Source organism: Pituophis catenifer, unplaced genomic scaffold (genome assembly GCF_029215685.1).
Source record: "Pituophis catenifer annectens isolate HBS135680 unplaced genomic scaffold, rPitCat1.0.hap2 SCAF_1, whole genome shotgun sequence".
NCBI lineage: Eukaryota > Metazoa > Chordata > Lepidosauria > Squamata > Colubridae > Pituophis > Pituophis catenifer.
This window is the reverse complement of record NW_027256881.1, coordinates 141,807,335-141,879,423: the sequence shown is the minus strand read 5'-3', so window position 1 is coordinate 141,879,423 and position 72,089 is coordinate 141,807,335. Positions and strand designations below refer to the sequence as shown.

The window sequence follows — 72,089 nt, the reverse complement described above, 5'->3', positions numbered from 1 at the left end:
AGGTCAACAGTAGACAGCTTAAGGTTAAAGTTTTGGGGGTTTGGGGAAGAAACCACAGAGTCAGATAGTGCATTCCAGGCATTGACCACTCTGTTACTGAAGTCATATTTTCTGCAATCGAGTTTGGAATGATTTACATCAAACCTAGATTTGATTTACATCAAACCTAGATTTTGTCATTAATTATAATAAATTAATGAATAACATACTTATTTAAAAGATATTACAGCATATTTTTCACCTTAATAGATAGCACTTAAATTCAACATATCATAATTCCCAATATAAAATATACTTGTTTTTATATGGCATCTTTTCCAATATCTATCAGTAGTTTTAAAACATTTTATACATATTGCTTACACTATTGAATGTTATTTATTTTTACTACTATCATAATCTCAACAATATCAAATATGCAAGTAGACATAATTCCATAAAAATACATCTATTAATTTATTATTTTATTCATCCTGAATTTATTTTGTTTTTATAAATAACTTAGGCAAACATACATAACAATCCTTCCTCCTCCTATTTCTCCTAAATAACAACCCTGTGAGGTGGGTTGGGCAGATAGAGAGTGACTGACCCAAGTTAATCTATATTTGTATATATTCTGGTTCATAAAGCACAATCTAAAACTGTAACTATAGTGCAAAATATAGTGCAATGCAAGTAAATAATTTTTAAAAGATCATATCAAATATGTAGTTTATTTTAGAAAATATACAGTAAGTATTTGTCACTCCTCATATATCAAATAGTTATGATTTAATATTCTTGTACATCACAGTATCTCTAGGCTGATACTATTGCTTAAGGCAGTGGTTCAAAATTTATTTTGAAAATAGATAAATACTTGCTGCAGAATATTAAGAGTCAGGTGTGGTAAGATTATAATCCTATACATTTTTATGGAGAATTTTTTTTCTACTATTTTAATGTAAACTTTAAAATAAGGGGGTCAAATTAGAATTCCTTACCACATGAAAACTGAACTGACTACTTATTCTTTTTTGATTGAAGAGGAAGAAGATTGTCTTCAGTTCAGGCTCCCTTTTGGTCTCACTTTCATCTGGGATAAATACGGTAAAATAAAATCAACTGAACAATAATTAGGATCCTAATTGTCTTTCAGATACAAGCTAGAAACATCTTTGCTGACTCCGAAATTTGTTCTTGTGTTCTTTTTCTTTTCTTTTTTGCTTGACATTCATATTGTAAATTCATGCAAGCTGAAGTTTATTAGGCTGATTATAAATTGACCCAAGGTTTTGTTTTTTTTCATTATTTGTTTGCACATAAATGTTATTTAAATTGTTCGACTTTGTCCTTTTTATCCTTTGCTTCTTATATATCTCTAGAGGAGCGGAATCTTAATTTCATGGGAAGTATCTTTTCATTAACTGATAGAAAATGGTCGTCACTACTCTGAGTGATAAATGGGCATTTTTCTAGATGCAGGTCATATGTACTTGAAAGGACTCAGTAAATCCTTTGGAAGAAGCCTTGTTAATGAGGACTGAGCAACTAGTTGTGAGATGGAAAGTGGGATCCTTTTACAGTAATTGTATCCTCAGATGCATTGTTTAAAATGTTAAGGCCAAGCTGGAGCTAACACATTAAAACCTTGCCACATCATTAAAGAATTCCTGCATTAATGATCGCTGTCTTCTCATCCTACAGTATAGTTCTGTCTGAAGCAGAGTCAGGTCATCTTTTTCATGGATTCCAGTTCTATGTGTGCATGAGAGAGGGAGAGGAAGAGGGGGAGAGGGATGGAGGGAGGGAGAGGGAGGGAGAGGGGGAAGGAGAGAGAGTGGTGGGGAGACAGACAGACAGATAGACAGAATGTGATGTCACTCAAATACATCATGATTTACTGTTGAGCCTTTTGGCTCAAATTAACAAAGTTGAACCTCAATTATTTATTCTAATTTACTGATAACATTAATAATTTACTTTCCAGCGGAGAAGTTACATATGGACAAACTAAACTCAAATCTTCAGGAAAACATTTCTTAAGATTAGTATCAGTGTAAGTTCAAGGACTGGGTCAGAAAAGATGGGCAAAAATATAAAGTGCTGATATCATGACCTGCTTGCTATCTTTGCTGGATAATACAAGGTAGCCATGTCATTTTTATTTTATTAGACATTATTACAGCCTAAAGTTTCCATCAGATATAAAGACATGCAATCTCAAGATATGATTGCAATAGTTCATTTTACTGTGCTTTTATTGAAGGAATGGTCTATACTAAGACCGCTTTAAAGATAATCATTGCGTGGGAGATTACGTTGACAATCCAAAGTTAGTATCCAGACAGAAAATTTAGTAGGCCATGTGCAAATTTCACATCAATCAAAATTCTTATTTTCTCTTTTCTGAGAGTAGGTAAGTGCCACTAATGGGCAAATCTTTAAGCAATTGTGGGGAGAGGGCTAATGTTTGTGTTATCTATATTTGTGTTACTTATAATGGTCTATTCTTCCTTTTTATATTTTACAGAATATTCTCCATGTCGTAAATATATTTCACTGGTATTGAGAGCAGCAGAATCTGCAGGAGAAATTTTAAAAAGGCAAGATATTTATAAAATATAATATAAAAATATCCAGAGATATTTCACGAGAAGAGTCCTCCACTCCTCCGCTCACAACAGAATACGATATGACACCAGACTTGAAATTTTGGTTTAGACAACTTAGAACTATGCAGCCTTCGGTCTGACCTAAGCATAGTACACAAAATTATCCACTACAATGTCCTACCTGTCAATGACTACTTCAGCTTCAATCACAACAATACATGAGCACACAATAGATACAAACTTAAGGTACACCGCACCAAACTTGATTGCACGAAATACGACTTCATCAACAGAGTGGTCAATGCCTGGAATGCACTACATGACTCTGTGGTTTCTTTCCCAAACCCCCATAACTTTAATCTTAATCTGTCTACTGTTGACCTCACCCCATTCCTAAGAGGTCTGTAAGGGGCATGCATAAGCGCACCAACATGCCTACCATCCCTGTCCTAATGTCCCCTTTTATTCAAAACAATTTCATGTATTAATAACCATGTTTATATCTATATCTGTTATCTAATAAGTGCTTGACAAAATAAATAAATAAATAAAAATAAATAAAAAGATGGTGGAAGTTGTATCATAATCGTAATAAGTAACATCAAAAAAACTGATAGGAAAATATGCTAGATACAGTAACTTCTCTGCCCTGCATTAGAACTTGTGGCCAATCTATATTTTAGATCCTACCAGAGAAAATAACAGTCTTTGAGTGAGCTGAAAGTTGTGGTTTTAGTGATGAAGACCACACGATGTAGGATATGATATGAGGTAGGTTAGATGTGGGATATGACCAAGCTGAGCCCAAGGGTCATGAGTCTCCACACCCACAAGAGATCTAAGTCCAGCCCACCTTGAATTCCTGTGACTCTTATCTACTGCCAATTTGCTTGGGCCATTAGTAGTTCAGATTCTTGTAGAGAGCTCAAGCTTGCAATAAATCATTATATCCACTTGAATTATTTGGATCTCCTGATTTCCCTGCACTCGACATATACTTCTCCATACCAGTACAACGGCAATATGGAGGGTCTATGTTGAATGAAATCTTTGTTTTTAGAGACGGAGTTTTAAAACTTACATATAAAAGAAGACCCAATTTGGTCTAGTGGTTAAAATTAGGGGACCATGAGTTCTAGTCCTGCCTTAGACATGAAAGCTGGCTGGATGACTGTGGGCCAGTTACTCTCTCTCAGCCCAACCCACCTCACAAGATTGTTGTGGGGAAAATTTGAGGAGGAAGAAGTATGTTCACCACCTTGAGTTATTTGTAAAATAATAAAGGCAGGATAAAAACAAACAGACAAAGGCCCCGTTCCTTTTCTCAGTGTGACATGTTTTGCTTTATTGATACCTCCCCCTGTGGATGGGTCCAATCCTGCCAAGGATCAGGATTGTTAAGATACTATATCCTTCGCTTAATGATCACAATTGGGACTGGTAACTTCACCACAAAGTGAGACAGTCATTGAATGAAACATCATATGACTGCAATGGACTTACCAAAATAATCATTAAGCAAGACATCACATGACAGTAATTTGTGATTTTGCTGCCAGCCCTCCATTGGCTCTGCTTCTCGGAAGCTGGCTTCGAAGATGCTGCAGATACTACCATGGTCATAAGAATCCATCTGTTGCAAAATGCCCGAATGTTGGTCATGTGACCGCAGGGACGCTGCAATGATCAAAAATTTGAGGACCGGTAGTAAAATTAACTTTTTTTTTTTAATTTGATTTATATGCTGCCCTTCTCTAGAGACTCAGGGCGGCTTACAATGCGTTAAGCATTGTATTTTCATTCCATAGTAATTTTCATTCCATAGTAACTTCGAATGGTCACTAAACAGGGCAATCATTAAAGCCTTCATGTAGCCCTAAACTTCACTGAAACCTCTACAATACTATATCTTCTTGTAGTTAATGGTAGGCTTAGGTTTTGCTTTGGCATTGCCTATTATGCTAGGTTAGAAATTGTTTTGATTATTTGATATGGTCGATTTTATCAATTTATTAAGATCTTTAATTTCAGCTGAACCATTTTGAGCCGGTAAAATGTTGGAACCATGTTTAAAAAAATTCACCAAATGGCTGCCATGAGGCAGTTTACTTTATTTGTTCCCACAATACCTCACTAGGTTTTTTTCCCCACAAGGCAAGCTGCTGATGTCGAACCCCCATCCCAGTTCCAATGGTTTGGTACAATTCTGAACAAAGTTATAGACTCAGTGATCTGCACCATTTATTTTTATTTTCTAAGAACGCCTATAAAGACTATGTAGAAGCATTCTCGAAAACATAAACTGTATTACACTTTGGATCATGTTAACGCATTATTCCTATTTTTGTTCTTGATATAGTTTCACTAAAAGACTTTAAAATTAACCCCTAGATACAGCAGAAGTCTGGAACACTTACTATTTGTGTATATTATTATATTAATAAATTAGGAAACAGGGAAATCTATTACATGAGGTGTTTGATAAATTAAATAAATACATATACATAGATGTAACTAAATATAGATGTTTTATTTGGTACGAATTTTATAAATGAGTTGTTTAACTACACAATTCAAGCTTATATTGTTTTTAACTAAACACTATATTAGTTATCAAAGCGACCTCTACTTATCAGAGTTTTGACTGATATGTGGTAGGATTCCTCACTATAATAGAGTTCAGAAAACTATAACAGATAACTGGGATAAAGAAGTGAAGGGAAATAATTTGTTCAGCCTTCTGTAAGAAACATACACAAACACAAACACACAGACAGAAACATATATGCATTGATATGAATTATTTAAGAGAGGTTATTCAGAGGTTAATAGCAGTGGTGGGTTGCCCCCGGTTCACACTGGTTTTATAGAACTGGTAGCAAAACCGGCAGGAGGCTCCGCCCACCGACCCCAACATCATCAAAATGCTTCTGCGCATGTGCAGAAGCTTCTGCGCTTATGCAGAAGAGCGCATGCGAAGCGAGGCCCCATTGTGAACCAGTAGTAAAGGTAAGTAGAACCCACCCCAGGTTAATAGGTAAAAGAAAAAATACAAAATATTTGTTATGCAGTTCCTCTGCTAATAAGAACCCAATTCTCTTCGTCATCTGTCTTAGAGGTCAAGTGTATGTTTAGCACACATCCGAAGTTTCCAGGCTGTTTCCCCCCCAAATACTTCCTGTTCAAATAGTTCAGAAAACAGGGCAAGAAAAACCTCTGTATATAAGACTTACTGCTGGACAGAATACATAGGTGGAACTGTATATGATTCAACAGAAGATATCTTCATATGATTCATTTCGGCATTTGTTAGTTGCAATGGTTTATTACTTGAAAATAAGTTGATAAGAAAACTCAAAGTACAGTTATTTTGTAGGTTAAGAATCTCATTAGGTCAAGTGAAAACATTCAGGATTTTTCCCAAGGAATTTCTTTGGACCAAACTCCCAAGGCAGTAAGAGTATTATATTGTATTATAATTTGAAGTGCAATCAAGTAAAAATCTGTTCAGCCTCACTGACTTCAATGGAACTTATTTAAGGAATAAGGGACTGCATCTTCACATATAATATTTATTTTATCTGTGAACATATGTAAAACTGAAATCAATTTTCTGCATCAAAATTACACATCTAAACATTTAAATAAAAATGGCTTTCCCATACAAAATTATAGCAGCTAATACTATGTGGGAAATGAGCTATGACTTCATTGGGGGTTTCTGTATTTTGTGAATTTGGCACTGAAAATAATAATGGAAATATATTTTGTGCTGAAAAGATAAAGTAATCTAGAGACTGAATTGTGAAATGAATATGAACACTAAAGGAGATTGTGGATCGTCCTTGACTTACAATGAACACAATTGAGCCCAGAATTTTGGTTTCAAGTTGTTGCAGTTGTAAGTCAAATCACCACATGCCTGGACTCGATTTTATGATTGCTTTTACAATGAGGTTGTACAATGTTATGATTGCTTTTACAATGTTTAAGCAGGTTACTTGGTTGTTAAGCAAAACATGTGATTGTTAAGCGAATCCAACATCAGCATGCAAACCTGATAATGTATCCACGGATGCTGCAACTAGTCATGAATGCAAGACGGCAGTCATAACTTTGAGGACGAGTCATAAGTAATTTTTTGAGTCTGTTGTAACTTCAGACTTTCATTAAGCAACCAGTCATAAATCAAGGACTCTCTGTAAAGTATTAATCTAACTATATCCTTTTACAAAGGAAAATAATTGAGGTAGCAAAGGACAAAAAAGGAGTAAAGAATCTAAGACAAAAGTTTAAATTTTTGAATTTAAAAGCATGAGATTAGAAAAAAAAAGAAAAAGCTAAAATCATTAAACCAACACCATGGATTATGCCTCTTCATTTCTTTCTATCAATTATCTTTCTACAATATTCTTGAGAAACATCTATACCTTCACCACATCTACTTACCACTTCCCTCGTTGTCCTTAGTGCTCTGATTTGCACTTCACAGCAAGTATAAGAAGGGACATAACAGGAATGTGCACAGGAATGTGCTAATTTTATACAGCCTTCAATCTTAAATTTCAAAAAGGGATTAGGTCAGATTTCTGCAGATTTCAGCCAGCAGAGAAGGAAGCAAAGAGAGGAAGAAAGAATAAACGGAACAGCAAGGGGATGGTAGAAAGTGGGAGGTTGAGGAGAAGACAGGAAAAATAAGGAGAGATAGAGAACAATTTTCTTCTTCACTCTTTATTCTGCCTTTATCTCCTGGGATTCAAGTTTATCCACCATTGCACTCTGATTCCAACACATTCTCCGAAAAGTGTGACTTTAGTAAGAGAGGAATTAGAAAATAATAATCCCCATCCTTGCTTTAGATAATGATTGGAATTTGTTACCCACTAGACCAGGGCTATCAAACCCCCAGCCTGCAAATCGGATGTGTAACATGCTGTCCCCGCCCATGTCCGGTTCAGGGAAAGGGGGAAAAGTTCCAATACGTCATGTGACATCACCATAATGACGTGAGTTTGACACACCCCTTCACTAGACCCTCAAGCCAGGAGAGGTTCACACAAAGCTCTTCTCTCAAATGTTTTCTCTTCTGGAATCAAGGGCAGAGATATGGCTGAAGGCCACACTTCAAAAAGAGAAACCCCTTGCAGGCAATCTCCAAGAGATCCAAGCACTAGGCAACTGGAGACCTTCTGGATAAGAGGATCTAGGAGTGTTGCCTCCCTTTTATGTTTCAAATTAAGCACTTCTGCTGTCATGAAGAAACGGGGAACAGTGGCTTCTGTCTCCTTCCGAATAGAGAAATGAATGACTTCAGCAACAAGGCTTATGCCCTAAGGCAGGCTTGGCTTCCTAAATCCTCCTCATAATTACCCAGCATGATCAGATTGTGGGAGAGGGAACAGTGCCTCTTCTTTACTCAGGTCTGTGAAAGCCACAATAGCTAGTCGACTGCAATATTGACTCTAGGATTCACACTTTCCTGGTTGGGAATATTTGGTCCCATCAAATCATACATTGCCGAAAATAAAGGATTTTATATATCTAGTGATAACTAAATTATGTTCCTTTCCTTTCTCCTTATCCTAATAATGACTCTGCAATGAGAAAGAATAACTAGCCCAAGCGAATCTTTGTACAAGGAATCCTTCCTTAATGACTGGTTGCTTAGCAGTCATTCAAAGTTATAACAGACTTCCAGAAGTTACCTCCAACACGGTTCTGAAGTTCCAATGGCTATACACACACACACACACACACACACACACATACCACAGTCACCTGATTGCATTTCATGCATTTGGCAACTAGCTCTCCCTTATGGCCAGTTACAGCATTCTGCCGTCATGGAATTGCAATTTGTGACGAGTTGTTTTTTTCAGCCAGTTTCCAGGAAAAAAATGCTCATAGGAATAAATGGATTCACTTCACAACTACAGTGTACACTTAATAATTGCCACATTCACTTAATGACCACTAGATTCAGTTATGGACCTCAGCAAACAAAGGGTCCAATCACATGGGTCCCTCAATTTATGACCACTATGATTTATGAGGGAAATTAGAGGCTCCATTATAGTTGTAAGTCAAGAACTACCTATAGTTAAATGGGGATGTGAATCTAGGTTCTCGATCCTTTGTTTGGCTCTCTAACCACTATGCGATAATAGGCTATTAGTTTTCTAAACAATCCTGAACCACTTCATTGTTTCTGGAGATGCATATTGAATAACATTTTCGTCAAAGCGATTTCCTATGAACAGATGTGTAGACATTTTCCTTTCCTTCGCTAAGCTTTCTTTAAAATGAACAGAAAAAAAACCCATTAGCTGTAAAGAAGATGTCCTCCTGTTACTAAATAACACCTGTTCCCTTCACTTCCTAGACACCAGCTACTATCAGCAGATAATCTCTAACCTAAATTTACATTTTAGAGTTCTCTCAAAAGAGTGTTAACACAAACAGTGAAAAGAACTGCTACGGGTTTCTCTAAGCCTGAAGCAGCCTTGGAAACAGGAATTGAAGCTTAAGCCCTACTCAAAGATGCCCTGGTCAAAAGCCCCTTGGCTACTCTTTGTTCCCAGAAAGCTGGAGGTGGACTAGTGGGGATGAGATGAGATAATGAGAAGAAAGAAAGGGTAACTCCATCCCATCGCTTTTGCTCTCACACCAAATTATTCAGCTATGAGAACTTTTTTCCCTACAGCAGTGATGGTGAATCTTTTCAACACTGAGTGCCAAAAAGAGAGCACTTCGTGCGCTCGTCTGGGTCATGACCAGGAAGAGGAGCTGCCCAGGGGGCATGCATGCACACTGGAAAATGAACTTCCGGTTTCCGGCACGCACATACATGCCAGCCAGCAGTCTTCCGGTTATGTCAAAATCATAATTTGGCAGTTTATCAGAGGTGGTATTCAGCAGGTTCTGACCAGCTCTGGAGAACCAGCAGCAGAAATTTTGAGTAGTTCAGAGAACCGGTAGATACCACCTCTGACTGGCCCCACCCCCATCTATTCTCTGCCTCCCAAGTCCCAGCTGATCGGGAGAAAATGGGGATTTTGCAGTAACCTTCCCCTGGAGTGGGGAGGGAATGGAGATTTTACAGTATCCTTCCCCTGCCATACCCAGCAAGCATGCCCACCAAGACATGCCACACCCACCAAGACATGCCCACAAAACCGGTAGTAAAAAAAAATGAATTCTAGGATTGCAACCTATCTATCAGTTGCACATAAATAAGAGCACAGTCTAAGCTACAATGTAATCCTTAAATGATGATAGCCTATAGTTGTTAGGTAAAATACATAAAATGGGGTGATAACATCAAAAGGTTTAGTGCATTATTTGCATTAAATGTTTATAATGGATTATTCTTCAGGTTCTGGCAAATCTTTAGTGCTGCTGTGCAGCATCTAGCTAGCTACACGATGACTATGATCCAGTCGTCTTTAAGCAACTGCTGAAGATAAACCTATAACTTATATATGCTTAATTCCTTGAGTTCCTCAAACTTGACTACATATTTCCATCATGTGTGTACCACAGTGTTATGTGCTCTTTCTATATATTTTATTACTGTTACCCATGTGCTCTATTCCATACATTCCATAAATAATCCAAAGCCCACATGTAGATCCCATTTTCACAGCCTCCAGAGATCCTTGCTGCAAAAATATATAGGCCCACTGCCAAATTATGCTCCTTATTTTTGGTATTGAAAACAAGCACAAAAAGAGTTGTATTGCCCACTGGCTTATTCTTATTTATTTTTATCCTGCCTTTATTATTTTTATAAATAATTCAAGGCAGGGAACATATTGAAGAGAACATAATAATAGTAGAATAGGTAGAATTACTGGGACATAATAATAACTTGCTGGTGCTATTTCGCTTCCATAAGAATTGCTTTGCTAAGAATTAGAATTGCATCTGCCATTTGTTTCTACCAATAATCTAACTCCTATTATCTTGTTTTTGTGTACAAGTCAGCGCCTGGTGTGGATTATGTCATGGTTTGGTAGGGTAACATCAGTCAAATACCTGTGTTGCTAATCACTCAGCCCCCCTGTTCCTTGCTGCAAAGCCAATGCAGGGCTACAAGGAAGGCATGGGCCAGAATTGGGTACTAAGCTGATGTCTCTGGAGGTATAAAAAGGCGCCAGACCTTCCCCAAGGTGTGGCCTTTCACTGCATGCTCTTTGTCTGTATGTTGTGGAATGTCTACCCAGTTCTTCTTTGTACAAATAAAAGCTGATATTTTTTTCCAAGCCTCTTCTTGGGTCTCTGTCTTTGGCATTTTGGTGACTCAAGTACATTTTGGGACTTTACAATATATAATACTCCTTCTTGCTCCTATTTTCCCCACAACCAAACCCTGTCAGGTGAGTTAGGCTGAGAGAGAAAGTAACAGGCCCAAAGCCACCCAGCCAGCTTTCATGCCTAAGGCGGGACTAGAACTCACGATCTCCTGGTATCTAGTCCTAGGCTTTAACCACTAGACCAAATTGAGTCTTCTTTTAGATGTACTATAAATTTAGATGTACTATAAATTCCCTGTCTAAAAACATAAAGATTGTATCCAACACAGAACCTCCATATTGCAATGTACTTGTATGGAGAAGTACTGTATATCATATGATCTTCTTCCCTGCTAAGACCACAATCTTCAGCTCACTCAAAGACTAAATGTTATTCTCTTTGGTAGGATCTAAAAAGTAGACTGACCAACAATTCTAATGTAGGGCAGAGAAGCTATCCAGCATTTTTCCCCCCTATCAGTTTGTGTGTCGAGTCCTGCCGGAGCTCGCCATCGATGGGGGGTGTGGGAGACGAAGGAGTGGAGATAAGCAGCCGCAGCGAACACACAAACAGTTCCTGGATAGCAGCATTCAGGGCAATGATTGATGACGTTGCTGGGCCTCTCCGATTCTGCTGTCCTCGCTGCTCGCAGCTGTTACTGTTAAGGGAGTGGGGGGTGCTTGATTGATAATCACCGGATGTATGTTTAAGGGGCTGAGTTTTTGTTAAATAGCGCTGTGGGGTGATTACACCCAGTGCTGACTTTGAACCAAAACACCGACTTGTACTTTACTTTTGACTGCAAGCTTATCATTGCCAAAGTAAACCCTGATTCTCTGTGTGTTACTGGTGATTATTTCCTATCGCAGTTCTGAACGAACGACAAGCCGAGAGAAAGTCAGCGCTTGGTTCCTTTTCGCAAGAGGTGAGGAGTCCCTGTGGCTTTGCAGCAAAGGGGGATATGGCAGAAGGGACGGCCTTGGAAGAGCAGGAGCGTGGTGGAGATGTGGAGGGGGAGGAACCACTGATAGAGGAGGTGAAGGAGAGTGTGGAACAGTTGGCAGTGAAACCAAAAGTCAAGCAACCCAAGAGCGCCCGGCCCCGACCGGAGGAGGAGAGTTTTCCAGGACAACGGGCTCGGACCGGGGATTGGTGGCACAGCTCTGTTCTCCTCGGGCCACGGATGCCAACACCCCCTCGCTTGGGAGCATCTTTCCAGGGCTGGAGGGAAAGACGATGGACTGAGGAGGATGAAGGGGATTGGGGGTATCCTGCCTCATCCGGTCCCAGCACCATGGATACGCTACGTGAGCGTTTTGGGGAATCTGGATTTTGTGACGCCCCATCCTGGCAGCCCTGGGTTGCAGGGCTGGAGCCTCCAGGTTCTTCTTGGCAGGATACAGGGGTGACCGCTTCGGAGACCCAATTCCGGCTCACAAGTCCTAAATTGAGGATGGAGCGGACCTCTGGACGATCCATGGACCAACCCCCTCCAGAACAAGACCAAGGTGCCTCGTCGGGAGACCTTGGAGCCGGTCCTGAGCCCCAACCAACGCAATTGGCAGGGGGCTTACCTGTTGGGGGTCGCGGGGCGACGAGGGACCAACCTAGGCAGGACAGGAGAGCGACTGGAGCAGCGAGGACCCCAGGCCCCATGCCTTGGCCTCCGGGGGCCCTGCCGGGGCTGTGGGTCCCGCAGGCCATTTGGGGACCACCTGCCCTGCAGACTTCCTTTGACGGAAACCCTGAACGAGTGGCTATTTTCTTAAGCCAGGTGATAAGCCATATGGACCAATATGGACAGTGGTATCCCTCCCAGTGGGCTATGGTGGTTGCTGTTACGGGGGTCCTGACGGGAGAAGCGGCTGAGTGGGTGGCAGGCCTCCATGCTAAACATGCAAGGGAACTCGTGGACCTGGGACGATTTCTGGAGGCTCTTCGTGCCAGATTTGAAGACGAAACAAACGCCCAGGTTGCAGAGGGGGATTTGTTTGCGCTTAAGCAATGGGGCGTTTCGTTGCTTCAGATGTAATCGCCTTGGTCATCGAGCAGCCGACTGTCCTCATCCCATGCCCCGCAACTTGGACCAAAACCCCCCTCCTAGAGCTGTGTTGAGAGGCAGAGGCCGACCAACATCCGAACGGTCCCAAATGACTCGAACATCCTGTATGGAGAGGGATCCCCTGGCTACAGATACTAAGAAAGTGGTGGCGGAAAAGTTCCCGATTGTGGCTGGGGATAGTGATGACGACGATGAGGACCCACATGACCCGATGGTGAGCGACCCCATCCGACCTTTTGTGGTACCAGTCATACTCCGAAACCCACGGGCCACCACTGGACGCCGATATGAGGCATTGATTGATTCAGGGTGTACTCGTTGTTTAATTCGTAGGGCGATAGTTGACGAACTTGGGCTGCGGGTTGTGCGGTTGAGAACCCCTATTACCTTTGAACAAATGGATGGTTCATTGCTGGGAGGGGCACCAGTGACTCATATAACAGAAAAGGTGCACCTCGATATTGGGGAGCACACCGAAACTATTCGGTTTATTATAGTGGAGAAAATGTTAGAACCAGTGATTTTAGGATTAGCATGGTTGGACAAGTGGGCTCCTATGATATGGTGGGAAGGGGGTTTTCGCAAACTTCGATTACCGTTGGGACCTCCCCCTACCAAGGAGGAAAAGGAGCCAGCAGGGGGAATAGAAGCAGAGAGCCCACCAGTAGACACGACGTATCCTGATGTGTATAGGGATCTCGCCAGAGTCTTTAGTGAGGAGGAATGTGAGACCCTGCCCCCTCACCGGCCTACGGATTGCGGTATTGAGTTAATACCCGGGGCGAAGCTACCCAAGCCCCGGATGTATTCAATGACACAACCCGAACTAAAAGAATTACGAACATATATAGACAAGAACTTGGCCCGGGGTTTTATCACACCTAGTCGATCAAAGATGGCTGCCCCTGTCCTGTTTCGTGGGAAGAAAGACGGGGGTTTACGCTTATGCGTTGACTTCAGAGGTCTCAATGCAGTGTGTGTGGAGCCCCTCTATCCACTTCCCTTAATGAAGGACCTGTTAGCTGCCCTAGCCACCGGTCGTATCTTTACGAAACTCGACCTACGCGAAGCGTATTATAGGATACGAATCAAACCAGGGGATGAGTGGAAAACAACATTCAATTGTCCCTTGGGAAGCTATCAGTTCCAGGTCATGCCGTTCGGACTACAGGGCGCCCCTGCGGTGTTCATGCAGTTCATCAATGAAGTGCTGCATGAACATCTGTACAGGGGTGTCCTTGTATATTTGGATGACATCTTAATTTACACGCAAACTGAAGAGGAACATATATCTCTGGTCCGACAGGTCTTAGACAAATTATTAGCTGCTAAGCTGTACGTGAAACTATCCAAATGTGAGTTTCACAAAAAGAGGATAGATTATCTAGGCTATAGAATATCAGAGAGCGGGGTAGAGATGGATCCCAGAAAAGTCCAGGCAGTGCTTGAATGGCAGGCCCCTAGAACCAGAAAGCAATTACAGAGCTTTCTAGGCTTTGCAAACTTCTATCGGCAGTTCATTCCCAGATTTGCTGAAGTAGCCCTACCACTAACGGATCTGTTACGGACCAAACCGGCCACAGCTAAACCAAAGCCGGGACAAGCGTTGACGTGGTCGTCAGCGTGTCAAATGGCTTTCGAGCAGTTAAAAACACTCTTTGCTCAAGAACCAGTACTCAAGCATCCAGACCCAACGCAGGCATTCGTAGTCCAAGCAGATGCTAGCGACGTGGCTGTAGGAGCAGTACTCCTACAAAGAACACAGCAGGGAGGGTTACAACCTTGTGCCTATACGTCTAAAAAGTTAACCACGACAGAGCGGACATGGGCGATCTGGGAAAAAGAGGCATTCGCGGTCCGTTGGGCATTGATGACATGGCGACATCTCTTGGAGGGGGCGTCTCATCCTTTTGAGGTATGGACGGACCATAAAAACTTAGAAGCCTTACAAACGCCCAGGCGACTATCTCCCAAACAGATAAGGTGGGCACAATATTTTCAGCGTTTCTCTTTCCGGTTGCGGTATGTTCCTGCTGGGAAAAACTTCCTGGCTGATGCGCTGTCCCGGATGCCACAGTATAATAGCAAGCGAGAGGAAGTGATAGAACCTCTAATTGCACCTTCCCAAACCCTATTAAGACTTACAGAAGTAGATGGTCACTTACGTACCGAGTTTAAAACAGCTTTACAACAGGATCAATGGGTAATCCAAAACCCCTCTATGGTTAGCTATAATGATGGAATAGCGTGGAGGGAGAATAGAATATATGTTCCAGAACGTTTACGGAACGTAGTGTTATGCAGGTGCCATGATGCCAAATCAGCAGGCCATTTTGGGTATTTAAAAACTCTACACCTTGTGAGGAGGCAATTCTGGTGGCCACGAATGCGTAAGGACATAGAAACATACGTAAAAGGTTGCACAACCTGTGCAACCGCCAAACCCTGGTCTGGACGACCGTTAGGACTATTACAGACAGTCGCGAATCCTAGCAGGCCTTGGGAAGAGATCACTATGGATTTCATAGTCGATCTCCCCCCTAGCCATGGCCACACTGTAATTTGGACGGTGGTAGATCTGTTTTCGAAACAGGCCCACTTTGTGCCATGTAAAAGCATACCATCTGCGCGACAATTAACCGAACTCTTTTTGCAACATATCTATCGTCTCCATGGAGCACCTAAGAGGATTATATCCGACCGCGGTGTTCAATTCACCTCTAAGTTTTGGAGACGATTTGTCCGTTTAATTGGGTCCTCTCAAGGGTTAAGTTCAGCATTCCACCCGAGCACTAACGGGGCGGCTGAACGGGCCAATGCCATGGTCGAAAGATATATCAGATGCTACGTTTCATACCAGCAGACGAATTGGTCAGCACTCCTGCCTTTCGCCGAAGTGGCATATAACAACATACCCCACTGCAGTACTGGGTTCTCCCCTTTCCAAGTAATATATGGCCGAGAGTTTTCAGCCATTCCAGAGTTAGATCCCCCTATGACAGACGGTGACACGCCACGCAGTTGGGCCGATAAAATTAGTAATGTATGGCCAAGTGTAAAAACAGCATTACAAAAGGCAGCAGACGAGTACAAAAAATATGCAGACAAGAAAAGAGCTGATCCAAAACCATTCCGGATAGGAGACAAAGTATACTTATCTACGAAATACCTTAAACTCCGACTGCCCAGTAAAAAATTAGGACCTAAATATATAGGACCATTTCCCATAACACAAGTCATCAATCCTGTAACCGTAGCTCTTAAACTTCCCCCTCTGTTCAGTAGGATACATCCCGTATTCCATAGCAGTTTGGTGAAACCGGTGACGATAGAAAGGCCAGGTACCTCAACTACTCCACCGGGTCCCATGCATACCAACCAATATGAGATAGACCGAATATTGGACTCCAGGGTTCGTAGGGGGATGTTACAATATCTGGTGCGGTGGAAAGGATACCCTGTAACACAGGCCTCGTGGGTGGCAGCACCCGATGTTCACGCTGCCCGATTGATACAACGGTTCCATCGGAAATACCCAGACAAACCTAATGCAGGATCGTAACAGTGACTAACATCTGTATGCTTTCTATTTATAGGTGAGCTCATGGTAGGGGGGGCCGCCTGTCGAGTCCTGCTGGAGCTCGCCATCGATGGGGGGTGTGGGAGACGAAGGAGTGGAGATAAGCAGCCGCAGCGAACACACAAACAGTTCCTGGATAGCAGCATTCAGGGCAATGATTGATGACGTTGGTGGGCCTCTCCGATTCTGCTGTCCTCGCTGCTCGCAGCTGTTACTGTTAAGGGAGTGGGGGGTGCTTGATTGATAATCACCGGATGTATGTTTAAGGGGCTGAGTTTTTGTTAAATAGCGCTGTGGGGTGATTACACCCAGCGCTGACTTTGAACCAAAACACCGACTTGTACTTTACTTTTGACTGCAAGCTTATCATTGCCAAAGTAAACCCTGATTCTCTGTGTGTTACTGGTGATTATTTCCTATCGCAGTTCTGAACGAACGACAAGCCGAGATTGTGTTTGATCTGGAAAAAATAAATTTTATTTTCTACATTCTTTCAAAGGAAAAATGATTTTGGAATAAGCCTAAAATGGAATTTGTGTTTCTACATCTATTTAGCTATGGAGGCAATCAAGGAATATATGTGCTGTGTTATTGTTGCACTTTTCATTGTACAGTACCACCATTTCTCCATTTGTATGCACCCTCCCGAGTTTCTTTGCTTTAATTAAATCCCCAAAGAACACATTATAGGGGAACTCTCCCAGTTTTCCTGCTTGCAACATTTTAGAAAGACCTTGGTGCTTAGCAAGAAACCATTCCTTCCTTTTTGTGAATTCTGTGTGCTTAACTTCCAATTTTTGGTAGGAAGGTGGAATATAAATTCTTAGAATAGCGAACCTGTTATGACTGCCATTTACGTCCCTGGTCTGGACTATTGGTGCACATGAACTTTCTTGCCGTGCAGTTAAAAGGGTCTTTTAAGAGTGCTCTCATGATCTAATACCCCTGCAGTTAAATCCAGTGCAAGGTTCCCATAGGAAATGGAGGGGAAAGGTGGAGCCAGAGGAGGGGCTAGTAAAGCTGGGACCAAAGCCTCTAAAAACCCAAATAAGATGCTAAATAGCTAGACAGAATCTGCTTAACGGTTGGAAAGTCCCAGATGCTTTGGGGTAGTAAGCCAACTTGGCAGATCTTTGGCAAACTGAATTGGTTGGTGGTTATACTTATAGTTGTACTCTAGATCAAAGGATACCCTTTGGGTATTATTTTCTATTCAGTGCTTTTAGCTAGTGCACTGAATATATTTTCTCCCGAAGTGATAGGTTCCTTTGGCTTTATAGCTAGGCATGATTTTTGCAAGCCCTTGTTATGAAATCTCCCCCATCAGTGATAAGATGTGACTGTACAAGTGCTGCAATTTCAAAGGGTTATTCTGCTTCCCTGTGCCTTCTAACACCCATTGGCACGGGCTGAACCAGCTCAGAGTAGCTTGCTGGGGCTATTGCAAAGAGGATGCAGGACTATAACCTTTGGACCTTTTGCAATTTGCTCTGAGCGCTCTCAAAGCCTTTGGCTCAGCTGCTTTGACAGGGAGTATTTAAAGGCAGGTCCAAGTAGGGACAGTCAAACTGACTTTGTTGTTGGAGTACGAGAAGCAGAAGGGAGCAGAGCAGCCCCAAGGTTGCCTTTCAACATGGGGCACCCACAGCTGTGGCCCCTGTTGCTGCTGCTTCTGCTAAGCAATGAGGCTTTAACACGTAAGTAGAGACCTGTCAGGTGGCTGGTGGAGAGGGTCGGTTCTTTTAACTCGAGAAACAACCTTGATGTGAAAACATACAATAGCCAGGTGGCTAATAGTAAGAGCGGTTTTGACAAATGATTAGAATTATGGCATGTTGTTGTAAGGAATTTATTAAATTAAGAATGGTTCTGGATCTGGCCCATTGGCATACAAATGATTTGTTTCACATACCTTCCATATTAGCATGAAGTCAGGTGTATGGTCTGGGCTCAGCATACATATGATTTCAACTTTATAGGGAATATCGGGAATCGAACAAATGATCTGATGTGTTGGAATAGTTTTTTTCTTGTGACTCTCCAGTGTGGTTTTGGCTGTTGTTTAAAAATATATAAACAACAACACAGTTTGCAACTTGAAAATTAAATCTTTACCTAAGTTATTGCTTAGGAGACTCCCAATAACAGTCAATAGTGGTTGTATCACGAAGACATACCTTAGATCCCACCTTGGAGTGCATCCGTTTTGAGGCAGAGGATAGGATTGAACAATGATGCACTTGCAATCATAAATACAGCTTTCAGGGAGCAAATCTCCAAGGCTATCCTGTTTCCCCCAAAATAAGACATCCCCTGATAATAAGCCCAATCGGGCTTTTGAGCTCATGTCAATAAGGCCAAGCACTTATTTCAGGGTTCAAAAAAATATAAGACAGGGTCTTATTTTGGGGGAAACACAGTATCACTTGAGCCAAATGCAAATGTTAACTGAATTCAACATGGCAGCCTAATGCCCTCTTTATTTTATCACGTATTATTTATTAACACTATTTACAAATCAGCCAGATCTACAAGACTTTGCATCTCAAGTGTTTTTTCTCAGGTGCCCCTTCATGGATTGGATAGATCTGATTTTTTTCCAAGCCTGAAGTACTTAAGTTATTTGTCTGGTATTGCATTCAAGGTTGTATTTGAGTACTTGTACTTATTTCCATAGAGGATTGCCTAATTGATACATTTAAGAAAGGATATGCTTGGATGGAATCGTATTGTTTGGAACAAAATAAGTTTACAGGAGTTTGTGTCTTGTTTCTTTTTGTATCTGAATGGTTGTCATATTCCAGACAATGAAGTTGCTTCTCTGTGCGTTCGTTGCCTACTAAAAAAAAACAGCATTCAGCAAGATCATTTTCTCCTCTAGATTCTAAATGTTAATGATGGGACTCACTGGCTTCTGATATAAAACAAGTTGGATTTATCAAGACTTGGATAAACACACAGGCATACTTATGGGTTACGTCCAATGGGCTCAATATTATGTGAGGAGACTTAAGAGAATCTTGCTTGCAGAGAGGTTTATTGTTATTCATTATTCTTTTATAAATGATTCAAGGCAACAAACATATCCAGCACACTTTCCTCCTCTAATTTTCCCCACAACAATTCTGGGCTGAGAGAGATGTTGACTTTCATGCCAAAGGTGAGACTAGAACTCATGGTTAGTTCATGTTAACTAACTCATGTTAGTTTCTTGCCTGATGCTTTAACCACTAGACCAAACTGGCTCTTGGTTCCATAAACTCTAGAACAGATTTAGAATATGCATCAGTTTTGGGAGATACTTATTTAGTCCAAATTAAGTGTCTCTTTCTACTGGTCTTGACCAGAAGCATATAGACAGAAACATAGATAGTAATATAAAATATTTTTTAAAAAATAATTCAGTCAGAGCCATGTATGAATTTACATGTTTTATCTTACTGAAGCAGTCGTGTTCAGGTTTTGTAGTAGATGGTGCTGATATTTGCTAATATGATTTTCACTCATACATTTGCCAATCAAACATGAACTGCTGTTTTCTTATCATCCAGGCATTTCTGTCTTAACTATTAATACTACCCAACGCAAAAGATTGACCTCTTGTTAACAAAGATAAAAAAATAAACCTAGTTGTACAGTTCAATCAACAAGCTTAAGCTAACGTAGCCTCTGAAATGGACCACCGCCTTAATACTTTAAAATCATATAAACAGTATAGTTTCATAGAAACTCTACTGCGTTTTACTAATATAGTACACAATTGGAGCTGTGAGATTTGATTTTTTTAAAATTTCTCATTGTTTTTATTATCAAACCCTTAAAAAGGCCTATTCATCTGATACTTGATTTAATACAATAGCAGTCTATAACATTAAAAAAATTAAACTATACCCATTTTGTAAAGAGAGAAATTCCTGGGCCTTTGTTTCCTATTCATAAAAGGTTTTATAGACTACAAAGATGCTTGCACAAGAATCTATCCCAAATGTAAGACCAGATAGTATCACATGATTCTTTATTAGGGTTGTATTTTGCTAGCTATATCGCCTTAATTGTTGCTGGACAAATGAGCTGGAAAGGGTACAATTAATTGCATTTTTTAATTTACTCTACAGAATAAAATTTATTATTCTACAGAAGACTTTCATTCTGCAGAAGATGAAAGGAGTTACTTGAATAAGTATTTTATTCATAATAAAAGCCCTGTTTGTTCAAGTAATTCCTTTTTAATATCTTCCTTTATGTGATTCCTTCTTTTTCCTGGCTGTTATAGAATAATCATTAAATAAATTTTCAGGTTGGGCTGTCACAGAGTATATGCCAATATGTGCAACAAAATTATACACGGTTATGTGTATAATCTTTATTATGAACCGTTCAAACTTGGGAGAAGAGTGAGCAAGCCACAAAAGTTATTCTACCTGTATAATATTAATTGCCTGGGATCTATAGCTAATAAAGATTAATATGTTGCAGACAATTATTTTGTTTGTAATGCTCTATGGAAGCCAAATCTGGACTTTGAAAAGCAGGACAGAAAAAAAAATGCTGACACTTTACCACTTTGATGTAAGAGAAGGCTTTTGAGAATCCCATAGATAGTCAAGGAAATAAATGGATTATAGGATAAATCAGACTTCTCATATTTTGGAGGCCTTTGCAAACACCCTGCTTCCTTGTCTATTACCATGGTGGTAGACAAGGAAGGAAAGAGAAGAGAAGAGGCTGATCAACAGTAAAGTGGCTGTATAGGAACACAGCCCGTAGAGTCCAACTGAAGAACAGATACTCTTAGAAAACTTAAATCTATGTGGTCACTAAAAATCAATACTAAGTTGTTGGCCCATCATTAGTTAACCAATCACTTGGAAGCTAATACCCTGTTTCCCCCAAAACAGCCTGATAATAAGCCCAATCAGGCTTTTGATCACATGGCAATAAGGCCAAGCGCTTATTTCAGGATTAAAAAATATATATAAGACAGGTCTTATTTTCAGGAAAACACGGTAGTAGAAGAAACTCTTTACACTCTTTGAAACAATATTTCAGTATTTAAAATCTGATTCAGATTTGGGACAGGGTGAGGGGAATAGGGAATGTGACAAAATACATGCAAGTAAGTAAATGTACACGCAATACTTTTTAAAAATTGGCTATGCAATTTTCTAGGAGCTATCCACTTGTGTTTAATGTGCTGGTGATTTTATTTGCCCAGTGGATTGCAAAAGATTTTTTTTTTCTCCACTACTAAACCCTCTTCCTCTAAAACAATTACAGTAATGATGTATAAATTCTACTCAGGCAATCCAAGTAAATTGCTTTCAGAAAACTGAAAGAATTTTAGCTTCACATACTGTATGGCTGGAAAACAAACTAGTATTGTTGTACTTCTGATATTCCAAGTAGCGTTTACTTTGCTTTTGGCATATTTTTTGATGGTTGTGGAAGAAGGGCAGAATAAAGGAAGAAGCACAATATTTTATTCCCCAGAATTATAATTGGGAACTGTTGACATCTGTTTTTAAGTTTTCACACATAACAGCAATACACACAACATATGAAATGGCAAGGAAAGGACAGAAGGAGAAAATTGACTTGAAAATGAAATATTAGTAGAATTTGCAGATTAAAATCACAAGAGTCAAAGATCAGAAAGTGCTTATGAGCAACTCTGGAAAACTTGTTTATTCTTAAATGCTTGGCTGATTACATGGTGTTCTTCTTGAGGGTCAAAGTATCCGGTGAGTTTGTTTGCTCTCTGTCCCCTGATAAGCTTTGTTTTTCCAAACGTAGCTCTTTGGCGCCATCTACAGACAACATGGCAATCTCACTCTTTCAATCAAACGCAGGAATTGTCCAGATTTTTTTTTCTTTTCATTGTTAAGTTTATTAGCTTTGTAATGGTGGCTTTGCAAAAGAAGGAAAGGAGGAAGAAGTGGATATTTGCAGGCTTAGAATCCAACACCAACATTATATTTAGATGTAGGAAGAAGAATGCTTGGTCAACCTATTTGAGAAAATACTAATAAAGGTATCTAGCGCTTTTCTTTTCAAGACCACTACTATGGGGACTGAAATAGTAATGCTCATCAACTGATTGCTTTCATTTAGTCGTTCCTGTATATCATGAATACCATACAGGCAAAAGATCATACTTCCAGATGAGTGGGGTTATACAACTCCCATAATCCTGACCCAACAGGGCAGGGGTGGGTTCTACTTACCTTTACTACCGGTTTGCAATGGGACCGCATGCGCAGATCACCCATGATTATGTCGTGGTGGGTGGGAGGAGCCTCCCACTGGTTTTATTACCGGTTCTATAGAATCAGACCGAACCAGGAGCAACCCACCACTGCAACAGGAGCATAGTAGCTAGAAAAGATAATATTGTTTTGCAATGCATCTCACTATGCTGTCTACATTTAAATATATGAGGTGGCATAATCATAGAAAGTAACTGCTTTGTGAAACTTGTTTTAAGCTTTGTGCTTTCTCCAAAGAGCTCAAAACATTATATGTACTTCATTTTAACCTCAAGAGAACCTAACAGAAAGATTAAGGAGAAATATGTTTATATTTCCAAATTAATCCAATGATTTGTGTCATAGAATAAGATCTGGTCTTGAATGTATTCCGATGTATCCTGACAAAGTAACCATTTTTATGCAGAATTGTTTATAGTATCTCAAAGTGTCTTGAGAAAATAAATGACACAAAAAGAAAAAAAAATACCAGTAAATTCTATGTAAATAAGTTATTTACCAGAATGGATAGCAAGATGGAGAACTGTACTTATTTTGCAAACATTTAAATCCAAATAATTGTGAAGGGAAATTCATACAAACATACTTATGTCTTCTAGGAGATGCAAACAGATTTAAGCCCTTCAGAAAGTACATCTATGATTATGAAACAGAAATCACAAATGGTGTGGCTGGAACAGCAGATTCCCACAGTGGCTCAAAAATTAAGTGCAAGGTAAGGAAGGAGAAGGATCAAATATTTGCAGATTATCAGGCAATACATCTTTTTAAACATACCAACACCTTAAAACTATGTTCAAACATTTCTCTAGTAGACAGTGAATTCACATATGGCAAAGAGATAGTAAACCTCAAAAAAAAGCAGCACAGAAAAAAAATCCTAATAGTTGTTACTGTAATTAAGTTTAAATGGCTGATTTTAGCTAATGACTTGAGATCAGGGGTCTCCCTCCTTTCCAGCTCGGTGGATGGGTAGAGGTGGCAGGACAGTGGGGGAGAGGGGACAGTTTCACACATTCGCTGCTTTCAGAAATGCAGCTTCACACATATTCTTACCCACCACTTTCGCAGCCCAGATCTGAACGGGCCGCAGCCTGGCACTAGGCCGCAGCCTCGGGGTTAGGGACCCCTCCTAGGGTTGCCAGGTGTCCACTATTTGAGCGGACAGTCCACTTTTTTCACATTATGTTCACTATTTTTTTTCACAAAATAGTGGACATTTTTTTTATTCAAAAGCTTTATGATGAAATGGTACGTAATCTAAAGCTGTACAGTCTAAGAGAATAAGGATAGGAGAATTGCGTTTTGTCTTTTGTTTCATAAGTTAGAATGAGACAAAGATCGAATATCCATTGAACTCGATTCTCCGAAAAAATTAATGATGAGATTAAAATAAAAATATATTACAAAATTATGTACAGTTCACATTTTTAAAATGTATTGTAGCTTGTGTCGACTGACCTAAAATGGCATGTTAAAATGTTTGTAAGAAAATATGTAATTTAATTGTAAATTTTTTTTTTATTTTTTTACTACTTAAACCCCCCCCCCCCCTTTCACTTTTCTGCTATTTTTTGGAAGCAGACCTGGCAACCCTAACCCGTCCTCTAGATCTCATATGTGCTAAATACAAAGTACAGATGTTTAAAGTTCATTCCTAGGAACTCATTCCTGGCTAAAGCTAGAGAAAAGTTATGGGGTTTTTTATTATTATTGTAACAGGCATAATTAACTCCTCTATATAACAGATTTCTCTGACCACAATCCCACCTAATCTGCATAGCATTCTAGTCAAAACTGTGGAAATGATCTAATGTATATCAAACGATAGCAGCACAATGATGAACTGAAGCCCTGAATCCTAATTTTATTTAGTACAGCAATGGCATGGGTGCTCCCCTCCTTCCCTGGGGTTAATTCCACTGCTCTCTTTTAAACATCTTAATTACTGCAGCTAAGTAATTAAGTAGCAAGTTCCCCAGTCATCTGTGCACAATCACACTGGAAAGTAGCTGTGCTGTTCTAAAAACACCCTGCATGATATGCCCAAGTGATTCTAGACTAATTGGCTTCATAACCAGGGTTTTACACCTTTAAACTTCTCTGTTTTCAGGTTGAGCTGGAAGTTCCACAACTCCATAATTTTGTCCTGAGGATAAACCAGTGTACCCTCGAAGAGGTATATGGTATTGATGTCCAGGGAAAGGCTCTGTTAAAGAAATCGAAGAACTCAGATGAATTTAACGCTGCCATGTCCCAGTAAGAAAAAGTCCTAGCTGATTTTCTATAGGATTCTAATGCTAGCTAAATGTTCTCTGATGTGAGTGACATTGAATACTGAGCAATCCAATCCAATCAGAATAGAGCTGGAAGGGACCTTGGAGGTCTTCTAGTCCAACCCCCTGCTTGTGCAGGAGACCCTATACCATTTCAGACAGGTGGCTGTCCAGTCTCTTCTTAAAGACCTCCAGTGATGAAGCACCCACAACTTCTGAAGGCAAGCTCTTCCACTGGTTAATTGTCCTCACTGTTAGGAAGTTTCTCCTTAAATATTCCAGGTTGCTTCTCTCCTTGATTAGTTTCCATCCATTGTTTCTTGTCTTGCCTTCTGGTCCTTTGGAAAATAAGTTGAACCCCTCTTCTTTGTGGCAGCCCCTCAAATAGTGGAATACTGCTATCATGTCAGTTGTGTCCCAAAGGAAGAACCAGAGAATAAACTGTACAGTTCTGTTGCAGACAGCTTTTATACTACACTCAGACACAGTGTGTCGCTACAGCATTCCATAAGCTTTGAAGCAACTAGCCTTATCTTATCCCGAAGCCTGTTTTTCTTCAGATCTTTAGTGATCAGCTTTCTAATGTTCTTTATGGAACCAGGGAAGAGTAATGGTGCAACAGTATCAGTCTGGATTGTCTTTGATGATTGTCGTAAAGCATCCAGCTGGAAATCTCTTTTGCAGGCATGTAAGAAGGAAAGGTTTTAGATTTCCAAACACCCTTTCATTTTTTTTCCAAAGCTGTGAAACACAAATTCAGTAAAAAAAAAACAAACAACCCATTTTTGCAAGTCACCTATAAAATAAATTTCTGAAAAACACTCCCATGATTTTTTATTTTTTGGTCTGCAAACCAATTGTTGGAAGAACGGTAACATTTCAAACAGAAGGTGGTTTGAGAACAGAGCTTTGCTAAGCAGTTCTGAACATACAAAATTGTATATGGACAAGGAAGGATCGTGCTCTTCGCTATGACAACAGTTAAAACCATGTCACCAGCAATCGGCACAATGCATTTTAAACAGAAACACATAAAAAGAGAGAAAGAAGAATCCCAGGTACAAATGTGAAAAAATGTCCTGAGGCATTTCAGAAAAAAACCCCTCTTTTTTTCAAAAATGTTCCATTGCAAATAAAAAAGTTTTTCTTTTTTTTTTTTAAAAAAAAGGAACACATTTTCTGAGATGTATTAGGCCAAATAAAACCTTGGGATTTCTCCTTCTCTCTTTTGTTTTCCTTATGCATCGTGACATATATTGTAATATTTTCTTTTTTTAAAAAAAAAAAGTAGATATGATCTGGTGGAGATCCTACAATCTGGAGAGGAGATATATCTATATTTTTCAACAATAACAGAGAAGCTTGCAGATGATTGTTTATATATATATGTAATGCAAATCTATATAATGTTCTATCTTAGAGAATAGCTGGAGAGACAATATGCTAGGCATGGGGCTATTTTATAACATAAAAGAGTTTAGGAAAAATATGACAATCAACTATTACATGTAAAGGTTTTCAAACCGATGTAGGTTCCTTTATAAGACTGCCTGGTGTCAACAAATTCAGTTCAGAGAATGATATACTGCCAAGCATCATGAGAAGATTGACAGTAACTGAGGTGATTCATGAGGATGGTGCAAGCAATTGGTGCATTGAGAAACATACTTAAAAAGCTCTTGAAGATAGAAACAAGCCATAGCAATCCAAAATGTTTTGGAACCTCCAAGTGGAAATAGATACCGGAGAATAGGTCCAAGAACTAGATGGTTAGAAAAACAAACAGAAGATGCTAGAAGACAGGGTTGGCTGGAACATGAAGCAGACCATTCTACACTACAGCAGTTTTCTTAGAGGTCCCCTGTTTTATATTCTAATGTTAAACAATGCTTTTCTTTCTCTAAATATGTAATGGGGTGTGTTTTTTTGACAGATATGAGCTGAAAGTCAAGATTCAGGATGAGAGGAATGTTGAGTTATATCCTGTGGACAGTGAAGCTACCCATATACTCAACATCAAAAGAGGCATCATCTCTGCTCTTCTTGTGCCAACGGAGACAGAAGACAATATCCAAACATTGCCCATGGTAAAGAGCATATCTATCCTGTTTTCTTTCAATTAATATGATTAAATATGGCTCAGTGAGCCAGGCAAACTGTTGCCCCTGTGAGAAGTGGCCTTTGGGTCACCAAGACTTGCTTTGGTTGACTATAGAGAAATGTGGTATTTTTGCCTTTGTAGGATACCGTATACGGAGAATGTGACAGCAGCGTTGAAGTAAAAAAAGGAAAAAGCAACACTGCTAATTTAGCAGACATTGAAATAACAAGAAATCTGAAATCTTGTGAGAACTTCAACCCTGTCAGAGATTATGTCAGCCCAATTGCTTTCATTAAAGGCTTGGTAAGTACATGGAGCATGACAGAAAATAGGCACTATTTGTGTTATATGAATGAGACACACCACATTTTCCATAATCACTATCATTACAAAATTCAGCTATCATTTTATCAATATTTGATGAACTCTCTTTCCTCAGGCATCAAGTAAGAATTTTTTTTTTTAAATGAGCAACCAAGAATTAAAATTTAAGAAGGGAAATGCAAGCTTCTAGCAGGAGTCATGATCTAAGGTCCTCACTTTGTTTTGTTCTTGGGATTGGCCTTTCTAAACCTATGAAGTGGTTCAAAACATGCAGAAGATTTCAAATTAAATTGGGGCACTCTGCCTAAAAAGTAAATCCACCGTCTCCGCCCCACAATTCCAAATCACTTTGTGGAATCACAACGTGTTTATCAACTCTGTGACGATACATTATTTAAAATTGTTGCTAATATAAATGACTGCTTGCAGAAGATTGAATAGCGATAGGCATGGATTAAACTGGTGTTTTATATGATTTTACCAAAGAAGGAAGAACATCTAACTGTATATTTGTATCCAAATGTAAATGCAGCAAAAGCACCTGAACAAAGCAATTGCTGTCCTCACTGGTTCACCAAAATAGATGACAAGCTAAACAAATCATCACAGAAAGCATATTCTAAGGACAGCAGCCCTAATTGCTATTCTGATCACTGTAAATAAGTAAGGGCTGTTTGAAGATGACCCATCCGCTTAGGTAGAAGAAGGACTGGATGTTCCATTCTTCCTTTGCTCTGCCCACATTTGTACTAGAATGATTTAGCAAGGGAAATAGTCAGGAAGTCCAATACAGTATAAAAATGCACCAGGCTTCTAGAGAAATGGTGAAACTCTCTGTGGATCCCTCCTCTATGGCTCTCAGCTCAAAAGTAACTCTTGTGGATTTTTTTTTTTAAAAAAATAAGTTTAGAGTGGTTTGAATCTAATTCACCCCCAATTTTGTTTGTAGAATGCACCTTTATCCACCCTGATAAGCAGCAACCAGCATTGCCACTACACTGTGGATACAAAGAAAAAGCATATATCTGAAGCCATTTGCACTGAGAAACACTTGTTCCTGCCCTCTTCATACAAGTAAGCTGCATCTTCTTTATCACAGTTTACGTCTATGGTTGTAAACAACACCATGTTACTTTATAGAAAGCTTTGTTGCTTTTTTTCCTTATTGCAATAGAAACCAATATGGCATGATGGCGAAAGTCATTCAAACTCTGAAATATGAAAACATTGCCAACATCAACAACAGGAACATGGATGGTAAGGCTTTAAGCACTGGTTTTCACTTTGATCTAGTTCTTATGAGTCATGTAAGGCAGGGGTCCAAACAGGGGTAAAATGCTACCGGTTCGCTCTGATTCGGGCAAACCGGTAGTAAAAAAAAAACCTACCGGTTCCTCTGAACCAGTATTTCGGACGATCAGCTGTGCCGCATGGTTTAACTTCGCTAGAAAGCAGGAAATCTTGCCGTGGCCTGCCAAAGAGCCTTGGTAGTACAGTGGTCTAAGGCACCCTGTTATTAAGCTGGTTATTAAGACCAGCTGCCTGCAATTACTGCAGGTTTGAATCTTACCAAGGCTCAAGGTTGACTCAGCCTTCCATCCTTTCTAAGGTAGGTAAATTGAGGACCCAGTTGTGGGGGCAATAAGCTGACTTTGTATAAATATACAAAAGGATGAAGGCTATTGCTGAGCACATTGTAAGCCGCCCTGAGTCTCCGGAGAAGGGCGGCATTTAAATCAAATAAAAAAAAAAAAAAAAAAAACCAGGCCGCACAAACAAGTGAAGCCCCATCTGCAGGATGCAGATATATATATATATCCCATAGAGGAAAAAAGGAATTAATATTTTACCTACCTGGTTTCCTAGAGGAGGCATTAAAGGAAGCATTTAAGTTCATTAATTCATTGAAGAATTGTCTATTATAAGGAAAAAATGGAAGCAGCCACCGTTGTGGAATGCAGTATCTCATTGACTATTATGCTTCTTTGGAGCTTTAATGAAGATTTTAAAATAATCAGTGCATAGGCCGAACACAATATTTAAGACGACTGTAGAGAAAGAGAAATGGAAGAAAATAATGTTTATTGGATTTTAATAATTACCCCCATGCAATACAGAGAGGGACTGTCACAACCTGTTTTGATTTGTACTTCAAGACTCATGCACAGAAGGTAACAAGGTCTTTGGTTCATCTTCTAAAAAAAAAAACACCAATATTAAGTCCATCAGGATTAGTTAGCCACATCTATTTATCACTGGTGACATGAACAATGCCTTACAAATTGGATTTAACAATCACTTAACAATTGCGGCAAGAAAAGTTGCAAAATGGGACAAAATTCACTTAACAAATGTCTCACTTAGCAACAGAAATTTTGGGCTCAATTGGGGTCGTAAGTTGAGAACTACCTGTACTGCAATAAGTTAATAGCCGTTGTACCTCATGCTGGCTGAGCATTAGTGGAACAAAGTTAGGGATCTAGATTTTGCTTATTCCCTGTATGCACCAGAGGCATCCATATTTCACATCGTTCCAGAGGATCCTTCAACTTTTTGGAGTATCTTTAGGGGAGCATGAGTGGTTACAGTTGGAAGGACCTGCAATTCCATTCAGACAAAGCCAACTGTTGAAATAGCACAAAGCAACTACTTATTATTCAACTATCCTTTGAGCTTGGCAGTGATGTAATGGTATCATTTTGAAAGATGCTTTTTTTTTTTTATTTCCCCAGTTACTGGCCTGATAAAGAGAGAACTGTCTTTGGAGAATGTGGAGGCCAAAATTCTCAGGCATAGTGATGCCGTTCTGAAAAGTCTTCAAGAATTAAAAAAACTGTCAGTCTCTCAGCAGAACCATAAAAGAGCCAACTTGTTCTACAGATTTGTTACTGGGCTGAGAAGCTTGCATAATAGCACACTTGGCCCAATGGTGCCAAAGTTGATGGAAACTTCCAGGTATTTCATCATCAACTGTTGACTTATTGTAATAGAACCCTGCAGTGGAAATAAATAGGTCACAGTCGTTCAATCGTATGCCTTGGCCGTATGCCTTGGCCATAATCAACTTACACTGAGCTGGCAAATATAAGTCAGGGCTTATATATAAGTCAGAGCTTACAATGCTGGTGAATATAAATCAGGGTAAGGGAGAATAGTGGGCAAAGGCTTTACTAGTAGAGCATAGAAGACTCAATATTGCTAGGTGGGTAATCTACTTTTGCAAAAGGATTTTTTACTTCTCCCTATATATTCTCATCTCCAGTTTAGAGAAAGTCCAATATCAAAGGGTATGTGAAAGAGAAAAAATCATCCACTCCCACTTACTTGGTTATTATTTATTTAAATTGATTGGCTGCCCAATTCCAGTGGTCTGGAATATTGTTGATGTACAAAGTATTTTTGGAACCAGCCCACATCTTGATTCTTTCGAAACATTTATGTTTCATCAGATAACTGGATTTATTCAATTGATTGAATGTTGATTGAATGATTGAATATTGATTGAATTCAATATTGATTGAATGATTACTCATTCATTTATTGAATGGGTTGGCTAACAGACATAATCCTGTCAACATACATAAAAAATGAATCATTTTGCATCAAAATTAATCTACATTAACCTACAAAAACCATTTTAAAATAACATTTGCAAAGATAATTTCAAAGCAATTTACATGTATTATCTATCATTAAATTTGGGATCAACCTTATGGATTTTCTTCTATAAGATGAGTTATGCCATTATATTATAGTTGTTTATTTTTGTGGATTAGGGAATGGATGAAACATTTATGGACTTCTGAGTTCTCTCAACAATGCTATGCTTTGGCATCAATTTGTAGGGAAACTAGAACATGAAAAACTAAAAGGTTCAGTATAACTATTGGCCAATCTTCACTCTAATGGTTAATTTTTCAGAGATATTGGGAGCCAAGTGTTTTGGTAGCTCATCTATACAGAAAAACAGTTAAAATAAACTCTATGGCAGAAGCAGTGAAATATATCACTGACAAATCAGACTGTACATTGGCCAATGCAGCAGTACTGTGAATGTGCCTTTAAATCAACTCTGTAATTCCTCTGCTACTTCTTTTTTTTTTAATAGAGCCATCACAATCCAGGCCCTAATTCAGTGTGGAACCCCAGAATGCTTCGGAGCTATCCTTCAAATATTGAGGACTAGCGACATTGACCCTCTGGTGGCAGATGCAGTCACATTCAGCTTGGGACTGCTACCTTCTCCGTGCACTAAAACAATACGGGAGATTCTAAATATGGCTGAGTTTCATCCAAGCCGAGCTTCTTTCTATGCCTTGAGCCATTCAGTGAATAGGTATGTGACAACTTAGTATATTTTTGATAGGAAGAGATGTTACTTAGGAATATAATTTAGCTAATGCAGCATTCACTAAAGTTGTCATTAGGCGTGCAACTGTTAAAATAATGAATTGCTTAAATTAAACCGCTATTAACATTTTAATTGATTGAAAATGAGCATCTTATAAAAAAGTCCCCTCCTATTTTCACAGAGAGGAATATTGATTGTGAGAGGGTGATTAATTAGGGTAAACATACTATATGTGATGTCTTTGGGTGTCAATCTTATTAGTTCGACATATACATTTTGTGCCACAAAGAAATTAGATCCAGGCAGTGAGGAAGAGTAACATTAGCAACAGACGAGTTTTATTTACTTGTTTGTTTGTTTATACTTTTTAGTTATTCACAATAAGTTTATTTAAATATATTTTAGAAATAAACAATGTGAAGTTGGGTAGGCTAGCGGTTCATTATTCCCTTTGAGGACACAGAACTATTACATGAGCTTTCATTGTTATGACTTTCACATTATATATGTTACCAGCAATGTGTGTAAACCTGGCATTGTATAGATTGCCTAGGAAATCTATAGAACGTGTGATGTTTTTAGACAAAGCATGAAATGTCTCGGTTATTTTAATATGCGATTTACTTGCCATAGGCATTGTATATAATAACCCTAACTCTTTATTGAAAAGTTGTATATGGAAGTGAAAGAAGAAATGCAAAATACAGGACGTTCTTACTGAGAAAAAAACAGGAGAAAAAAGACCAATATTGGCCAGCGAGGAAGGCTAGAATGGCATTTTACCTGGAGTTTGCCTTTTCGCAGTGCATACAATCCCTAGGAAATGTGTGAACCATTAAATGTTTTATACTTTGACATGCCACTTTTGGACTTCTTTAGATTTCCTACCCATTCTATAAAACGCCTAATTTCACACATTGTTGGTAACATATACATTCTCTCCCTGTCCCCATCCCCCAATGCACATCCTTTAAAAGATGCTAACATTGAACATCTGCCTTTAATATACTGTTATGGTAAATATTCTAATTGTGACAAACTGACAAGTCAGTTTGTAGCAGCTCATGATTAAAATTTGACAGAGCTACTGTAATGGAACACATGAAGTGGCTTTGCAAAGAAGATGAACCCTCAATCTGTCAGTTACCAATTGTACATATTAAATTATCCTGCAATTTTGAAAGATATTTCAAAGTTTTCTTCCTATCTTCCAGATTCTACTTCCAGAAAAAAATAATTACACCAGAATTAACAGATGTTGCAAACTTTCTAACATCTTTGATCCGCAATGAATGTTCAGGGAATGAGGACCTCACCTACCTGACCTTGAGGGTAATTGTTTGTAAAAGTATCAACTTTTAACATTGTAGATTAATATTCCTTGGTGAGGAGAAAAAAACCCTAAACTTGTATTTTCTGTTGTGGTTCACAGACCATTGGCAATATGGGAAACGTTTTGGAAAACATCAATCCCAATGTGAAACAATCCCTAAAACTATGTATTCGAAGTAATGTTGCATCCCTTGACATCCAGAAAGCAGCTATTCAGGCACTGAGAAAAATGGAACTAAATGATGAGGTAAAGCAGACTATTTTGTAACTTAATATGCTTTTCCAAATATTGTGTTTTTTGATGGGTATTGAAGAAATCTTATATCTAAAGATAAAACAAATTTCACATACATTGGTTCAATTAGTTTCAAGGTATTGTTTTGGTTAAAAGTGAAACCATATGATTCTATTAATCATATTAATATCAAAAATGGACTTTAAACATTTTGATTTTCCATAAGAATGTAGTTTATGATTCCTTTATTTGTGTAATAGACATTTGGAGGATTAGATAATCAATAGCAATAGCACCTAGACTTATATACTGCTCCATAGTGCTGTATAGCACTCTCTGAGTGGTTTACAGAATCAGCATATTGGCCCCAACAATCTCGGAAGGGTGAGTCAACCATGAGTTGGTCAGGATCGAACTCCTGGTGTGGGCAGAGTTAGCCTGCAATACTGCATTCCAATCCATTGCGCCACCACAGCTCTGGTGAGTCTAAATGTGAAGCAATAAATCCTAAATGTTTCCCACCATAGCAATTAAACCAGCATAGTATAGCAAATCTAGCATAATGAAACTAATCACAGCTGCGCTGCTTAGGAAAATACTGCAAATTTTTCTTTTATTTCAGGATCGCGGAATGCTAATTAGAGTCTTCCAGGAGGCCTCTTCCCCAGCTGATAAACGTTTAGCGGCTTATCTCCTGCTGATGAAATACTCTTCCAATGATTTTTCCAAAATCATTAAAATTGCTTTGAGGGACAAGAATGAACAAGTGAAAAATTTTGTAGTTTCCCACATTGCCAATGTCTTAGATACTACTGATTTTTACAATGAACCGTAAGTCATTTTCAAATTTGCTGAAATTATTTAATTGTTTATGTTTTAGTTGAAGTTATGCTTTTAACCTTAATGAATAACTACATAAACTTCATAAACTGTTTCAACTTCTCCACTCATTACATTCCAAAGCAACTAGACCCACAGATAGTTTCTTTCCCCATGCCATCACTCTGCTAAACACCTCCCACAGCACTGTCTTATGTCTAAAGATATCTACCCATGTAGTAGGCTGTATTGCTATTATCCTTGTCATCTTTTCATCTTCTCATATTTCCCACCTCTCATATTCCCTATTACCTTCTCCTAATGGTATATTATGATTTATCAATTGTTGTTTGTATCTTATGATTTATGATCTATGATTTATCATTTTGTTGTTTGTATGTACACTGAGAGCTTATGCACTGGAGACAATTCCTTGTGTGTCCAATCACACTTGGCCAATGGAGAATTTTGTTCTGTTCTGTTCTGTTCTGTTCTGTTCTGTTTTGTTTTGTTCTGTTCTGTTCTATAACTCAAAGCCTGATTCCGTAAGTAGATGGAGGCTAAAGAGCACCTCTTACCAATTGAGGCATGTATCAAAGAGAGCTGAACAAATCAAAAGTGGACCTGCCCCTAAATGAAAAGATTTTCCAAAATTCTCTGTGCTGTTGGAACTTTTTCTTGAAAAATGATGAAGGCAGAAGGAAAGGCTTAAGCAAAGTTGCTCCCTTCAGGAAGTAGGCTATTAAGCTGAACTGTGAGGCAAAATTGCCTTCTCCTATATTCACTTATCTAAGGTCTTTTTTAAAAAAACAAAACCTGTCCTAGTTGAAGGTAACAAGGAATTTTAGGAAAAACTTGGGTTCTAATGTTAAATGAAATATTTTGTTTCTGGGGACTCTTAAAGCTCATGATTTTATTTAGAAAGCTATTTAATTGATAGGGCTGCAATTAAGTAGTAATTCAGAATTTAGTTATAGGGTCTCCCCTTCATATCACTTTTTCTCTCCTCCCATCAGTGAAGATAATACACCAGCAATCCAGTTGCTAAAGAGATCCTTAGAACGATACAGTAAATTTACATTACTGAAAATTACCTCAGCAGTGTTAGGATATTTTTAAACTTTTGTTTGCTTATTTGGTCATTCTGTAATCAGGCTCAGAACAAAAATTCAGGAGGCTCTTAAAGGAAACCAGATGCCAACAGTTAAAGACTTCCGAAGATTTTCACGAAATTATCAAGTTTCCAAGATGGTAACTGTCCCGTGGTCTGAGGACCCTTTCACAGCAAAATTGGAAGGAAATCTGCTGTTTGACTCAAGCAGCTATATAGCTAAGGAAACCATGCTGAAAACAACATTAGAATTATTTGGACTGAAACCTCTGGATATATTTGAGGTACATCAGCTTTTAAATGCTTCGTCTTCTTTCTTCCTATTTAATTTTTTTTCTATCCCTTACTAATATTGTTATCAAAGTATTGTGTTATTTACCATTTTATTTAAATTCTGTGTTGGAATTAAAAGCTCTCAAAACAGAATATAGTTTTAAAAGTCAACCCTATATAAAAATTGCATCCAGCGGGCATAGGGCCAGTACATTTCACATCATCAAAATATACTAATGGTTTCGGTAATCAATTAGAATAAGAATAAATTTGCTAAATCTGCAGCTATTACGACCATGCTAACAACACCAGGGAGTCATTAATTTTATATTTGAAATTCCAAAAAAGTTGAAGTCGTCCTCTTTATTTACATTGCAACCCAATAATTAAACATCTGGAATTAAATCACTTTGAAATCAAGATGCTTAGAATTTTAGTTACCATCACTCACAAACTACAGTAATACAATTAACCTCCTCTTCCCCAAATGCATAATTCATTTGTTTGAAACAACTTAATCTTAAACATTGGAAGTCAATGAAGATTTATAAATAAGGTAAGTAAAACAAACCAAAAGAAAGTAACAATTTAAAAAATCTAACAAGTAAATTATTCCAAGCTAGGCAATAGATTTTTGTTGTTATAACAACTTGATTACATGTCTTTCCTGAACAAGAAATGAAAAAATCCTTGCCTGGACTGCATTTAATTTGGGGCTATTAAAGCTCTAAAATTTGTATTTCCCTATGGAAAGAACAATCTATCTTCCACAAGATTTTCTACACTGATATTTTGGCCAAGAAACACCTACAGAACTGCCACTGAGTGTTTAGACAAGTTAACCCAGGCATACCAAGTGAAATGACTTTCATTTTCATTTGACCAGATTGGACTGGATGGGAAAAACTTAGAGCCTACTGTTGAAGCAATGTTTGGTCCAGGAGGATTTTTCCCTGACGCTGCTACCAAAGCTTTGTACTGGATTGATGGCAAAGTACCAGAAAAGTTTTCTCAAGCCCTTTTTGATTATTTTGGATATTCCAAAGATGCCACACAGCAGCAGGTATGTGTTTTCTTGGTGTTTTTGCACTGTTAAGTTTTACAAATAAATTAGAACTTCTGTAGAGTATTTGGTCAAGTTTAGTAGAATGCTGAAATAACTGAGCTACTATTAGGCTCAAATGCTAAAGCACTTACTGCAGGTTTCTCAGTATTATCTTTAAGTAGATAAATTTAGGATTAGGTATGGCTTCATATCTAATTCATCTTACTTAATGCTTGAGTTTGTATTTCCAAAGGAGTTTGCAGGTTTTTCTGCAACTCTGAAATAGCACTAATAGGCCACTGGGCATCATTTGGAATTGTCCTGCTGTAAGGTGATTCATTGAATGTCTAACCAAATGAGTCTTTTAATAATATGGACAATTTTTGTATTCTAATATTCTTTTTCCTATGTGTTGTCAAATCAAAAGGTCAGGCATAAAGCAGAATTCGAGTTGATAAGATTTATCTTAGTAGCTGAGGTTCCTTAAAAAATATTAAAGTGTTCAGTTTTTGATCTGTCCCCATATTCTTTTGCCCTTTTACAGCAAGGATTTACTAGCAAATTTTACAAGCTGTATTTATTTCAAAGTATTTTTTAAAAATAAAACTTTGAGAAATTCTGCAGATTAATAGTTGAAGCCTGAAGATTTTCCTACATGTAGACTAAGTAAAATTTATTGAAAATGTGGTTTGTAATCAAAGCTGGTTTAAATTCTTTCTTCAAATGAGATCAGAAATTCTATAGTGGGATTTCCCCTTCTTCTTGTTTTTCTTAGGATATTATGAAAGGACTCATGCTTAATTTTGAGAAACTGCTTAAAGAAATCTCCAGCAAGCAGCAAACACCAGATGTCAAAGCTTACTTCAGAGTCTTCCAAGAAGAATTGGGCTACTTGAAACTCAGTGATATTAACTTGCTGGGAAATGTGATTCTGAAAAGCTTTAAAACCTTGCAGAGTATACCTCAGAAAGTAAGTCTTCAAATACTAAACAGTATATTCTAAGTTCCTTTTTTATTTCCTATTCATTAATCAGTCTAATTAACTACCAACCAGTTAAGTTTGCATTCTCTGTGCCCATTTAACCATGAAAAAGACAAATAGAATTCAATGAGAAGTCCTTCTGAGTTGTGTACAAAATTACTAAGAGGCCAAAAATATAAAATAAAAGAGCTTTTATTCCGGAATTATTTCTTTTTTTAATTTATTTTATCTCTTATAATTTTATCTCTTATAATTCCATAGAAGCTGGATAAGAGAAGGTGGTATGCAAGCTTATTAAAAATAAAAGATTTGCTTTGTGGAAATTGGATTGCTCAAGATGAGCAAGCAAGATAGCTTTTGTTTTTTAAGTCATAGTCTTTCATTGTGTTGAAACCTGACAACCAGACTAGATGAGATGCCACTTTACTGTTCCATTTCTTGGGATGTATTTTTTAAACAGTGAAAAACAGATCTGGGAATATGATTTGGATACTGAACTCTGAAATGAGAAGGGATTTTATGCTTTTTGCTTTCTATTGAGGACTATGTGAACTGAACAGGAAGTTTTTATTGGAACCCAAATGATAATTTTTCTTCCAGTACAAATTGAAGGCAGATGGAAAGTGATCTGGATTGGAATTATAACAGGAACAAAAGATTAATGTTCCTTGATCCACCCTAATCCAGATTAGCACATCCCTTCTATATATTTGATTTTTTTAAAAAAAAGACTTTCATTTTGACCAATTTCATATTTTTCCTGGCTTTCATCATACAATTCAGATTTTAAAAGGCTGGCGAAAAGGGTGCTGTTGTTTTTTTAACATACTCTGTACATTTCTTCTGTATGGTTTTCATTGATGTAATATATCCAGCGGTGGGATTCAAATAATTTAACAACCGGTTCTCTGCCCTAATGATTTCTTCCAACAACCAGTTCGCCAAACTGCTCAGAAAGTTAACAACCGGTTCTCCCAGTGGTGGGATTCAGTGGTGCAAACTGGCTGAATCCTACCACTGAATATATCTCTATCCCAACTGAGGTGAAACCCACTATCATCACTGGGGTATTGTGGAATTTTTAGGATGTAGTTATACAAACCATTCAAGGGACACGGTGGCTCAGTGGCTAAGATGCTGAGCTTGTTGATCGAAAGGTCGGCAGTTCAGCGGTTCGAATCCCTAGTGCCACGTAATGGGGTGAGCGTCCGTTACTTGTCCCAGCTTCTGCCAACCTAGCAGTTCGAAAGCACATAAAAATGCAAGTCGAAAAATAGGGACCACCTTTGGTGGGAAGGGAACAGCGTTCCGTGCACTTTTGGCATTGAGTCATGCCGGCCACATGACCACGGAAACATCTTTGGACAGTGCTGGCTCTTCAGCTTTGAAACAGAGATAAGCACCGCCCCTAGAGTTGGGAACAACTAGCACATATGTGTGAGAGGAACCTTTACCTTTATACAAACCATTCATATCCGGTGATAGTTACTCTGCAAGGGATGGTGACCATAAATTTTTTAGCAGTTGCAAGGTCATAGGGACCTTTACTTCCAGCCTCCCAAACTCAGAGCCATGTTATTGGGAGTGTTAATAAACACTATCTGGAAATATTCAGGCTCCCTACTTCTGTGTTACACTTGTTGCTCAATACAGAAACAGATGCATGTTCTCCCTGTCCCCAGTAAACAAATCCCACCCAATATTAAGCTACATTTTTTAAACGAAAACCAGCAGAGGGAAGCAAACTTCCTCTAATAACACCTATTTGCTTTTATTTGGACACACATTACAATCCTGAGATATGTTTGAACAAAACTTAATATAACTAACTAGTCCATCAATTATTTTTGTTATTTTCCAGGTAAATCACATACTTCTCAGAATCTTCCTTGAATCTTTATTCAGTTTTCAAAACATGAAGCTAGAAAAATTCCCTAGGAAGGTTGCAAATGTTAACACAATTGTTTTTCTATGTGTTTGCCTGCAGATTGTCCAAGCCATTTCCCAGGGGGCTGAGAATGATCTCATGATTCATTACATCTTCATGGACAATGAATTTGAACTGCCCACAAGTGCAGGACTGCAGCTACAAGTAGCTTTGTCTGGAATAGCCACCCCTGGAGCAAAGGTTGGAATGAAAATTTCACAGAGGAATGTGAGTTTTATTTTCACGCTAATTTTGAAGTTTCTTCAATAACCTACAATGCAATAGATGAAATGACGCAACTACTGAACTATGGTAGTGCAAACAAGAGTCACAATTTTAGTGGGGAGGGGGGACTCTCATTACATTTTGCAATGCTCCCCTTAGGGTTATAGGAGTATGCAATCTACCTAAAATCAAGAGGAGCTCTTGGTATAGGATTGCATTAATGGCCTACCTATATTTCCCCTATACTGGAAGTAAGGTTGCATCATGACAAGCAGAATCATGATGGACATGTAGGAAGGTACATAGTTCTTGTTCTTTAGGTGAGTTTAAATACATTACAAACTATTTTTCTGTGGAGTCCTTCTAGGAATTCCATATTCAGAGAAGCACTTCTATGTGGGGAAGAAAACCTATTCAAATTCATTGATATATAACTTAGGCCCAGGTTATTTCAGAAAACATTTTTCTTGTATGAGCCTCATAATTTATAAGTTTCATCTTTGGATATCACCACTTCATCTGGGGGTGATATGAAACCTGGTCTCCTCAATTATTATTCTTAGATTGCAGAAAACACACTTTATTAGTGATCTATTTTCTATAGAAGGCTACGAGAGAGCCTTACAGGCCTATGTTTATGCTTGGATTTTAATCATAGCTAATCTGAGTTTTTTTAAAAAAAGGCATATATAGAAATGAAGTAAATAAATACTTCATTGTATGATAAATAAAGTGCTGAAGATAGCACTGACTTTGAAATGTGCTTATTTCAAGTTTAAATGTTTTTCATGTATGTAAATCAGACTTTTGGATAAATGCAAATACCAATATTTAGTAAATCCACTTCAAGATCTGAAATGTATTGTCTGTCATCCTGGTGGGGATTGCTATCAATAAGTAAATTATGAGAATCAGGAACTAATTCTGGTTTGCAACATCATGACAAATATTTGGGAATGATTAAACAAATATTTGTATGTATTTGTATGTATCTTCTAGATCCAAGCAGATTTGGTTGTCAAACCATCAATGGCAGTTGAGTTCATAACTCATTTAGGGGTGAATATCCCCGAGTTTTCTAGAAATGGTATACAGATGAACACCAATATATACCATGAATCTGGAATTGAAACTAATGTTGCATTGAAAGCTGGACACCTTAAATTCACCTTTCCTGCACCAAAGGCCCCAATCAAGCTTTTCAGCGTCAGGTATTGTAACAGTTCTGTAAACAACTTTTCTTTTTTGGTTGCTGATTTTTATTCCTGCATAAAACATTAATGTGCAGTACAGGTTTTGTACAGAGATGTTCTGCAATAATTTTTTCAGTCTTCTGTTACAAAAAGTAGTTCCTGGGTGCAATTATGATATGCCAATCTAGTCATTGTCTTTCTCTACATTCTGAAAGGAACTTAATCTGTGAATTGCTATAAAGTTGCAGTTTTCTATCTTCCAAAGAATACTTTTAAGTAGTGGTGTAATTCAGCCAACTCGGGAGAACCGGTTGTTAACTTTCTGAGCAGTTTGGTGAACTGGTTGTTGGAAGAAATCATTAAGGCAGAAAACCGGTTGTTAAATTATTTGAATCCCACCACTGCTTTTAAGCAGTCTGAAAACCTTGGGCTGGGTCTATCAGTTTAGAGATTTTGTTTTCTAGTCTTCCCTTGAAAGACATACAAACCAGACTCAAAGACAATATTGGAATCAGTGGTGAAATCCATTTTTTTTTTTACTACCGGTTCTGTGGGCATGGCTTGGTGGGCATGATGTGGCTTGGTGGGCATCGCAGGGGAAGGATACTACAAAATCTCCATTCGCACCCCACTTCAGGGGAAGGATACTGCAAAATCCCCATTCCCCCTTCACTCCTGGGAGAAGGATATTGCAAAATCTCCATTCCCACCCCACTCTGGGGCCAGCCAGAGGTGGTATTTGCCAGTTCTCTGAACTACACAAAATTTTCACTACCGGTTCTCCAAACTACTCAAAATTTCCACTATCGGTTCTCCAGAACCTGTCACAACCTGGTGGATTTCATCCCTGATTGGAATGTAAATTAACTTTCTGAGAGCAGGATTAAAGATTTGCACAAAATGTTTTAATTTATGATCATCGACTCTTTGTTTTAATTGCTAATTGGTTGAGTGAGTAGAAAGAGAAAAAAACGTTGATTTCCTTTTCCTTTTACAGCAATGTCTTGCATTTGGTCACCCCAACCCGAACTGAAGTGATCCCTCCATTGATTGAGAATAGAGTGACACAAAACTCTTGCTCACCTTTCTTTACTGGCCTTAAATTCTGTACCAGAATAGAATATTCCAATGCTAGCTCTACAAATGCAGCACCTTATTATCCACTGACAGGCGAAACCCGGTAAGATAACCCATTGGTCTTTCTATAAATGAATCATCCACTCCTCTTTGATTCTTTGTTATTTCAGGCCAAATACAAACCCTTCAGCAAAAATAGAAAGATCGTGGAACTGTATAAAACATGCACACATTCAGATAGTAGTCTGTTTTGCTTACTTTTTCCCCTCCTGGTATTAACGGGAAATGGGTCTTTGGGAGGTGTTGTACTTTCGTTGCACTAGTGTGCTGCTTTATTGGCTCTGAAAATTAAGCCCCTCTTCACCATCCTGAAAGCCAGGAATCTATTTGTAATGAATTCTTTGAGATGTTGAATTATTTGTCCATCATAATTTTTTTTTTTACATTTCCATGGTACTATAACCTCAGGACAGACTATCCTGACACCCAATATTTTATATTCTATTCTGTATCTTTATATTTTATGGTACCGCTCTTTACTACAAACATCTTTAGAGTTGTTTTAATGTGATAATTTGTATGGATACCTAATAGCAATTGATGCTGTATTCCCTTATCCCAAGAGTGTCAGCATTGTAGAACTTTGCCTTTAATCATTATGTATATACGTTCGACATGCAAAACCATAGGCGTGTGAAGTTGAGAGTACATCATTAGAATGGCAACTAAAATACAATGCAGAAAAGGAGAAGATAACGAGGGGAACAAGAATATAGCACATACCATAATTATTGATAGATCAAAGTGAACATAATATAGTTAAATTTTCAGTGTCATAATAGCTTTCACATGATGTCTATTAGATCAGAGGTTCCCAACCTATGGGCCATGAGGGATTTGCAATGGTAATTCTTTTCTATCTTGGCTGTTATTCCATTTAAATATTCACAATGAGATATTGTCTTCTCACTTTAACATATTTAGGTTTGAAATTGAACTACAACCAACAGGAAAAGTAAAGGAGTACATTGCAAGTGCAAATTATGAACTAAACAAAGAGGGCAAAGACTTGGTAGACACTTTAAAATTCATTGCTCAAGCCAAAGGTAAGAAGCTGTGCAATTTGTTGTACAGTAATGGAACATCTTTCAAAGATTTGCTTAATAATAAATCTCTTTTCTGAGGAAAAACTAGTACAAAATCACTAGTTTCCTGCCCACAAATCTTGGAAGGTCAGGATGCAGGAATTTTTTTAGCAATTTTTATCAAATCAACACAAATCCAACATCTATCAACAATGATACCTGAGGGAAAACTTTCCAAACAAAGATTTTAATACTTTAATATTTGAACTGAAAGACATTTTGAACTGCATTGATGTTGACCATTTACTTTAATGGAACCGCATTTGTAATCATCAGTTACCATTGTATGTTTCAGGTGTAAAAGAAAGTGAAGCCAAAATCATCTTTACATTCAACCGAGGCAGAAAAATCTTTACCAGTGACTTCCAGGCCCCCGGCTTCAACATCGATTTTGGCACCAACCTTAGGATTACTGATTCCTCTAATCAAGAAAAGAAAGCAGTTGCCTTTATCTTAGACATAATCAACAAGAAAAGTCCTGAAATTACCATCACAGGAAGCCTAAGGTAATAATACTTCCCCCCCTCCCAAATTCTTATAGATATACCAAGGCTGATAGCATGTAAATAGGCCTTGATTTCTTAACTCATGTTGTAAAGATACTGTTGACTGATGACAGTGGTGGGGGAAGAATCTCTATGGGCAATTCTACTTGGCATACTCTTCAATAAATTTCAAGTGATTTGGAGTTGGTTGTGCAGTTGTCTTAGCTTGTGTGACTAGGCAGCGCTTCCTCAATTGACTCATAAGAGAATGCCAGTATCATCCATCAGTGTGCCATCTCCCAAACTATGGCAGCAAAAATCCTATCACCCACATTCCACACAGAAAAGGGAAAAATAACTTTGCTCTCACTCCCAATCCTTATTTCCAATACTTTTCTTCTTCATTTTTCTGAACATTTTGAAAGAGTTACAAAATGAGGCTAAAACTGACTAACAATGGGGGATTTTGGGCAGTGGTGGGATTCAAAATTTTTTACTACCGGTTCTCTGGGCATGGCTTGGTGGGCATGGTTTGGTGGCCGTGGCAGGGGAAGGATACTGTGAAATCTCCATTCCCTCCCCACTCCAGGGTAAGGTTATTGCAAAATTCCCATTTCCTCCCAATCAGCTGGGACTCGGGAGGCAGAAAATAGATGGGGGCGGGGCCAGTCAGAGGTAGTATTTACCGATTCTCCGAACTACTCAAAATTTCCACTACTGGTTCTCCAGAACTGGTCAGAACCTGCTGAATACCACCTCTGATTTGGGGCATATAAATTCCCACTGAAAACTATGATGATATCATATGAATTGGTAATTTTTACAGCAAGGAGTTTTCCCCAGTGACTGCAACCATGTTTGCAGATAACAGAAACACTGCATGTAAAGCAGTGAGTAGCAGAGAAAAAAGGTTGAGTCCAGAGGAAGGAAGGAGTGCGCAAATTAGATGATGCTATTTATATAAGGACTGAAAATCAAACAGGGACACCTTTTTTTACAAGGATTGTGAAAATGGCTTGAAACTGAATTCTGAAGAAGGCTTAAAGTAGGGTTTATCATTGAAGTTGCTTATGGAAGCTACTGAGAAGCTCAGACAGGGGAAGCAGAGTATAGCGAATAGGAAGCAAGTGTAAATTGAACTGCTCTGCAGTCAAACTGGGGAAAAAAATGATTTTATTGCTGAAGAGACACCAGCATAAAATATAGCATTGCTTTGCTTGTGTCAAACTAGCATAAATGGGTCATATGAAAGAGCCCTGTCAGACTATATGTTGGTGGTGTTATAATTTTGCTTTTGTGAAAATAATTTGCAGTGTTGTCCAAATACTTCTACTAATGTACTGCTAGCATTGCCATTCCCAGTATAATTCCAGGCTTCAGAAAACATTGCCTCTGTTGATTTTGGTATGGAAAAGTCTGAGACTCCTACACATTAATCCTGTTCTCCAGTTTTGCATTCTGACATTAGCTTTTAATGTACAATCGCACTGTTTAAAACCTAGTATAATGATTGTTGTAGCTTATACCCTGACAGAACTGATAATCATTTACATCAGTAAACTTTGGACTATCCAAGATTACAGTGGATATTTCGTCACCCACTTCCCTAGCCATTTTGAAATTAAAGCATCAATGGTAGCATAAATACTTGCCTATTGTTACCAGGGGGTGAGGGTTATTGTTTTTACTATTATTGTATTGGGTTTTTTTTAAGTTATTTATATTTATTTATTTATATTTATATTTATATACCGCCCTTCTCCCGAAGGACTCAGGGCGGTGAACAGCCAAAGGTAAAAAACATAGAATTCAGAAATTTAAAAGCAGTTTAAAATATATTAAACAATTTGGCCCAACAATTAAAATACCCCATTTAAAATTAAAATTAAAATTAAACAATTGGAGAGGTTAGGCCAGCCCAGCTTGTTGAAATAAAAAAGTCTTGAGGGCCTGGCGGAAGGTATGTAAATCCGGAATCGTCCGTATCTCCGGGGGGAGCTCGTTCCAGAGGGCAGGTGCTCCCACAGAGAAAGCTCTCCCCCTGGGGGCTGCCAGTCGACATTGTTTGACCGATGGCACCCCGAGGAGCCCCTCTCTGTGGGAGTGTACTGGCCTGTGGGAGGCTCTCGGTGGCAGAAGGCGGTCTTGTAGATATCCAGGTCCTAAGCCATGGAGCGCTCTAAAGGTGGTCACCAACACCTTGAATCGCACCCAGAGGGCCACCGGGAGCCAGTGCAGCTCGCACAGGAGAGGTGTTACATGGGAGTGCCATGTATTGTTTGTAAGTCGCCTAGAGTCCCTGAAAGTAAGTGGGCAGCCACTTGAGATAGATATAGATATATAGAGAGATAGACATGTATGTATATACATACATAAATACAGTATGTATAGTTATATATAATGTCTGTATTTCTTTTTTATGGTTTGCTTCTACCAGCTCTGCTGCTGGGAGAGAATCATCCTTGGAAGCGGCAATCTCTATTCCCCGCCTACAGACTCAAGCTAAAACAGATATATCCCTCCATCAGTCAAGTCATTCAGTGATATTCCAGATTGACTCCTCTGCTACCTCATATGGCTCATCGGTTTCAGAGAGGATTGTCTTAAAATATGGTAGGTTTCTTTCACGAAATGAAATATATTCATCAACAAACAACAACAGCAACAAAAACCTCAGCCTTCTGATTCTGGGTATGTAGGACAACACTTCTCCAATCACACCCCAATTTTGTCCAGCCCCTTCAGGGGACTGCCTACTGGAGCTTAAATCTTTGTAGTGTCATGCATTAACAGATTTATTAATTTTGTTAAAGTATTACAGATTTTGTTAATCTGTAGATTAACAAAGTTGGAAAGGACCTTGTAGGTCATCTAGTCCAACCCCCTGCCCAAGCAGGAGACCCTATACCATTTCTGACAAATGGCAGTCCAATCTCTTCTTGAAAGCCTCCAGTGATGAAGCTCAAACAATTTCTGAAGGCAAGTTGTTCTATTGGTTGATTGTTCTCATTGTCAGAAAATTTCTCCTTACTTCTAGGTTGAATCTCCCCTTGATCAGCTTCCATCCATTATTCCAAGCTATTGGAAAATAGCTTGACCCCCTCCTCTCTATGGCAGCCCCTCAAATATTGGAACACTGCTATCAGTGGTGGGTTCCTCTCAGTTTGACCCAGTTCTGCCAAGCCAGTAGTTTAAAACTGTTTAAACTCTTGCCGTGGGGCTTCAAAGGGCCGCCCTACAGCTGATCAGTGTTAAAAGAAAACAAATGAGTAGACCGGTGCCTGCAAAAATAAATGGGTAGACCAGTGCCTGCAAAAATACATGAGTAGACCAGTGCCTGCAAAAATAAATAGATAGATTGGTACAGCTCTGCAAGCAGTTAAAAGCCTGATAGACCAGTACCTCTGCTAAATCCTAAATAATTGTCACATGACTATCAAGCCATGCCCACAAAATAAGCCACGCCCACAGAACCGGTAGTAAAAAAATTTAGAACCCACCCCTGACTGCTGTCATGTCTCCCCTGGTCCTTCTCTTCACTAGACTAGCCATATTGAGTACTTAAAACCGTTCATCATATGTTTTAGCCTCCAGTCCCCTATAGAGAGAACTAGGGCATTCAGGCCTGAAGGGTACAATTTGTCATTAAATCAGAATATGTATTTCACACAACTCTAGCCCAGGAGTTGAATAGTTTTGACAATGAGGGATGCAATATCCAGTTTGGTTGCCTTGTGTACATAGACTTTTAACTGCTCTGTTAAGACAGAACATTGCCTGCAGTATACCATTGTGGAGGTAGTCTACACTTCATAACTCCAAAGTATGGAACACTTCACAAATGTGTGTGTCATAGGGTTGAGTATGTCCTTTATTTGGAAACAGACCTTTGCATGAAAAAATGTGATCTCTAGCATGGTTCCTCTGTCTTTTCAACATATAAACTCTCTCTCACCTCATCAAAGTAATTATCTGTATGGAAATTGGCAGGGTTTTTCTTTTCAATTTCATAATCCAGGTTCTCTAGGAAATAATATGGGGTCCTTGGTTCTGGGTTTCAGATACAGAAAAAGTGGAGATTCAGTGGAACTCAGGCACTAGCGCTGCTTTGAAGAGATTATCTGCCAATCTGCCTGGAGATCTGAAAGGTTATTCAAAGGCTCTGCAGAAAAAGGCAAATGGATTTCTGGATCACAAAGTAGCTAATACTGACATGACACTCCGGCACATCATTTCACATTTTATTGTGGTAAGTAGATGTGTCTGTTGTAGTTGCCATTTGTCAAAATATCTGGTACAGTTGATAATTTCAGATTATTTGAATGTTCTAGATGTAGGAGGTGTCAGTATCTCCCAGGGAAGGCCAAGGTCCAATTGTAACCAAGCACAATTTTGACAATAGAAATATTAGGGATCAGGAAGCCAGGGACCCTAGAGTGTGAAGATGATGCAGTGGCTTCCTCTCCATGCAAATTGTAACTTGAGTTGTTGCCGTACCTGGGACAAGAGAATCTCGTGTAGGTTCTTCTCTCATATTTCAGCAGTGCAGAAAGAAAAGGTGGTGTGCATCAGTTTGCACACAACTAGAGAATGTTACACGAAACCATGTCCTCACTGTTTTTAGCATTTTATCTCTGGTTTGAACGGTTTGAATTGTTCCTAAATGTAAGATGCTTGCATTGTGATCATTTACTATGATTTTTCAGGCAACCAATACCTGGCTGCAAAAGACATCCAAAGATATTCCATATGCCCAGAATTTACAGGACAAATTAACTAAACTTCAAGAACTTGACTTTCAAATCATAGATGTAATCACCATTCCTGAAGAGCTTTTCTTTAAAAGGTAAACAAAATATATTTGTTTGCTTCGTCTGGTGCTGGCAAACCCCATGGGAATTTCCAAGTTAGCCTTCCCCTCCTTCAGGGGTGTCAAACTCACGGCGTCACAGCAGCATCACGTGACGTATCATGACTTTTTCCCCCTTCACTAAACTGGGCATGGGCATGCTTAGCGCGTGATGCATCTGGCCCACGGACTGCGAGTTTGACAGGCCTGCCCTACCTGAAGGCAACCAGAACTATGGACTTCAACTCCCCCAATTCTGCAGCCTATATAGATATTAATGAGAATTCTGGAGATTGAAGTCCACATATCGGGAAAGCATTGAAATTGATGTAAATAAGCAGAGTAGAATACAGTGGAGTGGAGTGGAGTGGAGTGGAGAGGAGTGGAGTGGAGTGAGTGGAATGGAATAGAATAGAATAGAATAGAATAGAATAGAATAGAATAGAATAGAATAGAATAGAATAGAATAGAATAGAATAGAATAGAATAGAATAGAATAGAATAGAACAGAACAGAACAGAACAGAATTTTTTTATTGGCCAAGTGTGATTGGACACACAAGGAATTTGTCTTTGGTGCATATGCTCTCAGTGTACATAAAGAAAAAATAAAATATATTCACAACACTTAGTGATAGTCATAGGATAGATACTAATAAGCTACCAAATCAGGGGTGAAATGTTCCCGGTTCGCACCGGATCACCCGATCCAGTAGTGATGGCGGCGGGTGGTTCGGAGAACCGGTAGCAAAAATCCCTGCGCCCTCCTCCCATGCCCAGATGGGAAGTCATCAGAAGCTGGTTTTTTTACTTTTAAAAGCATTTTTTTCTACAACCTCTTCGGCCAAAAAAAATGCTTTTAAAAGTAAAAAAAAAAAAGCCTCTGATGATCGTGCGGCTCAGCTGGGATCGTCAGAGGCTTCTAAAAGCATTTTTTTCTGCAACCTCTTTGGCTGAAGAGATTGTAGAAAAAATGCTTTTAAAAGTAAAAAAAAAAAGTTGGCCACGCCCACCCAGTCACATTACCCCCCCCCATCAAGCCACACCCACAGAACCAGTAGTAATAAATTTTAGATTTCACCCCTGAATCAAATCATACTAGGAAACAATAAAACAATTTAATTGGAAAGATACAAGCAACATAGTTATAGCCATAAGTGGAAAGAGATAGGTACTAGGAAAGTTAAGAAGAATAATAGTAATACAGTCTTAGTAAATAATTTGACAGGGTTGTGGGAATTAGTTGTTTAGCAGAGTAAAGACATTCAGGGGAAAACATAGATAGATAGATAGATAGATAGATAGATAGATAGATAGATAGATAGATAGATAGAAGGAAGGATGGATCGTTAGATGGATCGATGGATGGATCGATGGATCAATGGATGATAGTAAGTAAAAGCAAAAGTTAACTATTTCTTCAGTGGTGGTCTCTTCAACAGATGACTTCATTAGGATTTTTTCCAAGCAAGATTATTAACAATACTTTGTAGTTACTGCTTTTGTCTGCTGTCTATTAAAATGGACATGTTTCGAAGAAGAATAGTGCATTTTTAAACTTACAGTGGGTAATTCTGTGTTTCAGTGATGGCAAGATTAAATACGTTTGGAATAAAGACAGTACTTTCATTACTATCCCGGTGCCATTCGGTGGACGATCATCACAGGACATAAGCGTACCCAAGACTCTAAGAGCGCCGGCACTGATGGTGGAATCACTGGGATTAAATATTCCATCGCAGGAGTATAAAATTCCACAATTCACCATCCCTGACGATTACACACTTCGGGTACCTTTGTTAGGCACTTTTGAGATCACTTCCAACTTGTACAACAATTACTACAATTGGTCCGGCTCCTATTCTTTAGCTAACACCACAAAAGATGCGTACAGTCTGAAAACAAGATACTTTATAAAAGCTGATTCTGTTTTGGACTTACTTTCATATAATGTACAAGGTAAGCATCAATTAGTGTTATAAAAGCAACTAATTAAGCATCTGTTATGTTTTCCTGTGTTTCCTATGTTTTCAAAAGTCACAGACTCTTTGCTCTGAACACACAAAATCAATATGAATGGTTTTAACGTTTTATGTTTACACAGTTTAATTTAATGAATTTAAGTCTTACTATTTGGTTATTAGACTCTGAAAATGAACTCAACATACTAAGTCCAGACTGTTCATGCAGAGAACTCTAACAGCCTGGTTGGCATATTTGCATAAACACTGATTGCCTTTTTTTAAAAAAAGCATATTAAGTGTGTGAAACTAAAAAAAAAGCTGTACAATCTTATTTAATTTAATTTAATTTAATTTAATTTAATTTAATTAATTCAATTTATATGCCGCCCCTCTCCAAAGACTCAGGGCGGCTCATAATACATTTTTAAAAATCATTATAAAAAACATTTAAAAATTAAAAACATTACAAACATTACAAAGTATTATTACAAAGTATTGCACAATCTTGTGCCTAATTTTGGAGCAAGTTTCTGAATCAGAACTTACTATCATACAAGAGAGATGGAGGCTTTGAGATCTTGTGTCTGCCCAAGATCACTTAGCATTGTGTAGTCTTCCTCATACTGATACCCTCGCTGTATTTTAAGATAAGGACCTTATCCTTTAATATGTGGATTGGGTCTAGGTAACTTATTTGGGGATTTGAGGAAATTTGAGTAAAAGATTTTCCCCTGTTTGCTATTTTTACTTGATTAACGTAGCTTTAGCTTGACTGTCAATTATCTAGTCGAGACGCTGATTCTCAGTCCATGATGGATTTTGTTAATGTTTTAAGGGAAGATGAAAACAGTATAAAGAATAAAATATTTTATTCTGATATAAAACTTCTCATACGAATTTGGCAGTAGTAATCTAATACATCTAAATTGAGGTGTCAAACTCGCGTCATCACGTCGTCACATGACGTACCATGACTTTTTCCCCCTTTGCTAAAATGGGGCTGGGTGTGGCCAGCACACGACGCATCCTGCCGGTGGGCCGTGAGTTTGACACCCCTGATCTAAATGGAAGCAAGTTGAGAATAACCATATAGTTCATGTTACAATATAAACCTCAAGTTTAGGCCTTGTTCCCTCTGTTCTGAAACAGCAGGAAGGAGTCAATCAGATCTTTCCACCTCATGTCCTACTAATGATGCCTTTCTTGCTATATGCTTGAATCCATATTAGTTTTTAACCAATGGTTTAGTAAAACAAATCGGGATCAGAAATCAAGATTTGAAAATGACTTCAAATCTTGGCCAGTTTAGTTAGGATAAACAGCAGTTGGTTGAAAATGAAAATTTGTGTTCTCCTGCTTGTATCTATGCTGGTATTAGGATGCTTCCTGACTAATGATCATCTATAGCTGCAGTTCAGTCTGTGCAGGAGAATGGAACAATTATCCAGAATGTTACTCAACTAAAGTCCCCATAATTTCTGCCTTTCTTCTCACCTCCAGCTTGTGGCTGGACCGTGAAAGCTGTTTTCAGCAACATCTTTCAGGCTACAGTCTGCCTGCCTCTGGTTTCAAATAACACTTGAATTTGATCATGAGGCAAAAACATCATTACATTTGGAGGTTCAAAATTCAAACCTAGCCCATTATTTATTACATAACATTGATTGAACTTTTATTTCCAGTGCCCAGTTATATGGTACCATAGCTCACTTGCTTCTGTATGTTTATAAATATATAAAAGAGGTCATGCAAAAGTATTTCTACCTCAAGGTTTAAACATGTTGTATTTTGCAAGGAAAAAAAATGCCATAGATTTAAAAAGAAGTTGTTGTCATCTGTAGTTTGCTACAGCTAATACCCATGTCAATCCCACATGCTAAAATGTCAAACAAGTTATAACTGCGATCATACATTGAATTGAATTAACATTATTATTAAGTTTTCAGTGAAACTTCTTAGCAATCCTTGCATACCTTTAAAAAAGAATAATGCCCAAATAATCTACTATAAATATAATCTGTTATAAATCCCGCTCAGCAAGCTAGTTTGGGTCTGATGATTAAGGTGCTGGACTTGGAGCAGGGAAGCCCAAGTTCTAATCCTGCCTTAGAGACAAAGGGCAGCTGGGTAATGTTTGGTCAGTCATTACTTCTGAGCAGGAGTGAAATTCAGCAGGTTCTGACAGGTTCTGGAGAACTGGTAGCGGAAATTTGGAGTAGTTCAGAGAACCGGCAAATACCACCTCTGGCTGGCCCCAGAGTGGGGTGGGAATGGAGATTTTGCAATATCCTTCCCCCAGGAGTAGGGAGGGAATGGGGATTTTGCAGTATCCTTCCCCTGCCACGCCCACCAAGCCATGCCCACCAAGCCATGCCCACAGAACCGGTAGTAAAAAAAATTGAACTCCACCACGGCTTCTAAGTCTTAGAAAGAGGACAATTTGAAACCACTTCTGAAAATTTTGCCAAATAAACTGCATCTCCTTTGACACTATAGGTCAAAGGAAAAAAATAGTCCTATTCAAGTCAGTCCCTGTGCACACTTACTCAGAGCAAGGCCCCACTGAATACAGCACAACTTATTTTCAAGTATACAAGCATACTTCTTGCATTTTAAACATCTGGATTATAGAATTCATGAATGATGAATGAGGAGAGCAATCATTTTAAAATCACAATAGCTCAAGTTACTTAGCATCTTAAAGTTACTAATGTTGTTTTTTTCCCCATTTTATTTCAGGTGCGGGAGAAGCAAGTTATGACAGAAATGGACTTACCTATGATTATGAAAACTCACTCCGTCACAGCCTCCTCAATTCCAATTTTAAATTCAGCAAGGTCAACAAATATGGACTCCTTCCCACCATCAAAAATACCATGACATTGGAGGCTTCCAGCCCCATCGGAGTTATGTTTTCCTTGTCTGTCCATCAGGATTCCACTGACGAAGACAATTCACATGTTGGTGTTACCAATCTAGAAGGGCAATTGAAGGTTGCTACAATGTTTGCCAAAACCACATACTTACAATCTCTCACCTCTGATAAAAATAATCTCAATTTGGTATGGGATTCAACCCTGAAGTTCGATTCTTCCTTGTTCGTGGCTACTAACCAGATGACTCAAAAAATTACTACGGATGCATGGACACTCTTGTCTACCACAAACATACAGAATTACATTCTGACTAATGAGGTTTCCTTAAAGTATCAAAACAGCCAGCTGAAACTGTCATCACAGGCAGTTGGAACCTACCCAAACTTTGCAGCAATCAATAAGTTTGATTTAACTTTAGACAAGCAACAGGCTATCCTTCATTCCGATTTACAGACCACTTACTTTGAAAATGTATATTTCGCCCTGGTATCATGCTCTGTTAATAACCAAGGCCTTGAACTCATCAATGACTTGTCATTCGAAAATGGAAGAAACAAAGCAGAACATAAGTCTGCTCTAAGTATTAAGCAGGATGGATTGGTGAGCAGTGCAACAACAAAATTGCAGCTTCTCTTACTGGTCTTTCAGAATGAAATGAATGCACGAATTGGCGCTTCTGGTGCTTCTGTGAAGATTGATACCAATGGACGATCGGGGATACACAATGCAAGGTTCAGCTTGGATGGGAAACTAGCCCTCACAGAAATAGCACTGTTGAGCACCTACCAAGGGAGCATTTTGGATGTGGACAGCAAAAATATTTTGAACTTCAGAGTAAATAATGGAGAACTTCGATTTTCAAATAGTTTGACAGGATCATACAAAGAAACGAAGTTTGAACACACCCACGAGCTGAACACTGTAGGGTTGTCCTTGACTTATGTTTCAAATTTGGACCACACTATTAACCCAGATATATCCCACAAACATCATGTGGACCTGCAACTACAGCCCTCTTCCCTCACAGCCAACTTGAACAATGATTTGAAATACAGTAATGCCAATGTAAACAACAAAGCCCGCTTGCAGCTTGAGCTCTTCAAGGTAAATCTGGATGGTAATATTAAAGGTGCTTATAGTGGCAATGAGATAAAGCATACCTATATCTTTACTTATGGAGATCTGACTGCACATATGAAGACAGACACAGCTGCAAACATTCGGGGTGCAGCCCTTACCCATAAAGTTAACTTAAACGTTGCAGGACTCTCTTCTACAATCAACGTCCACACAAACTGTGATTCCAAATTCTTAACCTTTTCTAATGAAATACGGTCTGTGGCTGCCCCCTTTACTGTCACTTTGGATATGCATACTAATGGAGATGGACGCTTTGCACTTTTGGGAGAACAGTCTGGTCGGTTGTACAGCAAATTCTTGCTAAAAGCAGAACCTCTTGCATTTGTCTTTTCCCATGATTACCAGGGATCAACCAACCATATCATCAATTCTGGGGAAAGATATAATACTGGATTAGATAGCAAAATCGCAGTTGTTTTAACTCCATCTGAACAAAGCAGTGCTTGGAAAACGAAGAGTCAGCTGAATAACCATGCATATACCCAAGACATTAACGTGTTTAACAATGCTGAAAATATTGGTGTGGAGTTGACTGGACAAACTTTAGCTGATCTTTCTGTACTAGATTTTCCTATGAAGATACCATTCACAAAAAATGAAAGACTTAATCTAATTGATACCCTGGGTTTAAGAGAAAATATAGCCGAGCCTCAAGAATTTGGCCTCTCTCTTTCCCTCAAATATGATAAAAATGCAGATGTGCATGTCATCAATCTACCTTTCTTGGAAAGACTTCCAGCATATTATGAGCAATTCAGACGTTCCATCTTAACTGCAATGAAGTCCATTCAGAAGAATCTAAAGAGCATAAATATAGACCAGCTGATGAGAAAATACAAAACAGCTTTAGATAAGTTTCCCCAACAAGTGAATGACTATGTGAACTCTTTCGATTTGGAAAGTAAAGTGAATAAACTGAAAGAGAATCTGGATGCCTTCACAAAAGATTATAGCATAACAATTGAGGACCTTCAAAACACATTGGAAAATGCTAAAGCTAACCTGCTAAATGTTTTGACTCAGCTGCAAGTACTTCTGACTGAAACGGAAAAGTATATGAAGGAGAATTATGACTTAAGACCAGCTATCATGCAACTTATCGAGAAAATTGTTGAAAAAATAAAGGTTCTAGATAAGCAATATGAAATCAGTGTAACAATGATCAACACAATTCAGCAACTCCAGTCTTTTATTTCTCAGTATGACCCTAGCCAAATAGGAAGCAACACTGCTGCTTGGGTTCAAAATGTGGATGCCACGTACAAAATCAGAGCTCAGGTACAAGAAAAACTTGATCAACTGAAGAATCAGATTCAGAATTTCGATGCCCAACATATTGCAGAAACATTGAAGCAGCAGATAGAGACAATTGATGTTGAAATGCTTATAGAAAAGTTAAAAGTACAATTTCCATTTGAAAAAATAGACGAACTCCTTAGACAAATCAAAGACATCCTTCTAAATTTTATGGAAGATTATGAAATATCTGAGAAGATCAATGCATTCAGAGTCCGCATGCATGAACTTATTGTAAAGTATAATATTGACGACCAGGTCAAAGTTCTAATGGATAAGATGATAGAATTATATAAACAGCAGAAAATCTCAGAAACAGTTCAGCAATTAGCCATCAAGTTGAAAAAAATTGACATAAAACCATTCTTCAACCAAATTTTGAAGTTTATCGATGATGCCATTAAGAAACTCCAAACATATGACTATAAAAAGCTAGTGGATGGTATCAATGACTTCCTTGATTCTGCAATAAAGAAGCTGAAGTCCTTTGATTACAACAAATTTGTAGATGAAACAAACAATAAAATTCGGCAAGCAACTCAAAACATCAATGATGAAATTAAAGCTTTGGAGCTGCCACAAAAATTAGAAGCTGCAAAACAGTACATCAAAGACGTCTCTGCTGTGGTTTCTCAAAATATTGAGAAATGGAAAGATAGTAGACTTGCTGCAACAGTTAACTGGTTCAATGATCTTCTAAGCTCTACAGCAATAGAGGAATTGAAAAGTAAGATCTTTGATTTCCTGGAAGATGCACGCAAAAGAATTTACCAAATAGACATTCCAACAGAATGCCAAAGATTTCTTCAGAAAGCAAGCCAGCTATATAGGACCGTAGTCTCCTACCTAGTTGAGAAATGGGACATTACCTCAAAGAAGATTAGTGTTTTAGCAGAGAAATACAATATAAAAGATATGGCTGAGCGGCTGAACCAGTTTGTTGAAACTGGTTTTATTGTTCCTGCAATCAGGCTAGGCATAATCAACATACCAGCTTTTGAAGTTAGTCTCCGAGCCTTAAAGGATGCAACATTTCAAACTCCAGATTTTATTATTCCACTAACAGACCTTCATGTGCCTTCTTATCAGATAAATTTCAAGAAATTAAATGAAATCAGAATCCCAGTTAGATTTACTACTCCTGCATTTATCATTCTAAACATTATTAAAGTTCCCTCCTATACAATTGATTTTAATGAAATAAAACTGAAGATCGTGAGGATAATAGATCAATTAATGACAAGCGACTTTCAGCTGCCAGCAACTGATACATACTTTCAAGAAATGAAAATCAAAGATCTTTATTTTTCAGACTTTTCTTTACCTGAAATGAATTTGCCCCAGTTGCAAATACCTGAATTATTGATTCCAAAGCTGAACTTGAATGAATTTCAATTTCCTGATATAAAGATTCCGGAATTCCAGTTACCACGTATCCCATACACTGTAACTGTCCCTACATTTGGAAAGCTGTCTGGTTCTTGCAGAATTGCGTCTCCCTTCTTCACGCTGACTACTAATGCTGGTTTTCAGAATGTAACAGCTCATGCCCAGAGCCCAGAATTTGTAGCCTCTCTTTCAGCTATAGCAGTATCCAAAATTGACTACCTTGCTTTCACCATAACTGCAAATACTCACCTTTTGGCGCCTGAGATGAAAAAGTTAATCTTAAAAGAAAACCTGAAGTTCACCCACTTGTACCTTAAAGCCGATCATGGAAGTGAAGTCGTATTTTTGACAGCATCTGTTGAAGGAAATGCTGAAACAACAGCCAGCTTCCAGACTACACGTAATGCTATAGAACTGCATAACAAATTAACAGTCAACCTGAACAAGATTATTTCCATGGACAGCAAGACCCTTTATACACATAGGCTCAACATTCCAAAGGCCCAGTTCACTAGCCAAGCTGAATTAAGCAATGAAATAAAAACAGCATTGGAAGCTGGACACATATCAGTTACTTCCACTGGTAAAGGGAACTGGAAATGGACTGCTCGTGACTACTCTGATGAAGGAACCCATGAATCAAAAGTCAGTTTCACCATAGAAAGATCCATAGCTGCATTTGTAGCAGAAAACAGGATAAATGCCAAGTACCTAAGAGTCAACCAAAGAGCGGTGTATGAATACAACTTGCCAAGTTCTTCAAAGCTTCAGGTGGAGTCTACAATTGAGTCTCCACAAATTGGACAGAGTGTTTTAAATGTGCAAGGCACAGGGAATCTCGTACAGCTGAAAATGGAACTGTCTGGTACACACAATGCTAAGGTGATTGGACGCATCTCCGGGACAATAAATAATGATGTGTCCTTTTCAATACAACCATTTGAAATTAAAGCATCAACTAATAACAATATGAATTTAAAAGTTAGCTTCCCATTCAAAGTTGTTGGAAAAATTGAGTCTGTAAATAACTACGGCTTGGTGCTCAGTCCTTCCACTCAGCAAGTTAGCTGGGTAGCTGAGGGAAGATTTAACCAATATAGATACACTCATAACTTGTCTGCTGGTAATAATGAAGATAGTACTGAAGCTATTATATCCATGAATGGTGATGCTAACTTGGAATTCCTAAATATTCCTATTTCATTTCCTGAACAATCTGTTCCCTACACTGGCATCAAGACACCCCAAGTGCAAGAATACTCTCTGTGGGAAGAGACGGGGCTGAAAAGGTTACTGAAAACTCCAAAACAATCATTTGATTTAAATGTAAAACTTCAGTATAAGAAGAACAAAGATGTACACTCATTTCCAATTCCTTTAGATGGTGTGCACAAAACACTCAATTATTACATAGTGAACTTCAACAAACATTTTGAAAGAAATAGAGACCATACTTTAGCGTTTCTGACAGAATCCTACAACCAAGCCAAGGTCAAGTTTGATAAATACAAAGTGGATACTTCAGTAAACCAAAGTCCGCAAATCTTCAAGATTCCAAGCTACACCATACCTGTGCTTAATATCGAAGTCTCTCCCTTTACAGCAGAACTGCCAACCTTTGGTTATATGCTTCCAAAAGAAATGAGCACCCCAGGTTTCACTGTTCCATTTGTCGGATTTTCAATGCCATCATATACCGTAGTTCTTCCATCACTGGAGCTACCAGTTCTTCATATTCCCCAAGGCCTGAGAACACTGAAGCTTCCCAACTATCGAGTAAGCCCACTGCCAAACCAGATCTATATTCCAGCCTTTGGAAATATTACCTATGATTTCTCATTTAAATCTAGCATGATTACCCTGAATACAAATGCTGGCATTTTTAACCAAACTGATATTATTGCCCGATTGAGTTCCTCCTCCACTTCTGTGATTGATGCCCTACAATATCAGTTGGCTGGAACAACAAGCATCACAAGGAAGAGAGGCCTGAAACTAGCAACTGCATTATCCCTGAAAAACAAATTTATAGAAGGAAATCATGACAGCACTATCAGTTTCACAAAGAAAAACATAGAAGCTTTAGTGGTAACCACAGCAAAGATTACTGTACCAGGCTGGAAAGTAAATTATGGACAGGAGCTTAAAGGAAATGCCAAAACAATACCAATAATATCTTCAAAAATAAATGTAAATTATGATATTGATAACAATTATGTCAATGCTAAAGGAGCAGTTGTCCACCAGGCTAAGCTAGAAAGTATTATATCTTATATTTCAGCTGATACATCAACCAATGGTTTTATCAGTGGTAAATTTTATGAAGGAAAATCATTTTCTGGGAAGTTGGTTCATGAAGCAAATACTTATTTAAATTCTAAAGGTATTCGATCAGGTATGAAGTTGGAGACTAGTTCAAATTCTAGGGACTTCTGGAATTTTGATGCAAAAGAAAATGTGGCCATTGAAGCATCTACCGATCGTATTTATGCTTTATGGGACCATAGTGGAGAAAACTATCTAAATTATTTCCCATTACTTAGAACTAGAGGAAATCAGATCTGCAAAGTAACCCTGGAACTAGCTTCTGGTATTATGTCAGCAGGTCTTCAGGTACAAGTTGCCCAACCAAATAATCTCCTTGATGAGACTTCTATTAATCAAGCATTTTCACTGACTGTTAATAATGGAAATCAAAAAATTAGCTGGAAGAGTGAAGGCCAAATCCTTAATTTTTTCCTTGGACATGACTTGGAGTTAGCAAATGATAATGTAGAAGCTCGAGTTGACTTATCAGCATCTTTGGGAGGACACATCAGTTTCCTCAGAGAGTTTATATTGCCAGTTTATGAAAGGAGCTTATGGCACATCTTAAAATTAGATCTGACCACTACACCTGAAGAGAAGCAATACCTAAATGCATCTACAAAAATAGTATACACAAAAAATCCAGATGGGTATTTTTTCCCTATAAATGTCAATCAACTGGCAGATGGATTTGCAATCATGATTCCTGAAATTCAAGCAAATGGCCTTGACAATCCATCTTACACCATTGTCCTACGTGAGGTCAAAGTCCCTGAAAAGTTGAAAAGTACCTCATTTGATATCAGCCTTCCTCTGCTACCAAAAATACAGTTTCCCCAAGTTAATGTAATTACCAAATACAATAATCTGGAACAAAATAAAATTCCATACTTTGAGCTGACCGTTCCCAAGTACCTTGTAACAATACCCCAATTTACTCTTCCAAAGACACTTTCTCTTGGCAACTTAAATGTGAATCTGAATGCTGCAGTCAACAAGATAGCTGATTTTGATTTGCCTACAATTACAATCCCTCAACAGCAGATTGAGATACCAGCTTTCACATTTGCTTTACCTGCTGGAATTTACTTCCCCAAATTTGGAGCTTTGTCTAATTCTATCAAAGTCACTTCCCCATTGTACAGTGCTACCTGGAAAACAGATCTGAAGAACACCAAGGAAGCCTTTGAACATTCCATTGACTTTACTGCAAATTCACCACTGCAGTTTCTGGAATATGACTTAGATGGTAAGTATATCTGTGGTATATTCTATATCAGTGATGGCTAACCTTTTTGCCATCGCGTGCCAAAAGCAAGGGGAGCACAAGGGTGTCGCGCGCATGCATGCCCACACCCAAAATTCAATGCCCTCCGCCCCCCGTGCATGCACGCACGACCCCCCCCCACCCCGTGCGACCCCTGCTTTTGTCACATGATGGCACAGTGGGCCCAATAGGCCTGTTTTTTTGCCCTCCCCAGGCTCCAGAGGCTTTCTTGGAGCCTGGTGAGGGCAAAAATGGCCTTCCCCATCCCCCCCAGAGACCAGAAACGGCCATTTCTTGACTTCCAGTGGGCCCAGAGGGCCCAAAAATCAGCTGGCCAGCGCTGGAGCTGAGCTAGGGCAACGCTCACGTGCCCACAGATATGGCTCTGCGTGCCATCTGTGGCACTCGTGCCATAGGTTTGCCATCACGGTTCCATATTATTTTATTTTTGAATGAGATATAATTGATTGGAATTTAAGATAGGTGAATTGAAGGAACTTCTGCTACTTTAAAATGTAACATAGGTAAGATGAGGCAGAGTAATGAGTTTTTTTTTGGGGGGGTGGGAGTTTGAAATCCATCTGGATTTTATATATGGGTGAAAAGAGATTAGACCAGGGAAGTAATGATTAACCCTGGATTCATGACACTAGTTTTGCTGTATGCATGTTGTTATAACAGCTACTTTAGAACTAAAAAATTAACAATAAAATTTTTTTCTATTAATTGAAGGTAATTGTTAAGATAGATAGATAGATAGATAGATAGATAGATAGATAGATAGATAGATAGATAGATAGATATCTCAAGGACACTGTGCAAAAGTCAGTGTATGTATCACCCTAAATTTATGAAATGTGATTTCACCTATATGAAACCTTTCTTTTCTAGGTGTATCCACCTACAAATATGAAGGCAACCGTTTCACACTAAATACACAGTATGATTTAGCTCATCCTGACCTAAGTGGAAAATATAAAGCTGTCTACGTTGTAGAAGGTGACAGGTAAATATACTCTTGCCATTGAAGGCAAATATACATGTCCCAGGATAATATTGCAGGATCCAATCTGAGTCAATGAATGTGCCCACCATGCACATTTCTTGAAGAGAAATGATTGGAGCCTGGGAAACAGACCCCTTGTCAGTCAATAGGAGTGCTGATTTACCACCAGCCTACCAGGTACTTAGGAGCCATGTGCAGCATAAGGAAACAGTAATTAATGACTTAATGGCCAGCCATCAACATCCTAATTAAGAATAAAAAGCCACAACCAGGCACCATATAAATATAATGCACACACATAACCCAATGGTGAAATCCAATTTTTTTTTACTACCAGTTCTGTGGGCATGGCTTGCTGGGCATGGTGTGGCTTGATGGGCGTGGCAGGGGAAGGATATTGCAAAATCTCCATTCCCACCTCACTCTGGAGCCAACCAGAGGTGGTATTTGCCGGTTCTCCAAACTTTCTCTGAACTGCTCAAAATTTCTGCTACCGGTTCTCCAGAACCTGTCAGAACCTGCTGGATTTCATCTCTGACATAACCAGTGCACACATTCTGGAGAGAAAGAAGTTCTCTGAGAATGGGCTCCAGCACGAGCCCAAAAACTTGGAAGAAAAAACCTTTGATCCCTGGGATTGACTCAGATTATATCTTAAATATATTCTCTTTGTTAACAAGTCTATAGGTGAAACTATACACCATAAACGGGGATCCATTGAGCAGTGTTATATAAGGGAGACTGTACACCTTACTCTGTAAGCGTTATCTGGCTTCTCCGCTGATTTTTGTTCGTCAGAAGGTTGCAGTTTTTGCAACCAGAACCCGCAACCACCATAAATATGAACCAATTGCCAACCGTTCCAATTTTGATCACATGACCACAGGGATGCAGCAATGGTCGTAGGTGTGAAAAATGGTCATAAGTCACTTTTTTCAGGGCCGTTTTAACTTTGAACAGTCACTAAATAAACTGTTGTAAGTCGAAGACTACCTGTATTAAAGAAAGGGTTAAGCTTATGATTGGTAATGAGGATATTTAGCAGGCTTCTTTCCCAGAACTGCATTTGGCCTACTATATTATTTCTTTTATAGAACACTATCAACACTTCCCTTTTAAATGTCTCTGATTGAATAACAGAGCTTCATGTATGGCTCTTTGAAATACTTCCCATGTTAACTTTTTAAATTATTCTTTCCATCATATCAATTCAAGGTCTGCATAACGTGTCACCTCAGTCATGCCATTGAATAATTCAGTAGAGTAACTCAGCCATTTACAGTTAGTCCACAACTTATGACAACGATTGAGCCCACAATTATGGTTGTTAAATGAGACATTTGTTAAGTGAGTTTTGCCCCATTTTACGACTTTTCTTGCCACAGTTGTTAAGTGAATCACTGAAGTTAATAAGTTAGTAACCCGGTTGTTCAGTGAACCTGACTTCCCCGTTGAGTTTGCTTGTGAGAAAGTCGCAAAAGGGGATTGCAGGACCCCAGGATACAGCAACGGTCGTAAATATGAACCAGTGGCCAAGCATCTGAATTTTGATCACATGATCATAGGGATGCTGCAAAGGTCGTAACTGTGAAAAACGGTCATAAGTCACAGTTTTCAGTGCCATTGTAACTTTGAACTGTCCACTAAATGAACTGTTGTAAATTGAGAACTACCTGTATAATAGGCCATTTTTAAAAAATGCTACTTTGTATTAATGAGCAATTAACTTATCCTGTGATTACTTTGTGTCTCTTTTAGAATTGTTCGGGACACAGCATCCCTGGACATCACCAGTCCAACTTTCACGGATGTCCAAGTACGCTACCAGGGAGATGATTCAAGTGTTTCTACATCGATATCATCTTCTTCAGCTGGTACTCTCCGTGTTCTTATCAACCTGGACTCCAGTATTCTCAACAGCAGGATTGTCTACCAATCTCAGGTAGGCAAGGTTAAAATTAAGACTATGCTCCATAGTTCTAATGACCTTCAATTTTATCCTGACCAAGTCGGACTGACTTCAGTGGGACCTAGTTTTCATTACTGTCGTTAAAGCCTCTACTAAGGACTGGATTTGCCCTTAGCTGCAGCTTTGATTTGTCCTTCCTTACACAAGGGCATTTTTTCAGCATTCTGTTGCAAAATCCAACGTTCAGGCACTAAAGTAGAAAGATGAAAGGGAATGTTAATTATATTATTTCCTTTAATTTATTCTTAAATACTCCTTTAATCAAATGTTCCCTTAATCAACAGCCCTGTCAGAACCTCCACAATTAAAGGCCAGTAAAATGTTAATGTTGTTCCCCGTATGTATTCAGTTACTATCATTTAGTTGGCATATAGGGACTGATTAATTCAAAAGGCATACTGAGTAACAATACGTTCATAATATTGTGTTGATGTGCATGTACAGTATATGTGTATGTGTATAAATACACATATAAACATATGTATAAACTAAATATTCAGATACCTGAATACTGATCCAATTAAGGAATACATAAGTATTCTCAATACTGACTATCAGTATTGATAGTGATAAGAAGTGTAGCCATCAGCGCAACTTTTCCTCCAATTATTAGTTATGCAATGCACTACTCAATCCTACTACAGGTCTATTTCATACAAATGCAAATGCTAATGCTAATGCAAATGCAAATACGGAATAGAATAGAATAGAATAGAATAGAATAGAATAGAATAGAATAGAATAGAATAGAATAGAATAGAATAGAATAGAATAGAATAACAGAGTTGGAAGGGACATTGGAGGTCTTCTAGTCCAACCCCCTACTTAGGCAGGGAAACCATATACCATTTCAGACAAATGGTTGTCCAATGTCTTCTTAAAAACTTCCAGTGTTGGAGCATTCACAATTTCTGAATGCAAGTTGTTCCATTGATTAATTGTTCTAACTGTCAGGAAATTTTTCCTTAGTTCTAGGTTGGTTTTCTCCTTGATTAGTTTCCATCTATTGTTTCTTGTCCTGCTCTCAAGTACTTTGGAAAATAGCTTGACACCTTCTTTATATCCCCATGTATTAGAGATATTGGAATACTATCCTGTCACCCTTAGAAATTTCTTCTTACTTCCAAGTTGTTTCTCTCCTTGATTAATATGAACAAGAGAGATATTGTGGTGCAGTTCAAGTGCTCTTTAAACAGTCATCAGTGAATGAGCATGGTAGCCATACCACTTTTTTTCCCCATTTCAGTGCTTTTAATACATCTACAGCATATGTGTAGTTCAGCTTGTTATTATCATTTCTTTAAAAGACTGAAAAATAGAAACAGAACTAATATCTGTAATTTCTAGTAGAAATGTTTAAGAATTCTTAAAAAAAAAAAAAAACCCTAGCACTCATTAATGTCACTCATGCCCTCGTCACTTCCCGCCTTGACTACTGCAACGCTCTCTACATGGGGCTCCCCTTGAGGAGCACTCGGAGGCTCCAACTGGTGCAGAATGCAGCCGCGCGGGTACTTATGGGGGCGACATGGCGCTCCCACGTGACACCTCTCCTGTGTGAGCTGCATTGGCTTACGGTGGTCTTCCGAGTGCGCTTCAAGTTGTTGGTTCTCATCTTCAAAGCGCTCCATGGCTTAGGACCCGGTTACTTACGAGACCACCTTCTGCCTCCGATAACCTCCCACCGGCCAACATGCTCCCACAGAGAGGGCCTCCTCAGGGTGCCGTCTGTCAGGCAATGTCGGCTGGCGACCCCCCGGGGAAGAGCCTTCTCTGTGGGGGCACCCGCCCTCTGGAATGAGCTACCCCCAGGGATACAACTAATCCCGGACCTCCGGACCTTCCGCCGGGCCCTGAAGACTTTTTTATTTCAGCAAGCCGGGCTGGGTTAAAATTTTTTAATTGGGGAATTTTATGGGTAAGGGGTTTTAAATTGGAGAAGCCAAAGATAATTTAATTTCATTTTAATGTATTTTAATATTTGTATTGTGTGTTTTTAATTTTGGCTGTTCACCGCCCCGAGTCCTTCGGGAGAGGGGGCGGTATAAAAATTTAATAATAAGAAATAAAAATAAAATGTGAAATGAGATACAAGAAGTACCAGCATATGTTAAAGCAACATGGACTGATTAGGCCTGATCCATCCATTCAAAAGATTCTTGGCAGATAAGTGGCAAATAAATTTAACAAATAAATAAATAAAAGATTCTAGGATACTTCTCCCTTCTGTTCTGTTGCAATTCTGCTAATTATCAGTACCATCATATCTGTCATTAGCTATCTGGATTTAAAATCCAATTTTAAATAACATCAAATGCAAAGTGTTGGCCAAGGATTTAAGACAGAAACTGAATCATTTGAGTACTTTTTATGAAATGGTACATTACAATTTTTAATAACTCTATATCAATTAATAAATTGAATCACCATATTAAGGGTGGATGATTGCTCTGAAAAGAAATACTTGTACAACACGATAGATACCTTACTTATATTTTTATATGCTGTGCTTTTTCTTTTCAAATTCTTTCAAGATACTATAAAATCAGCCAAAATATAATTGATTTCATTTAATGAAACAATGAGTAAATGTCTTGTTCCATAACAAAGTAAAAAAATCCTTCATAAAAATTTTATTTTACATTTACAGTCTAACCCTCGGAATGAAGTGGAAATCTTAAAAAGTGAAATATCCTTCAAAAATCCAGAACTGATTCAAATCAAAACCAACTGGAAAGAGGAGGCTGTCACAGAATTACTTGAAGGTTTAAAAGAGAAGGTGCCTAAAATGGCTGATGCTTTGTACTTTGCTGCTAACAAGTACCATCGTGAATATACAGGCATGGAAATCAGTCCTGCTGTCTCAAAACTGAAGGATACTCTGAGAAATAATATTGACGGAACATACATGAACACAGTAAACAGTATCAGCGAACTAGAACAACAGCTTCATGAAGTAACGAATCAGGTCACAGGAAAATACGAACAGATTAAGACAGAATCCAAAAAACTATACAACAAAGCTGCAGATCAAGCTAGCCAAATAGAGTATGACCAAATTAGAGCCCAATTTTGGGATGCCATAATGGATGCAATAGTAGAATACCATAAACAAATAAAACGTCTCATTGATTCGGCCATTGAATTTTTGAAGGTAACGAGATTCCAGGTACCAGGCCTTCCTGGGAGGCACACTGGTGAAGAACTTTATGTGATAATCACTGAAAAAGTAGCACAAGCTGTAGATCAGTGCATTACAAAAGTGCAGGAATATTTTGATTCTTTGGTTGCCTTTGTCAATGAAGCAGAAATTAAAATCCCAGCTTCCTCTGAGGTAATCAAAGGTAGTGACATACTTGCAGAAATCAAAGTATTTTTAACCCATGTACAAAAGAAAGCTAGTCAGATATTTGTTGGTCTCCGGGAGATTGACTTTGCGCAGCATCTAAGAGACCTAAAAGAAGGAATTGAACAAGTCTTCCAAAAGATAGAAGAGTTTATCAGAAAGTTACAAGCTCAAAACTACGACGATCTGAAAGAACAAATAAAACAACTGTTTGTCAAGTTCTTACAATCCTTGAATAGCTTAGCAGGTGAAGTAAAATATTTATCTCCTCGCATTGCAAACATTATCCAGAATATTTTCTCTGAAATTTATAATAAGTTAGAAGATGTTCTACATGGCATAAGAGATTTAAGGAAGGAATATTTTGACCCAAGTGTCGTTGGATGGTCTCTCAAATATTATGAAGTGGAAGAAAAATTGATCAATTGGCTGAAGACTTTTTTTAACACTATACTAGAGTGGCACACCAAATGGATAAACGATGCTGCTGACCTGATGATAACCCTGACAGAGCAAGCAAAAGAAGTTTTGGAGAACCAAGAAAAACTTGCTGAACTTTCTAAAACTGCACATGAAAAAATCCAGTATTGGTCTAAAGTAGCAAAACAGAATGCTGCCAAACAAAATCAACAGATCAAGGCAAAGCTGCAGGAGTCATACAACCACCTTTTCAATTCTTATGGAACGCTCATCAGTGAGACAAAAAGATTGATTGACTTAACAATTGAGAAGTATACTACATTCTTCCAATATCTCCAAAAGCTACTCGATTGGATTGAGAAAGTGACAGCCGATACTCTGAGGCCCTATATAGCTGTTCGGCAAGGAGAGCTCAGAATAGATATACCAAAACCATTCAATTTGTCAACAATTTATCAAGGCCCATCAAGCGATGAAGATCTTCAACAGAAACAAACTATTTTGGTAAGTCGCTGATCTAAACGCCACCAAAAAATAAAATAAAATCGGTGAGCAGCAACATTTCATGAATCTGTAGACTTATGCTGGGCAACTGACTGTGGAACAGATCGAGCAGAATGTACAGACGTACTCACAGGGGGGAATAATGGTACAAATTGTTATCACATATTTAAAGGCAGCAATCTGAATTTCTGCACTATCAGTAAACTCTTTGAAGCTGTTGTATATGAAAGCTAAATAATCTGTGAGTCAGTTTGTTCCTCTGCAAAGTCAATAAATGAATTCATTTATTTCCTCTTAGCGTCCTTTATTACAGGTTTACTTGTGGGAGCTAGTTCATCATCCAGTTTGCTAATGAAAGGTTTTACACTGGCTTCATAGCTCATCTGGCCCCTTGTTGTTCAATCTATTTTGCAACTGATCTTAATAAATATTCGTAACTCTACAGAATAAGATAGAGGTCACGCTAAATTAAAGAATGTAAATTATCAATAATTTTCAATTGGGAATATAACAAGTGTGCCTAAAGCAACAACAACAAAAAGAAAAGGAGACTGTAGATAAATATGGGGATGAAATCTATGCATTCTATATAAGAAAATAAAAATGATTCAGATGAATTATTTTGCATGCAAAACAGCCGTTTTATTTCTGCCCCAAATAGTTCTTTTTCCTATCAAGGTCCATACCAGACTTGTAAAAATATTTTTTTCCTTTGTTAACCAAATTAATATTTTTTCACAACATGTGCCATTTTTTTTTTTATATTTCTATTAATCTTGTGCAATGTTTTCGTTCTTATTCCATTCCAAAGTCAGCCTTGGCAATTCCTGAAATGAATTCTTTGTTCATGCACATGTTATAGCAGTTCATGCTTTATTGCACTAGTGCTACATCTTCGAAAAATGCAGTGTTTTTTCATAAGCAAATTCATAACCTGTTGCTCAGTATTTAAAGATGTAGGACGTCCCTAAAGAAAAGCTTACAATCTTCAGCCAACAAGTTTGAAATTTATCATTTCTGATACCAAAATATTTTAGCTTAATTATTTATTTTGTTTCATGTTTTGTTAGAACGTTATGTACGAACTAGAGTTCAGGCTAATAGGCTTCCTTCTCCTATCTCTTCTTTCTACTGAAAGAATAAAAACATTATGTAATTTCAGTAAAATATGTGTGTGTGTGTGTGTATCTTTTAATTGAACTATTTGTTTTGATAGTTTCTACATCTTTCTTCTTCAGTTAAGAGTTCTGTATGGCTGGATTCACCTCTAACATCAAATAATAATTTGATGTTGTATATACAAGTAGGAATATTAAAAATTGCTCCATTCTTTTTCACACATACAGTCAAGAATAATCAGAATTTAGTTTTACTTTCACTGATTCCTATCTTTCATTATGAATAAACCTGCAGTTGTGGTTTTAAGGAAATACTAATTTGCTATACAATTCCAGGATTGAAAATTTAGACACGTAACACTTTCTTTTAAACCATAAGTACTGGCTTGTACATGACTACCAGTGAGGAATCTGTTAAGATGAAAGTTCTTCTGTCATATATGTAGGAAAGATGATGTTTCTTTTTTTAATATTCAGTTTTATTAAATATTTTGCAATAAAATCTAACATAAACTAATAAAAAAGTAAAAGCAAAAAAAGAATAAAAAAGAAAAAGCATAAAAAGAAAGAATAAAAAGAAATAGGAAGAAGCTTCTGATTTCCTTTGCAACACATATAAGTACAATTACAAAATTATCTCTTACCCTATGATTACAAAAAGAACAACTCACTTTTTTCTATTCATTTATTTGCTAATCATCAAAATCACAAATTATAAGCGCATTTTTTTCCATTTCATGTAGAAAGTCTATACAAGCTGTCCTTAACTTACAACCAAACTAGGATTGGAACTTCTGTCACTAAGCAATGCAGTTATTAAGTGAATTGTGCCCAATTTTACATCTTTTTTTTTTCCATAGTTGTTATGTGAAATCCACAGTCATTATCTGGATTCCCCCATTGACTTTCCCAAGCCAGCTGGGAAAATCACAAATGATGGCATTCTGGGGTCATGTGACCCCAGAATGTTGCAATCATCATAAATACACACAGGTTGCCAAGGGCCTTAATTTTTATCACATGACCATGGGAAAGGGGAGATTTCAATGATCATATGTATGGGCACTGGTTGTAAGTCACTTTTTCATCACCATTGTAACTTCAGACAATCATTAAATAAATGGTCATAAATTAAGGACCACATATAAAGGGTTTTCAGTCAGTTAAAAATGTAGATTTTTTTGCCTTTGATCAAAGAAATTAATTTAGTCATCTCCACAAGTTCCATCCTCTTCACAAAAAAATAAAATATGATGTTTCAACCCACATTTTCAGAAAGCACCTTCTTCCTTGCAAAATAATAAGTAAGGTATAATATGGAGGTGGGATTAAACATTTTTCATATTTCACATTGAACTGGAAGCCAGTATTTGGACATAAAGGATACTTAGAAAGCTTTTTTTGAAATAAAGATGCTGTTTACCCCATTGAAGGCTTTGACTCCATCCCTACCACTGTGCATCATGTTCTCAATAACTTCAAATAAATACAAACATCTCCACCTTTGGGATAAATATACCCTGATACACAGTGATGAATGCAGTGCTGGACTAAAATTTGGGAGACCCAAGTTAAAGCTTCTGCTTGGCCATAATGATTTCTGAATTAGCTCAGGCCATTCAGCTGAATCTACAAAGATGCCCTGAAGTTAAAGTGGTGAAAGAGAATCATGTAACACTTTCAGCTTTTGAAGAAAAACAATATACAATGTAATATCAAAATAATTGTTGACACTACAAGGAGCAATGTAAACTGGATGTTCTATCTAGCACCATTTTTGCTGATCGCAAAGGGATCCCAAAAGCTCAGTTGGGGAGAATTTGATTATATCACCCTTCTTATTGAGGCACAGATGATTCCAAGGAAGTACTAGCAAGCTAAGCAATGATGGTTGCTTCTCAAGAGGTTCTGGGTGCTAATGCTAGTAACTTCACTAACCTCGGTTTAAAACAGTCTGTGCTTCATGTTTTAACTGGATCATTGTTTAAATATGATTTCATTTATAAATAAAAGGTAAAAGTTTCCCCGTCCATTCATGTCTGACTCTAGGAAGCAGTGTTCATCTCCATGTCTTAGCCAAGGGAGCCAGCATTATCTGGATACCTCCGTGGTCATGTGACCAGCATGACTATACTCAGAGATGCACAGAACACCTTTACCTTCTCACCAAAATGGTACTTATTTATCTACTTGCATTTGCATGCTTTTGAACTGCTAGGCTGGCAAGAGCTCAGGCAAGTAACAGGACCTTGCTCCATCGCACGGTGCTCATGTCCTGAACCCAGGCTGTCAGCTTTTCAGCTGACAAACTCAGCATCTTTAACCACTGAACCATCATGTTCCCTTCCATACATAGGTAATAAACTGCAAAGCACCCGGAAAGAGATTTTCTAATGCTACTCCAAAGAACAAAATAAGTTTTTTTTAAATCAAATTTTATTGATTTTTTTCCCCCACATCACCCGTATATTTTATTAACAGAGTATTGGCCATATCATATCTTAAACAACTTATCATATCTAAATACATTTTACTTAATTTCAATTTCTACCAGAATCTTCTTTTTCCATGTTTTGACCATATCTTAATATTTCTATGCTTATTTATATAAACAACAACTTCATTCGCCCTCAAATTCTAATTTAGAACAAAATAAGTATAAAAAGTATTACAAGATCAACCACATGGCTGTTGTAATCTTTTCTGAATTGCACTTTTTCCAAGCACCTCAGAAAAAATTATCAATTAATATACTAAATCTGCATAAGCATGCATGATCCAAAAAGGTCTAAATGGGGATATGGATCCTGTGGCCTGTCTTTTATTCCATCTTCTATTTGTTATTATTTTATATTTTTTTTAAAAAAAAAAGTTTTTTATTTATACTACAAATTAAAAACAATGGACATAGCATGCCATCTCCGGTTTAAACATTTTC

At 38.2% G+C, this 72,089-nt stretch overlaps 1 protein-coding gene across 1 annotated transcript; it reads left to right on the top strand.

Moving 5' to 3' along the window:
• The first annotated feature begins 18,157 nt into the window (after positions 1-18,157).
• APOB (apolipoprotein B) lies at positions 18,158-68,320 on the top strand. Its single transcript, XM_070933015.1, has 28 exons — positions 18,158-18,231; positions 23,400-23,515; positions 24,914-25,059; positions 27,010-27,163; positions 27,319-27,480; positions 28,451-28,575; positions 28,676-28,758; positions 30,234-30,456; positions 31,610-31,837; positions 33,067-33,184; positions 33,285-33,431; positions 34,042-34,250; positions 35,393-35,633; positions 36,509-36,685; positions 37,443-37,637; positions 39,637-39,804; positions 40,801-41,012; positions 41,992-42,174; positions 43,056-43,177; positions 43,512-43,722; positions 46,139-46,314; positions 47,763-47,950; positions 48,408-48,547; positions 50,135-50,508; positions 53,253-60,770; positions 61,680-61,794; positions 63,553-63,736; positions 66,414-68,320. Exons 1-28 carry the CDS (start codon positions 18,168-18,170, stop codon positions 68,043-68,045), a joined length of 13,611 nt encoding a protein of 4,536 aa, XP_070789116.1. The 5' UTR covers positions 18,158-18,167; the 3' UTR covers positions 68,046-68,320.
• The last annotated feature ends 3,769 nt before the right edge of the window (positions 68,321-72,089 follow it).

Excerpts from the sequence above, each read along its gene's own strand:
- APOB (XM_070933015.1), top strand. The coding sequence starts at position 18,168 with ATGGGGCACCCACAGCTGTGGCCCCTGTTGCTGCTGCTTCTGCTAAGC. Across the intron at positions 27,164-27,318 it reads ATATCCAAACATTGCCCATG|GATACCGTATACGGAGAATG; the intron begins GTAAAGAGCATA and ends TTGCCTTTGTAG. Across the intron at positions 35,634-36,508 it reads AACCTCTGGATATATTTGAG|ATTGGACTGGATGGGAAAAA; the intron begins GTACATCAGCTT and ends TCATTTGACCAG.